Here is a 72,089-nt window from a genome sequence, read left to right on the forward strand (position 1 = left end):
ACGTAACTTCAATAAGATTTGTTCCCTCCCCATCTTTCCCTGACCATACTGAGAAATCAGCAGCTGATAGATAAGATAATTATTTTGGAACCGTCAACCTCAAACTGTTCGCAACCTGTCCTGAGTAGATAATGCATAATAACCTAAAATTATGTGATACATTATATGATTATGTGATGTGTTTTGAGTGTTATAGTGTGTTGTGATTAGTTAAAATTTGGATGTTTGATAAGTGCAGTGGTTGTGCTGTGAGAATTTAGTCTACGGTAAGACGAAGTTTTCTTATTTCATAGTACATACAATTAGTCAATCAATATACAATACAATATACTTATAAACAATCATGATAGGGCTTTAAATAAAATCTCACATACATCATGACTAAGTGACAATATTGAACAAGAGAGACTCAATACTCTCTATTTCCAAAACCCAGTTTTTGACTAGTTTATGAAATAAATTCAAACTATTTACTTCTTTAATATTGTTAGGTAACTTATTATAAAACTTTGGAGCAAGAAAGCAAAATGTTTTAGTGAAAAAGGTCGTTTTCGGCTTCGGAACATAGAGATCATTTGAGCTTCGTAATTTCTGTTTATATACAACCATTGAATTACAGTTTCGGCTTTTAACAAAAAACAATTTCAATACTTTGAAAACATATAACTGCCTCAAATTGAAAATTCTTTGATGACAGAATAAAGGAGATGATGGGTGGTCAGGTGGTTTTTTACATACTATCCTTAAAAACTTTTTTTGCAATACTATCAATGGTTTTAAGTTTGTGACATAAGTCCCACCCCAGCTTATTAATCCATATTGTAGTCTGCTATGCACTAAAGAAAAATACAACATTCTCAAAGTAGCCCCATTGCACAGATTTTTAACAAAATAAAATATTCTCAATATGTTATTTATTTTATTTTTGAGGGTCATAATGTGGGTTTTCCAACTGAGATCAGAGTCAAGAATAATTCCAAGATATTTTATTGACTGACTTCCACATATTTCTTTACAGTACAATGCACACTCATTAGCCTCAGTTAAGCAATCAGGGCACTTATAAGTAATTCCATTGATAAATTCTTCGTTTCCTCTTAGGCCAAAGTTGACGTATTTAGTTTTTTCAGCACTCAGTATCATATGATTTTCAATGAACCACCATCCAAGACAGTCTAAATCAGATTTAATTTGATACTCTATTATATTAATGTCATTAGAAATGTAGGTTAGGGCTGTATCATCGGCAAAAGATATAATTTGCCCTTTGAATTTACCATTGCAGAGATCATTTATATATATTAGAAACAATATTGCACCGAGCACCGAACCCTGAGGAACACCACAATGTATAATTCCAAAACCACTTAAATGGCCATTTACCCTAACACTCTGCCTTCTATTTTTCAGATAGCTTTCAAATAATTTATAGACGATTCCTCTTATACCACAATCATGTAACTTTTTCATTAAAATATCGTGATTAACTGTATCGAATGCCTTTGCAATATCTAAAAACAACCCTGTAACCTTTTCATTATTATTTATACCATGTGAAACTTTTTCCATAAAGTCAACGATTGCTACTTCAGTACTGATTCCTTTCCTAAAACCATATTGATTTTTGCTAAAGAACTGGATTAGGTCTAAATACGAAATAAGCCTCTCTTTAATTGCTTTCTCATATACTTTAGACATTGTGGATAGAAGGGATATTGGTCTATAATTGCTGCACATTGACCTTGAATCTTTCTTATGGATTGGAATTACGACCGCTTCTTTCAGTTTATCTGGAAATACTCCTGTTTCAAAAGTTAGGTTAACAATGTAAACTAGCACATATACATATTTTTTATAAGTTTCTTTCAACAATTTAGAACTCATTCCATCAATGCCAGGTGCAGTGTTACTCTTTAATGATTGAATGATTTTTGAAAGGTCATTTTCAGTTACAGGCGTCAAAAACATGGAATGAGTCATTCTTGTTTGCTCAAAACTATTCTTCAAAGGACTTTTACTGAAATTATCGGGCTTTTTAATATCATTACACATATTTTTCGCCACTGAGAGAAAGTAGTTATTAAATTCATTTGCAACCTCCTGCGGATCACTTATCTTTAGGTTGGGCAGTTCCAATATAATGGGAGATGGATATTTAGTCTTCTGGCCAGTAATTTCGTTTAAAACCCTCCAAGTCCCCTTGGAATTTCCCTGATTTTCTTCAAACAAATTTTTATAATATCTATCCTTAAGATCTCTTATTTCTATTTGTAAATTATTTCTAAATTCTTTATAAGTGTTGCAGTATTGTTCATTATTTGGATTGTTTTTAAATTTTTTCCAGAGACGATTTCTAGTGTTGATCTTTTTACATATTTCTGTACTAATCCAAGGTTTTAGTCTCTTGATTTGTTTCTTATAAACGACAGAATATTTACTTTGTTCAATTATAGTATTAAAGGTTTCATGAAAATGGTTGTAGGCCACATTGGCATCTCTCGTATCAAAAACATTGCTCCAATCAGCATTATCTAATAATCTAAGTAGCTCATCATTGTTGATGCGATAGGTGGGAGTGTCATTGATCTTGGACTTATCTGCAGCTGGTGCACTGCTAAGTAAACAAACACCTGTCATACAATGATCTGTTATGCCGTTTTCTATAACTTCTGTTGCAATTTCAATATTTTTTCTATTATGTATGCGTATATAAATGTGGTCAATACATGTTTGAGACCGCTCAGTTATGCGAGTTGGTTCGTTAATAAAAGATTCCATTCCGTTCTCCGATAATACTGTTCTGTACTCATCTATGACTAAATTGTTCTTATCCAATAAATTAATATTCATGTCTCCTATCAGCATTAAGTTTTTGCAAGCTCTAATATGGTTTTTTCGTAGGTAAGTTTGCAGCTCATTGACAAATACATTAGCAGTATGACTGTGTAGTCTGTACACAGCAATAATATGAAAATTTGTCCCCATAACATCAATAGAAAAATCAATTACATCAGCTGACACAAATCTCACCGGATATCTTACAAAATTTGATATGCTATCATTAATAAATACAGCTATGCCACCAGACTTAGAATTTTCATTTGCTTGCAAAATTAAACTATAATTAGGAATTGAATACAATGTTTTTTCTGTCTCAGAAATCCATTGTTTATGGTGAAGTAATGATGAAAATTGTTAAAATTATTTTCTTGTTGCGAAATAGATGGCTGTAGCGAGAAGCCTTTATGGAGAGTTGTAGTCAGTTTAGTTAAGTACCGTTTCATTATCCCGTCACTTTATCAGCACCAAAGTCTTTGAATAATACACTGAAGAAAAGTTGGACTGCACTACTATATCAGAAAACTCAAATGAGTGTACTGGCTAAGTGTAAAGTCCAAAGGCCAACCTAAAAATAAGAACTTTCTATTGTAATAACTGATACCAGGCTATTCCTTTTATCATTCGTTTCTGTTAAAGAACTCCTTTAAAATTATGTACATCTTGAGCTATGCTGAGTTAAATTTCTTTCCGTACTCCTTGTAGACCATCCTCCCTCATTGGATATGAAAAGTCACTAACTTCCTTAAAAACTATTTCTTCCAGTATTAATTTACTAAGTTTAACCTTCACAACTTGAGCCAAAACAACAATATTAAACCATTTATAACAAAACCTACAATTGTAAATGTTTCAAACTTTAAATCAGCGTAATTTAATTTTTTAAAGAGTGATCCTTTGAGGTCGGATTTACGGCATTGTACTCTACTAATAAATATCTTTGATTTGATGTACTATTCGACCTATACCCTCATTTAAGATTTCCCTCTAACTCCTTGCGGGCAAGCCCCCTGAGATGATAAAAAATGGTAGTTACTTAAAAAAGTAGATTTATTAGTGCATTAGTGATCTATCAAGTTTTATTGCTTTACCTGTAATCGTTCGAGAATTATCAAGCCCACGCTGAACTGAATTAACACCCTGTATATCTAAATATTTATATTGAATATATCTTTAGTATTCGGTGAAAAAAATATGAAATTGTTCAATACCACGAGTGATAGACTTCGATAACGCTCAGCCAGTTAAATCTAAAATTCGCTATTTTCAAATAATTTATAACATAAACTATTGTAATTGTTATACAAACGACATTAAAAAAATGTGTGTCACGATTTTACAAAATTATTATTTTTGAATTTAAATTACCTTATATTATTTAATTTTACTATTTATATTTCAATTTTTATAGTTAATAATTATAATGTTCTGAATTAACATATTAGTGGTAAGTGAATTTTACTTTTCCTAATTGTACTAACTATAATATGTCAATGAATGCCCTGTTGTACATGTAAAAAAACGCACTCCATTTGCAATTTCTTATAAGAATAAATCCAGTTTGTACGCTGCTGGGTTTACCACATATTATTTGGGCGAATGTAATTAAAGGGCACGGAAATGACACGTCAAAGTGATGACGTAGTATGTCAAGGTTTTCGCTCACATCTAAGTGACACATCAAACTCATCATGTCCTTCTGACGCATCAGAATGACTTTGTGGGGGTTCCAGACTGATTAATGTTTACATCAAGGTTACGTCACTAGAGCAGCCCGCGCCAAAATAGCCCAATGACATTTGATGCAGTGTTGCCATATCTCATCTGACCACCAGTTGTTCCCGATGTTGAGACTATCAGTAATTTTCCCTACTCGTAAAAATGGCAACGTTGTTAGGAGCGGGGTGAAGGGGATGGATAAAAATGCAAGAACCAACATTCGATTATCTGTGCATCCTAACAACAGGTATACTAATAATCTCTTTTTTACTTGTTTATTTATTTCGACGCTTCACATTACACAGATTTGAGACAATATTGTGCAGTAAATAAACTTAACAAATGCATTTGCAAGTAATCCATAAGAACAGTAACATTTTAAAATAAAACCCATGTAGGGGTGGAGCCACTATAATTTAATTAAAACTACTTAATAGAACAACAGGTTAAAATTATTATAATAAATTGATTAAATATTCTAAGAACGGCAAAAGTATTCTAAGAACAAAAATAACAGAAACGGGAAACGATAAAAATAAACCGGTTACACAACAATAATAACAAAAACAACAGGTAAAAATACAGTGTTGAATACGTCTCTCAAAAAAGGGAACAATTTAGCAACTAAACAAAGAGGGAAAGAGGAAAAAGAAAGTTAAGGCTTAAGGTGGCGTCTGAGACACTCCCTATAGGCTCCCATCGACTGTCCGAAGATGACAGCCCCTTTAGCGTCATTGAGAAAACGAGCAATAGGCTACATCCGTGTTGGCCATAAGTAGTGGACATTAATCGTTTAGCGAAGAGACTCCTGGATCAAGTTTTAACTTTATATTCGCCGGACATACAAGTTACTCATAGTACAAACAATTGTGTAAACGACAGACTTCGTTTGAAGAAAACTGTATTTTTTAAATTAGATCAATTATTACTGGTATATAATGTTCTTGTGTATTCGGACATATTTTTGTCGAGCATATATTATGCTGTCTATATGACAATCATAGACAATTATCGCTTAGAAGCCAGTCCAAAATAAACTGACAACTCACAGTTGTTGACACTTTCAACTGAAGGGCAGAAATATTTGTTTACATTTAACTGTGTTACATTTAACATTTTTACTGTAGTTTAAGGAATATCAAAGGGATGTCACACTCTTTTCCTTAAACCGGAAGCAGATCACAAGCTACGGAAGTAGATGATTTATTTTTAATTAGCCTTTTTATTATAAACTTTATCACAAATGTGTATATTTTTTGGTTATTGCAACAACGGGAATTCAACTGTGGACCCGTTGATAAATTAGACCGAGGGTGTATTTAAACGGCCGGAACTTACCCATTTTACCGCAGTAGCTTTTTAGTCGTAAATATTTTCTTCATTAGGACAAAAACAACCTTTTAGTATTGGACTTAGTAGATTACAAGTGCTGGTAGTAGACAGTTTTTAACCCAAGTACATATTGAAAAGCAACATATACATTTTTCTTTGGTGGGGCAACATTAACAATGGGACCGTAAATAAATTACATCGGAAGTTAATTTAAATGGCCTGAACTGACGTTTTGACCACAGTAACTTTTGAGCCGACAAAAGGGCAAACTATAATTATTAATTTGTTTGACTGGAATATACAAAAAAGTTGTATGTTGTCCACTGTTGCTTCCTTTTCCGTATGCATATCTACCTTTTCTTTGCATCTTTGAAAACGTATTCCTCTAAAATTGTTTCAGTTATAGTGTATTTAAAATTTTAAACTTACGACTTTTTTTGAACCAATCAACACTTTTAGTTTTAATAGTAATTTAGGGTATTGTAAAATATATGTATTCATTACAAATTGTAACTATATTATATAACTTAGACCATTTCAGTGTTAAGATTTGTTCAAAGGAAAGCACATGGACAAATAGATAAAATATAATAGGAATATAGATTTTGCATATTTTGACCTAACAAATCATTTCATTAGTTAAAGTATTTCCTGTAGTTAATAGAAATTATATAATTATGTTATTAAACTTAGGGCAAGTTTGAGAGAACTTCAACAATTTATTGAAAGAAACACTATAATATCCATTTTATGTCGTATTTCGAGTGTATTTTTATATTTTTGTTAATGTGTGAATGTTATACTGAATTATATCGGCACTTTTAATTGACAAATAAAACATATATTGTGAAATTCCTTGAGGTTAAAACTAGTTATCCTCTCTTTCTTAGTTCCTATACGTACTAGGATATAGTTTTATAATATATTTATTGGTTCTATAAACTATATAAATATTTGGCAGTTTCTGTTACATCTTGTGTTTATATACTTGTTTGAGAGAGAAACCGCAACTTTGCTTGTATGTAGTCCGAAACATTTAAGTCCGGCATTGCACTTGGTTGGTTTCATGTTTATTATGATGAAACAGACGGATTCTGTGCGAACGAAATGAGGCTGCTCACACGCAAGTCCTAAATTTCACAACAGACCCATCAGCTGATAGTAATCAGTAGTACAAAGTTAGGTCAGAGGCGGGGAAATTTCGTGTTGGCGACGCATTGGTTGGCCACACTGAATGGGAGTGTCGTCACTCTGTCCAACGGGATACGGGAATGGAATGAAAATAGCACAAGGAAATAGTAGTGTAGGCATCGTCAGTACACTCCACAGTTGGGCTTCGTTTCCGCCAACAAGGTAAGTGCAGTTTGTTGTTAAATCATCTCACTAATATTGTACGGTTTAGTAATTTGATTATTAATACAATATTAGAACGTTATCACTTACAATACAAATAGAGAATATGTTCGAAGTATTGTTGCAAATCTTTTATATTCCAACAATGGCTCATCTGAAGTTTTGCCAATCTGTAAGTTGTAATCAATCATACAAGACCAATTGTTTACGACAAAATAAACTTTAACTACAACATGAATGTAGATTTGCGGTAATTGCCAATGGGTGTTTTTATCATTTTCGCAAAGATAACGCTCAATTAATAATTGTAAGCTGAGAATAATACCGGCGCCGGATATGTCAGTCGGTACCTACCAATTCTATTTTTAGATACACCAGATGAAGTTCTACGAAAGTAGTGTAAACTGATCAAGTAGTGCTATCAAATTTAGTGATAACGATATCAGAAAGACAAACGTTTTCCTGTAAAAAACTGTTTATCTAATTTTTTGTTTATTGTTATCAGCATATCATATGCTATCAAAACAACATTAAAATTGAAACTGCTATTACATTGCCTTATTAATTGATTCAGCATTCCATAGTCAATTTAGTCAATCAATTTCAATTTGTATTAACAGAATATCTTGCTAACTTAAATTTAAATGTTAGTTTTGTAATTGTTTAGTGAATTAAAGTTGAAACATTCCACTTTACTTTCAAAAGTACTGCTTAACATTGTTTACTCAGTTTTACTAGCTCTTTAAATTGGTGCTGTAGAATATCCTAATCACGCAAATTGGCAACAATTGAATGACTAAACCACATGTGTTGTGCATCTGTGAGAAATTAATTGTAAATATTAAGTTTTGTGGAACAGAAACAGTTTTTTCTTTATCTTGTTTTGAATGTAGTGTTTAATCAGACTTTGTGGTATCAGTCAAGTGGCAGACTACTCTTCATTAATTAATAGTTCTCAACAGCACTACTTTCTGTGTTTCAGATAAGAAACTCTCAGTGTTTCCTGCATTAATCATGAACTACTACAGGGTAAGATTGATCATCATTAAAGTTTAGTCATAACATCATGACTACATTTAATTAGTTAAGTGAGCACTAACATTGGTGAATAATAATGAATTGTGATTTCTTTTCAGTAAATTTTAAGTGGCTTTGTATATGATCTGCAAAATGGGCGTGGGTACTCTGTAGTGTTTTTTTTAACAAACATACATATGTGTAAGTTGAGCTTCAAAGATAGATATAAATTGTTTCTGCAAATAATAAATATTTGTAATGTCTTAAAATATAATGTCTCAATCATACTGAAAATAGTAATGGATTAAGGTCCAAAATAATAATTATAGCATTGATTGATCAAACAAACTATTGAAATTGTACAGAATTGTTTAATTCTGTTTTTGAGCTTTTAGAACAAGATAAAATCATGTGAAGTGACTCATTTTAAAAGGTGTGATTCATTTATAAATGTCAATGTTGTTGTATACCACGATTCACTTAAACCTAAAATGCCCTTAGTGTTGAGGGTGGAGTGTAGCAACAGGTTCAAGACAATTGTGGCCTAATGCATACCCACCTTAGGGGAAGGAAGTAATAACAAGCCTAGTCATTACCAATTAAGGGATGATTGGCCATGACTTCCCCAGATTAAAGTTACTAAACGACCTTTTACACAGTGGAATCTCAATCTGTTCAATCAATATCATCTTCCACAGTGAACTAGGCCTGTCAACCATGCAAACCATCCCTTTATCTCAATATTTCTAGGTAATAATGTATTGCACCTAGCCATTCATTGAGTTTCTCTGATGTAAAGACATCTAAACTCTGCACTTTTTACTCAGAAATACTGTATATAATTGTCAGGAATCCTACAGGGACAATTCATGCACATCAATGTTTCAGCATTTTAATTAATATGGAAATATTTACAAATTTCTCTTTTAAAACCAAAAACTGTCACTTACATATCTTAAACATGATAAATCATGTAATATTCTGTGACAAAACAAGGATGTAAATACGTTAGGAAATTTAACATTTAGTTCCTATAAAATAAAACAAGATCTGGTCAGTACAGCTAACTCTCAAGAACTGTTTCTTAAAAGCCTTTAAATACCAAGTATAGAATAATAGTCAAATTATAAATCATCTGAATGGATCATCTCATAGTTTTATAAACAAAAGTACAGTTTTAATGTAAGCTTGTTCAATTTAAAATTGTTAATCTTAATTTTTATTATTTCTCTCTGTTAGGGATAGGGAGTTTTTAAGCCATTCATTTGAATAATAGCGTCCTCTTATTTCAAAAGAATGTAGTGAATATTACATTATTAGTATGAAATTAAGCTATCTTGTTTTATCTCAATGTCAATGATACTGATAACCTTGAGAAATAAAGAAACTGCTTTTATATGCAGTACTTAAAATTAGACAAAGAATAGAATAGACATTTCAGAACCCTTGACAAAAAGGAAACAGTTGTGTTCATCTTTTTATTTGTTTTGCGTTTTGTTTTACAAATGTGGTGTTAACAGTGCTGCGTGAAGGGATGCTCTGTCTATTAATAACTGTCAGAGGAAGAGTGGGGGGGGAGGTGAGAGGAGGGTGTGGCTGTCTCATTTAATGAGATGGACTGATATCATCATACAGGGTGTTGAATTCTCAGAATCACTTATGAGAACTCCACGTGTTAAAAAAAATGTACCAAACAATTTCAAACACTTTTTAAGATGCACAATTTTATTTTTGTAGGTCCTCAGACATAATTTGGTATCAGGATTTAAAAAGTTTTCTTGGTAATTCTAAGCAATATATGGGTCAACCTCGATTTTTCTCATATTACAATATAATGTTCCAATAGTCAATTAGAAAAGGAAGTTATTAGAATTTCTTGCCGGAAAGCAGTTATAGGGAGCAGGCAACGGCCAGACGGTCATGTGTTTTAAAATTGTTTTACATACATTACCTACATTATATTGTAATATGTAATAACAATTTATCAGTAATTGTTAATAAAAAAAGGATCACGCACGATGCCTGCCCGCTGCGCAGCGCTTCGCGCTGCTTGCTCTTTTAGAAAAAAAATTAACTCGAGTAGTTCCAAATTTGAAGCCCAGATCACGTCAGTGCCCCTGATCACTAATAGGTAATTCTAAGCAAGATATGACCGTCTGGCGGTTGCCTGCTCCCTATAACTGCTTTCCGGCAAGAAATTCTAGTCATTTCCTTTTCTAATTGACTATTGGAACATTATATTGTAATATGAGAAAAATCGAGGTTGACCCATATATTGCTTAGAATTACCGTTTTTCTTCAGTTTCAAACTTGAAGTTCTGTTGTGTCAAATTTGAAAAACACCATAGCAGTAACTCATTTTATAAGAATATTAAAAATTAAATTAAATTTCAAATGAATCAGTCAAATGACTCCAATTAAAAAGGTTTAAGTTATTTTCATTGCCACATTAACATTTAATGCATAAATAAATTGTTGAAACCGTTAAAACCTACAATTGACAATATGAGAGTCTAAATTTCTCCCGCAGGCAAACAGTTTTCTGTCTTTATGCAAAGGTTCACCAATATCTTTTATAAAAACACACTGTGTTACACAATCTTATAGAGTTATATACGGTACATATATTTGTTATCGTAAAATATCACTAAAAGAGGTTTTGCTATGTTATTTTTGAGAATACAGACAGGGACAAATTAAGCTGTACCATCACATGAGATGTATAAAGTTTTATAAATTTGTTATTTGATATTTTTTGCTTTGTTGGATCTTTTTGAGAAATCCAAGTTTGAAGCCTCCACACATAACTGCTTTAGCTGAGAAGATAAGGGGGTTACGTTGGTATATAGGAACACCTTCCCCAATTATGTACTATTTGGATGAAAGAGTGTTCTTGTTTTTTTTAAACAGATGAATTTTTACACATTTAACAGCGATCTCACTCCAAAGTGGCAATGTTTAATGAATTAAGACAAATATTTAATGAATAAGAACTTGTACTTTGATATTGCATTCTATAAGCTATAGAATGCAAAATAACAATAGAGTTATTGAGGAAGGGCAGAAAAAGGAATTGTCCTCTCAAAAGAAGTTTGCCACTTTTCTTAGTGGCATAGCCCAAAAATGTCAAGAGTGATAATATATATCAAACTTGTATGTAATCTGCTCACCTAATTTGGAAAATATATAATCCCCATAGTATCTAGAGAGTCTAAGGGTGTTAGATATTGATCCACTTGTGTTGATAAAGTGTAAGAATTAAATGGCAATGAAATTATCGCCACATTAAATGAGGAGTATTACTGTAGCTTGTTGTATGTTGTTAACCCTTTTGTTTCCATTTGTTAATTTGAGGATTGAATGTCACTGCTACTCCATAATACAAGTGGAGTTCAAAAGGTAAAGGGTTTAAACATTAACCTTTAGTACTATACTCCACCACTAATAAAAAGCAAAAATGTTTATTTGCAATTTATGGTGGGTACATATATATATATATATATATATATATATATATATATATATATCCATATCTCTCATGGGTGTATATAGGAGGGGAGGCTCAGGGGGGTCAAGGCCCTTTACCCTCCCAAAATAATTTTCTATATGCATCACTGATTATCCCTCTCCAGGCATATCATTGTGGGATTATAAAAAATAAGTACAATCAAAATGAATTATTGAATTATTGTTAGTAATTATTCTATTTTTAATTGAATCCAATTTGAGGTTAATTTGTGGTCAACAGTCAGAGCCGACTGTGGTGCCATTCAATGGATTCAACGCGGCTGAGGATGGAACTGCGCTCCGAGCCGCCATGAAGGGGCTAGGCACGAATGAGCAGGCCATCATAGACATTCTCACCAAGCGTTCCAATGCCCAGCGTCAGCAGATTGCCAAGTTCTTCACTGAGGAGTATGGCAGGGTAAGAATTCAAGTTTTATGTCTTTCTTATAATGTAAATCTACTTATTGTACTTTTTGCCTTTTCTTATTGTACTTTCTCTTTAAAGAGTTCCCTGACACTTGGGTTATTCAGGCCAGTCCGGACTCTCAAAAATGTTACCCTTTCCAGGTAGTCCAAACAGTACTCACAAAACTCGGCACTCACAAAATTCATTGGTGCTTACAATGCTCAGTGCTCGCAACACACGGTGTTCACAACGCTCAGCTCTTGCAACACTTGGTGCTCGCAACAATCAGTGCTTGCAACACTCAGCACTCGTAACGCTCAGCATTCGCAACACTCGGTGCTCACAAATTCATTGGTGCTCGCAACATGTGGCACTCATAAAATTCATTGGTGCTCACAATGCTCAGCACTCGCAACACTTGGTGTTCACAATGCTCAGTGCTCACAATATCCGGTACTTGCATTACTCGGTACTCACAACACTCTGTGCTCGCAAAACTGAGCCCTTGCAACACACAAACATTTAAGCATACTATACAGCTTTTGACTCTTGAGATTCCTCAATCCAGTCAATTTTTATCAAATTCCACAGTAAACTAGGCCTGTCAACCAAGGTGGACTCTTTATCTAGATATTTACTTGTAAATAACATGTTGCCCCTAGACATCCATTAAGATCCTCACACGTAAAGACAACATGTAGCCAACTGGCACTTTTTACACAGATATACTCTACATGTTGCTGATCCAATTCATATACGTCCATTTGTTTTAACATAATTTTGTGTACTGTCTATATTTTATTTTAAATAACTGGACATTCTTGGACGAAAACCTTACTACGTTCGGTTGCAAAACCAACCTTTGTCACTTGCATATTATTAGATCATTTGTATGTTAAAGAGGTCAATCTTGCAAGATTCAGTGACAAAATATGAGAATGTAAATAAGTTACAAAGTATAATATCGTAATCATTCTAAGCAAACACTCAAATACCCAGAGACAGCGGATTGCCAAGTTCTTCATTAAGGAGTATTCAATTTTTTAGTATTTTTTCACTCTTTTATAATGTTAATTTCAATCCTATGTATATTTTCGATACATTTCCTGCTCGTGTTTAGTAATATTTAATATAAATGTTTACAGTATATTACTATTGTAATACTAATCAGTTTGTGCTAAAGCAAGAGACAAAAATAGTATCAAAATGTATTTGTATATAATGAACAATGTCTCCTCCACTGTATCCAGTTAACTGCTAGTTCCAAGGTTACACAATGCTTGAAGTAACATTGACAAGATAATTGGTTATTTTGTGTTGATCATTGTCTAGTTCAATTGTAGTCTCGGATTAAGTTCATCAGACGTCGGGTTATGAATATTTCATAACCTTCTCTTGTACCAAGGTTCCTTACCTGACGTTCCCTAGAAGCATTGTCAGCTTATTAAAGCGTTTACTTAACTGAATACAGTACGTTCCAAAAGCATCGTTTTGTTAAAGTACTCGAATACATGTGTCATTAAATTAGTATGCGATTTCTTAAGTAAATACTTTAATTTTGTATAAAAAGTAAGCACAGTTTATTAGTTACTTGATTATGTAATAAATTATACTTTTTATTTTACTAGGAAGATTGTGTTAATTACAAACAATATGTTTTCTCATTTTAACGACACCTAATAATATGTTGTAATTGTATAATTTCTATCTTCTAACTAATTGGTTCCAGTCATTGACAATAAAGAGTCAATTGATCAAAGTGTTGATGGCCTTTTAGAATAATGAAAGTCATTATGTAACTGATATGATAGCATGACCAATGTATAGTTCTAAGTTCTCATTTGCTTGTGTAGGACCTCATCAAGGATCTGAAGAGTGAGCTAGGGGGCAAGTTCGAGGATGTGATCGTGGGCCTAATGTCGCCCCCTGTGGAGTACCTCTGCAAGGAGATCAACAGGGCCATGAAAGGAATGGGCTGTGATGAAATGGCCCTCGTAGAGATACTCTGCACTCGCAACAACAAAGAGATCAAGGAGATCAACGAAACCTACGAGAAGTGTAAGTATTTTGTTTATGCCTGTATTTGGTCTTCTTCATTAAGAGCAGTCTATAAATAAGTTCTGTAGTTCACTTCCACAAGGTTTATTGTGAAAACCTTATACAAAACGTATAGTTTTATGGGTTTCAGAAATACAAATGGAAATCATTTCTATATTTTTAGAGGGAGAGCAAAGTGGTGAATTTTTACCTATTTTCAGTTAAGCAACACATTGAAATAACCATAACAAAATTGACTCTCCTGCAAGTTAATGTGTTTATTTTTACTTTTGTATGAAGTTAGCTGTTGTAGAACAGTGTGTAAATCAGTATATTACTTCAAAATTAAGAAACACAAAAAATAAAACACGATACAACACTTCTACTTCAAAGTCAGTCATGTCAGATTCCATTAAAATGTCAATACTAATTTGTTGTTATTTTTATTTATATCTAACCTTAAACGTTAAGCTATATACTAATTTAACCTATTAACTATCACCATTACGTATATTACTGTCTTGATCTACAAGGATCACCCATTTTTAAGTATTATAATCAACAGTGTATGATAAAGCTTTGCTCAATCAGAATAAAAAACTTTCGAACAAAGAACAAAAATGATTTGTTTACAAACAACAATCTCCACTGCACACAGGTTAACATCAAAATCACATCTGGGAAAACCACACAGATTGTAAACTAGAAACAGGGTAAAAGAAAATCAAAGACCACTAAGCATTAAAAACAACTCATAGTCTTTTATTTATGTATAATTTAAAGGTCTTTGACTGGTAATAATGCTTTTTCCGGTACAATATGAAACAACACTTTTCTTGTCAATCACACTTTGGAAGTTACGCTTCCTCTTCTCCTCCCCACCATTCAGTATTCAATTTTATGTCAGCTGTTCTACACAGCCTCAAGAGTGGAGGCTGGGAGTGGAGTAGACCCATATCCTGCCCAGATCTCATGGAACTGATACCACGGAGGGGAGGGGATAGAGAGGTACTCTTGGCTGATTGAGTAACTAGCGCTGTTTCAGCCTCTCCTAGGCACGGAAGAGATCCATCCTCCCAAATTTCATCCTCCACATTGAACTAGATCTGCGGACTGAAGCTCTTACCCCGAAATCTGTCTCTACACGTATGGTTAATGATATGGGCCATTCCCAGACATCCGCTGGGTAATCTCTGTAAGGGACACCATTAGTTTTTGAGCCACTTCCAATTTGGGTTCTACTGGACAGATGTAAACCAGTGTATCCTAGTCCAAGACATATTTCAATTATGTTTGCTGTCCTACATGACGATATGGATCATTAAAAAGGTGGACAGGCCTTATTTGGGTAGCATTAAGATGGATTTTGCCAATGGAAGTAGAATTTCAGCAAGTTACCAATGTAGCTGAATTCAAAATCTTCTTAACTTGACAGTGAACCAATACAATCCCCTTGATTGCCGTTTGTGTTGGAGCTTTTTATATTCTAATTAATATTAACAATCTTTATTCTTCCCAACCTCATCACTCATATTATCTACCTTAAAAGACACACTTTGTGTATTGGCATTTCAATTTAGTAATTGGTAACAGAATTAGTTGTTTTTTTTGTAAGTATAGGGTTTTAATTAAAAACGCAAAACAATGTTACCTACATTATTTTCATTTAATTTTCTCCACAAAAAAATTAAAGAAGCAAACGAATGTTATAAACACAGCAGTATAGCATTAATTTTCCTATCTGTGAATGTGTATTAAATATTCATAAACTTTGTTATTTACATTTTACGTTTTTGAGTAATCTCAAATAATATATGTATTGTACGTTTGTTTGTTGTTTTTTTTTTTATATTACTACATTTATTTTCTAACACTTTAGCAATGATATACAGTTTTAAGTCTCAACAATGTGCAGTAATTTATTTGTTCAATTGTTTTACCATAACAATCAACCATAAACTGAATTCATCACGCTTAAATTTATAGTATTGATTAAATTTCCTATCTTATTGTGTTTTTCTTTGTATTTTTTGTTTGTATGGAAACCATTGCATAGTACATTAATATCTTATTGTTGTTCTTTGTATTTTTTGTTTGTATGGAAACTATTGCATAGTACATTAAGGAGGCACTCCACCCTAGAATCGATGAAAATGCCAAAAATTTACAAAAATTTCTTTTTTGCCTAGTTTTGTTCCTTGTACTTTTCTGAACAATTTGATATATAACAAGTACAGTTCAAATGCTTATAACTAGTTTATTTTATCTATAAATGAAACGCTAACACTTACTACAGGCTAGCAGCCATCCCCTTTCTAGGCTGTTTTCCGAAAGTTTGGTTTTCACGCGTTTTCATTTGTTGTGGCAAACATAACTTAAGTTGTATTTGAGATAGCCTTATAATTTTTTTTTATTTGAAAGAGGACATTTCATTCTGCAACCTGTAGTATGGATTTACATTAGTTCCTTCAACAATCATTTTTTTTAAAGTTACAAAAATAATGTAACTTGGTGTTCAGTGACCAATAATTATTGGTTCGATGATTCTATCCTTCAAGCCTACTTTTCGTCTTTTTAATGACCATCCAACTACAGTGTCCTCTAAAACTCTGTTCATTGACCCCTCAGTCAGTGATTTATTAAGATAGGTTGTAAGGATGATGTGATCAAAACAGCTACAAGAACTTAAGTTTGAGTCGTATAAGTATGTGTTTTGTGGTGTTAGCAACAGTAAGGGTTTCCATGTCCTCCTGCAGGAATACAGTTGACAAACACGACGAAGGCTCACATTGGAGCTTATTGTTTTGTGACGTCTCTAACAGAGTAGCGTACCATCTAGATTCCGCAGGGAAACCTGAATGTAAAATATGCCTCTAAAATAGCTAATAGATTAGGTTTTTCTTTGGAGTCTGTGGCTTGTTTTAAACAGAACAATGGCTTTGAGTGTGGATTGAATGTACTGATTAATGCTAAGTTAATATCTCAGTATATTTTTGTCCCCAATCCCAATAACAGACAAAACTTTTTAAAGTGGTTCGAAAAATGTACTCCTTGTGCCTCTAGTAACAAAGTGAAAGTTAAATCGACCGAACAGTTTACTAATGAAATTTCAAATTCTAGCACAGTTTCTGAAAATCATGTTAGTATAAGCACTAGGGGAAAAATTATCTTTGAAGTTGAAAAAAGTAGAATTCATCTACTTGGCAAGTAGTCAAAGGAAACAGAGGGAATACACAAAAAAATTCCTTAATACAACTCCTGTTGAACTTGAAAAATCTCCAACAGATTCTCTAACCTTACCGACCTGACTCCTGAAATCCTTGCCTGATACAACCAAAGATCTTCCAGTCAATCAGGAAAGTGGAAACTCACTAAAATCTACCTCCCAGTCCTCTACTGCTAGAAAAAAAGTTAAAATTTCAAACAGGAAAAACCAAAAGAAAAGCTGGGTTAAAAACAGTTTTGTAGTTACTAATGTGGAAAACACAAAACATGACTCTCCAATTACAAACGTATGTCTAAAGTTGCTCCTGTAAATGTGCAAAGTTTCAAACAAACTAAAATTAGGTTTCTAGCTGACAGCCATGGGCGAGGGCTAAGTGGGCTGTTTCTGTCCAACTGTCCCCCAAAACTATGATTGTTGTGTAGATTTCAAACCAAATGGGACGCTAAAACATGTAATTAAAGACTATAAAACTGTTGTAAAGCCCATGTGCTCGAATGATACTTTAATAGTTTTTGCGGGTACAAATGGATATTGTAAATAATGGACACTGTGAACAGGATATTGTTGGTGAGTTGGAGGGCTTACTCATGAATACTACTGCACTTAAGGTAATTATTGTAGCCCTTCCTCTTAGGTTTGACAAACCCTCCCTGAATGGTATTATTAAAACAATAAATGATGAGTTGGTAAGTCTTGCGTCAAGGTTTGAGCATTGTACATTTTTAGCTCTTGATTTACTGGCTGACCGTAGGTTCTACACTATCATGGCTTGCATCTTAATTATTCAGGTAAAAGAAAAATTGTTTCTCAATTAAGTAGTCTGATTTTCCCCACGGTTTTGAATACTCCACAACAAATACCAGTTTTAGTTTCCAACAGAAACATTGAAATTCAAACGTTTAAATGGAACTCTCAAGCATGTCAAACTTCTGCATTGAGACATGTAAATTTGGAATCAAAACACAATGAAAAGAACTCGAGTATTTTTTTAGAAATTGGGGACAGACTGATAAAGCAGCCATAGTGCCTCCCTCTTATACTCTTTGCTTAAGACAATCCGAAAATAAATCCAGAACTTTACGATTGCTCCATCAAAATGTACGTGGTTTTATTTGCAATTTGATTTCCATTGAGGTTTTGGTTGATCTGGAAAAGCCGGACATAGTCTGCTTTACTGAACACTTCCTTAAAAATGAAGATGTCTCCATGGTTAATCTAAATGAACTAACAATCGCCTCGTCCTATTGTCGCTCGACTATTAACAGGGGTGGTGTGTGTTTGCTTGTAAGAAATTCTCTCAACTTCACTGTCATGATGTAAGTCGATTTTGTGTAGAAGGCGTTTGTGAGTTGGCCGCAGTATAGTGTGAATATTGGACCTGGTTCTCTTCTGGTTTTGGGAGTGTATAGGCCTCCTTCTCCAGATGGGAGTGCTTTTGATAAAATTTTATGATCTTACATACAGTTGTTTATCCAGATCGTCGGGGAGAATTGCTCTACAATTGTTTTGGGAGATTTCAATGTAAATGTAGCTGAATCTACTCTGGTTACTAATAAAATTCTAAGCTTGATGAGTTCTTTTAATTTAAGAAACAACTAGTACATGTTTTTTACCCGAGAGTTTAAAGGATCTAAATCAATTCTTGATCATGTTTACACTGATATCGCTCCATCCCTGATACACACTTATGTTTTAGAACTGAAATTTCTGATCATAAGGCTCAAAAAGTAGAATTGTCTCTGGCTCTTGATTGTGATGCATCTTCTGAAGTTAAGTTTAAGCTTGAGCGCGATTTTAGTGCCAACAATGTGTCCACATTTAGTAATTTTTTTAAATAAGGAAACTTGGGACGATGTTTTTTTCTTCGACAACACTTGACGGTAAGTATAAGGCCTTTTCTTCAATTTTGCTATACTATATGGATTTGGCCTTTCCTGTTCGCAGGAAAAAAATTATTAAACGAAAGCCTACATGTAAGATTGTTCTTGATTACAGTTTATTGAGCGTAAGCGGCAGCTGTTATCTTTACACAGACAGACCAGAGATCTTGATTATCTTGACCATAGAAGGCAGGTTTATTTAAAACTAAAGAAAGATTTTAGAGCTTCAGTTCGTTCAGCCAAATCTGAGAAGGTTTTAGGGTATGTTCTAAATGCCTCAATCCAAACCTAAAGCGATGTGGAGCATCATAAATGAAAATACGAATCGAAGTAGTTCAAAAACGAACTTAATTGGAAGAATCTTGGATTCAACTGGAACTCCTGTGGATGAACCTTTTGTTAAGGCAAATGTCTTTAATGACTATTTTGTAAGCCTGGGGAGAAGTTAAATGCTAAGACCAGCACGGCTCAGGATCTTTTGTCTAACAAACTTTCAGTGAGTTCTTCGCTGTTTCTGTTCCCTACTGATGAGACTGAGTTAAAGAATGTTGTTCTATCCTTAAAGCCAAGTAGTTCTGTAGGTTTTGACGAAGTATCGTCCAAACTTCTGAAGGCAATGTATAGATTTACTTACAAAGCCACTAGTTCATTTGATAAATTTTTCTTTATTGTCTGGTTCATTTCCTTCACTTCTAAAAGTTGCGATTGTAAAGCCTCTTTATAAAAAGGCTAGCAATGAGCAGTGTAACAACTATAGGCCGATCTCAATTCTCTCCACATTTTCAAAGGTGTTTGAAAAAATTTTTTCAATTAGACTTTTATCACACTTTGACAAGCACAATATTTTGTTTCCGTAATCAGTTTGGGTTTCAAAAACAAAAAGGTACTCTTGACGCAATGTTCTGTTTTATTGACAAAGTAGTTACTGCTCTAGATAAAAAAATGTGTGCTATGGGCCTTTTCGTCGATTTTAAGCAAAGCGTTTGATTTAGTTGACCATTCGTTACTGTTAAGTAAACTACAGAGGCTGGGCGTCAGAGGTGAAGCTCATGATTGGATAGCATCGTATCTTTGCGGTCGATCTCAGCGAGTTGAAATCAGCTTTGTGGACAGCCAGGGTATTTTAAGAAGAAAGTGTTCTAATGATTCTGGTCATTAAAATGGGAGTCCCCCAAGGGTCCGTGTTAGGTCCTCTTCTCTTCTTGGTATTTATTAACGATATTAGACATTGCACCAAAAAGTCAGATATTTGTATTTTTTGCCGATGATACATCTCTTTTGGTCACAGCTCACAATCAAGTGGATTTAGAGATCAATGGTTTTGTTGAATCCAATGCTCTTCTTCAATGGTTTACCTCAAATGGCATGATTGTGAACACAGACAAGACCCATATTCTGAATTTCACACTTAGACGTAGTTTTGTGGACAACTTACAGGTAATGCTAGGGGAGTGCATGGTATCATGTGTGGACTCAGTGAGCTTCTTAGGTCTTCAACTTGACTGCAACCTGACATTTGAATTGCATATCAATAAAATAGTAAAAAAAACTAAGTTCGTGTTTGTTTGCATTGAGAAAATTGGCTTCTTTCGCTAATTCACAAACTACTACTAACTTTTGTACTATGGCTGCTTTTATTCTCATCTTGTTTACGCAGTTCCCATTTGGGGAAGGAACTGCAGAACCAATTTCATTTTTTAAAATTGCAGAAGCAAGCTTTGCGGATTATTTTTGGGCTAAGTAGGCATTCAATCTTGTAGATATGTATTTAAAAACAACAACATTCTTACTTTCCCATGCATATTTATTTATGAATCTTTGGTTTTTTTTAAAAAGAATGAATACTTTATGACACTAGCTAACACAAATTCAGATTATTCACTTAGAACCCGGCTTAACATTCCAGTTCCAAAACACTCTACTTCTTTTTTTCAAAAACACGTAACTTACAACTTGCATTAAACTTTTCAACTCACTTCCAGATGCTTTAAAGGTGGATTGTTCTTTAACCTTGTTTCAAAAATAACTTAAAACAGTTCCTCATCGACGGTTCCTTTTACAGTGTCCAGGATTTTTTGCAAAAATTGGTAAAATAGTAGACTAAATATAGTTTTGTTTTTTTTTTCTTTGATGTATACTTAGCATAACATGTAACACTGTATAAGTTAGTTAAGCTAGCCCTGTGTGTATACTTTAATGACGTTGCTAATGCATGAAAATGTTATTTTGAGCAATAAAGGATTTTGATTTTGATTGATTTTGATTGATTTGAATGTTGTAAAAATATTTTGAACAAAAAGTAAATAATTTTTTTTACAGAAATATTTTATATAATTTAGTATCCATACTAGAGGTAGCACAATGAAATATCCCATTCAACATAAAAAATAAATTATGAGGCTATCTCAAATACAACTTAAGTTACGTTTGCCACAGTGAATCCTAGTTTTATCCGTAAAACGTTACCCCCAGTGGGGGGGGGGGTGAGGGACAAAAAATTATGGATAAAGTTACCCATAACTAACACTCATATATAAAAAAATAAAATAATTAATTTTGCTATAAAAATAAAATAAAAACAATTTTGGGTGGAGTGCCCCCTTAATATCTTATTGTTTTTCTTTGTATTTTTTGTTTGTATGGAAACCATTGCATAGTACAGTAATATTCAATGTAATTTGAAGCCGACCAGTTGTTGAACAAACACGAAGGCTGAAATTACAACACACTTCCTGGCCTTGCTATTATTGGCTTATTGTTGACTCTGCCGCTTTTTACAACTCTTTGCTCAAGTTCCAAAGTATCAGTGTGCGTTTTGTTAAATATCCAGCAGCACTGTTAATGTGCATGGTTTTTCAAAGAGCATTTTTTCACCTTGATCCTCTGTTAATTAGTTATTTATGTACAGTGGTGTATCAAGACTAAAGCTTGAGGGGGGCTGAAAAATTATTACCTCATATTTTTTCTTGGGGCCAAGGTAGATTCATGTTTCCTGAAACAAACAATTACAGAGACAGTTTACTCTTAAATCTCTGCACGTCTTCAAAGCGAAACACTTTTGGCTGTTTGTTTGTGTTGGTAGTTCAGTGTTGGTCTGTTTAAGTAATTTATCAAGTTGAAATTTTCCAGTGTACGACCGCCCGTTGGCTGAGCATGTGTGCAGCGAGTCAAAGGGTGACTTCAGAAGATTCCTTACTCTTATTGTTACAGTAAGTCTTGTATATGTCTTTGATTTAGCTTTGCAAACTGTGACTAATTATCAGGATACCATTGGTCAGCTGTATGAGTTATAATAATAAAGAGGCTGTTCACAGATACAAGTTGAAAAAAATTAAAAATATTGACATAAAAAATTATATTCTCAACTTTATTTTGAGTGGCATTTGCTCTGGTTGTGTTAAAGTAAAGGAGGGAGTGTTAGCGTTGTTCAATGAATCCGTTTTTCTTGATAAGTTACAAAACTTAAAATTTAATAGGCTACAATCTAAAATAAATATTTTTGCTCAAACAGTTTACATTTTGGGAATGCAGGTTTTTAATTACAATAACACGGTGAAAGCTTTATAACTTGAAACATAGGGAACAGGAATCAAATTATTTAACGTATCAAATATTTTTTGAAACGAAGGTTTGAGTCATAAAGGGTGAACATTGCCGACTTCCAAATTATAAAGAGTCAAAAAGGGTTACTGAACTTGTCTAGATTGTCTTGTTACATCTGAATATATCTGCCATCATGCTACACGCAGAACTGCACGAAGAGAAAAAAAAGTTATTGTTCAGTAAAATTAGGCTAGATAATGTATTGTATCACACTAAAAAACGAGTACGATAGTAAATACAAAGCGTGATACAAAACACAGCAATAAATAGGTGAATTTAGTGGTGGGAAGTGGAGGGAATTTTTGTCACACCATGAAAGTTTGTATGGCATTATTGTTGGCTCTGATGGATGCATGTTACCCATCTAAGTGATAAAATTAACATTGAACCCACTCTTGCCTATGTAAAAGTGAAGATTCATACAAAATGTTAAGTACATACCTAAATTAGTTCTCAAGATATGTCCTTAAGTGATAGGCTTCGGTAATGCTCAGCCAAATCCCATGCATTATCATCGAACTCTCTGTTGAAAAGATTCATGCAAAATGTGAAGTCTATAGCTATGGGCTATAGAAGCCTATAATTCATGGGACTGAAAAAAATGTATTTTCTGTCTGTCTGTCTGTCTGTCTGTCAATATATTGAAAACAAACTGACTTATAGACCTGAAAATTTGCATTAAGCTTCATTTATTTATTAGCAACACCAAGTTCAAGAAAATTATGGTTTATGTCACTCTATGAGATTTGGCTGAGCGTTAGCAAATATTTTACATTGGTCATTTTGGTAACCATGATGGCAATGAGAAAATTGTAGAATAAATAAATTTGATAACAAGCTGAGTGCAACCATATGAGATTTTAACATGTGAAGTTTTAATAAATTTAGATTATTCATGGATTAAAAAGAAAAACGGAAAGAGTTAAAGTCAATGTTTAAAAGTCGGTGATAAGATCTGATTTCAGTGCACTCTTGCATTGTAGTACTACCTCACCAGAACTTATTATGTAAACACTGCTATGGAACTTGCTTGACTCAGTGAACATCATACACCATGTGGCAAGATATCTGCATCATTTTACAACATAATCTGCAGATTTTAAATTTTGCTTGAAACTTCGTTTCTACTTAGATAAAGAGTTTGATGATGGTTATGGAATTGGAAATGAGTTCTGTGATGTTCAGCCATGGAATTTTGGCTGAACATTATTGAAGTCTATCTTACAAGGCAAAATCCAATTAGTGTTTTTTATTTTTTTTTTTATTATTATTATTCTAAATTGTTGAGACATATTGGCTATATAATTTTGTCTTTTATGTACGGTATTTTGTAAATATAAAATTGTGTAAGTTGCGGTTGGTATCATTATTGGGTATTTGTGAAACTTGTATATAGGTACTAATAATATGGGTTAACAACAATAAAAATAATCCACAAATATCCATGTTGAGTCATTTTGTCCGGAGATTGTCAAACTTAGTGCATGATTCTTGAAATACTGAATGGTGTTCACAAAACTACACAATTTGGAACAGTTCAAAGTGTGGTAACTGAACAACTGTACACTTTGTGTTTAATAAAACGCTACCATTCAACCAAATAATTATGTTATGTTAAAAATGAAATGTATAGTAAGTGGGGATATACTTAAATTTATTTTGTTTAATTAAGTTGAATATAACAGCAATTACATAAAAACGTAACTTAATGTAATATAAATAATAATAATACGTAATCTAATAGAACCAGAAAACGTAAGAGATAGTCATAACTTGCTCAGAACTGAGAACAAATTATGTTACGCTCATCTACGTAGCGGAGTGAATGAATACTCCAGAAACCTTCACTTACCTAAATTCAGAAGGCAATCAAGTGTTTTAAATGAAATTTTTGTTCTGTTTATTTATTAAGGTTTAGATATTTAGAACGAATAATAAGGTTAAAGGTTTGTTGCAGGCTGTACGTAACCCTCCTGGTCATGTAACTCCTGATAAAGCCAAGGAACAGGCTGAAGCTCTGTATGCTGCAGGTAATGCTTTTGCAGTAAATCATTCAGCTTTAAAAATCACTTTTCTTCTTTTCAAAAGGAGAAAACAAAGTGGTATTGTTGTATAAGATCTTAATTTACCACATATTTACTAAACTCCTATTATTTTACTAAACCTTCAAAGTACTCTCCATTAGATGCATTCATTTTCCGTACTGTTGAAGCATTTCCGGAACTTGAGTCAACTTTGATATCCCTCAGTGCCCTTTTGTAAAAATCTTTTACTACCTTTACGTTCGCTCTACAAAACGCTTCCCTTTAAAATTGTTCTGCCTTCTCAGAAATATATATTATAAATATTAAATATTATAGGAAACTAAGTTGCATGGGTTAGGTCTAGTGAAAATTAAGGGTGGGGAGTGAAATGCCATCTCTGAGACAAGAACGTAGCCAAAAAAAATTTTTTGAGGGGGGGTCAAGCCGACTGATATTTTTCCATGGTGCACAGAAAAGTAAGGCAAGTGCAATCAAACGCTCATTCCCCATTTTGTTCCTTACAAAGTCTTGACCTGTTTCAATGTTGAAGACAATCTTTCAGCAGTAGCCTACATGTCAGTAATACTGAATTATTATTGAAATTGTAATAATCGTTTGCTAAAAGTAATTGAAAAAATTGGAAAATTTGGGGGAGTCCGGACTCCCTCGCTGGTTACGTCCTTGCCCTGAGATATCAAATAATGGGTCATTTTTTAGGAAGTGTTTGCTGGTTATGAATTTCACAAGGAGTTATTCAGACTATTACTCATAATGAGTCAAACATCAATTAATTTTTTGTGTTTGACATTATACATGTTACAGCTGAAAAAAATAAATAATAGTAGACATGTCCACAGACATGATTGATGATGATAACTTCTTGAAAAACCTTGTAACAGATGTGGCATGGTACTTTATTTACAGCAAAAAATATCAGTCAATTGCTCTCAAGATGACGTTACAGAGACTGTCTTTTTCAACCTCCGTAGATAAACACTGCTCTTTAAGAATCTAAGTGAAGCTGTAACAGGAGTAACAAAAAGCAGAAGCAGATGGGTCAGTGTTTTTACTAGCAGTGCTGCCAAAGAAAAAGAAATTCTCCACCATCAAACACCCGTTAAATATAGATGACAATTCCAGCCAATTTGTTAACTCTACCCTGCAGTGTGTAAATAGAACAATTTCATCATCATTTATCTCAAAAAAGACATTTATTATTTAGTATTTGTGAATGATTACAAATCCTCTACCGCTTACATTTGCACATCAAACACTAAAATACAGCATTTTTCTTGTTCAAATTTGTACAAAAAGTAAAATACATAGCATCTGCAGTGTGTATTTTACTTGTACTAAATTGTGAAAGATGTGAAATTATGATATGACATTGCTTTGTTGAGTAGAATTATGTATTGAACACGTAATTTTTTCAACAGCATATACAAAAATAAAAATTATTGGAAATGTAGGATGAATAGGGCAGGTAAACAGTAAAATCATGATGTGATTTTATGTGGAACTCTTCAACGGTGATTTAGTTCATGGAAGATGGACTGAGACATTTGAAAACTGTGGAGTATTGATTAGAAATTGTGTACACCTAGTAGAGTTAAATTTCTTAAAAAACTGTTTGCTCACTTAGGACTAGAAGCCGAGAAACCTCTTATTGCACTTTGTCCTATAAGGACCTTTGCACTTGCTTCTGGATGGCATGACATTCAAGATGAGTAAAGTTGGGTGTAGGGGCTGCATCCTGTTGAAATCCCACGAGGAAGGATAGCAGACACACTATATCTACGCCATGTCACCTTAGAACTCTGTATATCTCTAGCCAAAGCTGGCAGGGGGTAGAGCTTTCTCATGTCCAGGCTAGCAACAGCCTTGAACACTAAGGATGCTCCATCCAATCCAGCAGTCATCCTTAGCAGCAGACTAGTTCTATTGATCTATCGTCCATCCAAAAATCTCAACATTTGCAGTTAGCGTTGTGCCGCTCCTGGTTATTCATATGGTTGACCAGATAAAAGTGACATATCACTTTTGCAGTACCCAGTTCAACATGAAGGAATAAAACAGCCAGATGTGAATTTTTTTCCCAGTTGCCTGATACAGATCACAAAAAGATGATCATGTTGTTACTGTTGGTCAGTATGGTCACTCAGGTTTGAGTTGAGTGATTTTGTTTAGCCACCGTCTTAAGAATTTGACTCTTTCAGATATTAGTTTGAGACTTTAAGTAGTGGATCATTCCAGTAACATTAAAATTTAAGTAGATGGGACAAGGCTATTAACAGAGGTGTTGGTACTGCACAGAGACATGTATAACTTTAAAAATTTAAATTTAAAAGAAAATATAAATTGGAATGACCATATAACTACACTTTGTTTAAAGTTATCTAAAGCAATATTTATGATTAGAAAACTATGATTTCTGCAATGAAAAGCTCTTAAAATGGTATATTATGCATTTTTTACTCAATTGGTTTATGGTATTGAAATGTGGAGAAATACATTTTAAAAAGAACATTAATAACATTTTATTAAAACAAAAAAAGCAGTACGTTATATTTTTGGTATTAGTTATAAGGATTCATGTACAAACAAAAATTTCAAGAACTTCATATTATTACAGTTCCTTGTTTAGTTGTGTATAAACTGTTGCTTTACATGGCTATGTCAAATAACCAAACGTATCAAAACATCCACCAATATAACATGAGGGATGCAAACAATATTATAACCAAAACACTAACCTCCAAACAATATTCATTAGCAACATTATCTCTTGGATCGAAATTATGGAATGCACTGCCAAATAGATTAAGATACCATTCAGTGTGTTCAAAGGCAAATAGGCTTTTTCCTTTTGGAACACCCATTTTATGAAGTAGATGAGTTTTTTGGGATTAATCATGAAATATTGTTGATCTTAGTAAATTCTTTTATCTGTGTTGTAATTCATATTTAATTAATTAATTGATTTGTTTTAATGGGTTTTTTATTTATTTAATGTATTGCTTCTTTTAAAAATCTGGACGAACTGGAGGATTGCATTGCTCTTAACATTGAAGTATACAATGATGTGTTTTCAATGTGACAATGTATGAAAAATTGCCATGTAATCTTTACCAGTAATAAATGAGTATAATTGTGTATCATAACATTCACTCACCAGAATAGAATGAATCATGTGGGAGCCTCATGAGGGTACAAGTACTCATTCCAAATTTCCCTCAAGTCATTTCATCATTTTGGAAGTTGAGATACAACAAAATGTACCATCTAACCAGTTATCTTGCAGGTGAGGGTAAGTTGGGGACCAACGAGGAGGTGTTCAACAAGATCCTGGCCCATGAGAGCTACGAGCAGCTGCGCTTGGTGTTTGACGAGTACAAGAACATCTCAGGGCGTACACTGGAACAGGCCATCAAGGATGAGCTGAGCGGGCCCTTGCATGATGCCATGATGGCTGTCGGTGAGTTGTCTATCGTTGGCTTCGCTTGAAAATTGTGTTTACTTTAGCACAAGGTCTCTCATAAAATTTGAACTTTGATTTTGCAGTTGGATATTAGGTATTCTGCCACGCTGAAGTCTTAGTTCTGGTAGAGAACATTTAATTTTTGAAGACCCTGAAAGTATAGAATCACCCAACACGGACTTTTCACAATAAATAGTGGAATATTTCTTCAACAGGCTTGCAGTCAGGGTGTGAAGGTCAGGTATGAAGAAAGGATTAAAATCTATACGAATCTGAAAATACTGGTTGTTTTAGAGAATTCCTATTTTTCTCCCTTGGGCCATGAACAAAGTCTGGTTGAGTGTAAATTGTTTCAATATGTGGAATTAAAAAATATTGTAGTTTAGTTATCCTCTTTGTGTTAGTGTTTCATATTGCTGCCAATACAATAAAATTTGACTTAACAGTTATCATGAGATTATTACAGTATTACTGTAATATTTACGTACTGTAATATTTTGAAACTTTGATGAGAGGAACTAGTACAGAAATGGACGCAATCTTTAAGTGCTTGTGAAATAATGTCAAGTCCAGTACAGCAGAGCGATTAGGAGAATTGAGGAAAAAGAGATTTAGTTAACAAGGAATTGGTGCTTTGACACGGAACAATCACTCAGGAAAAGACTGTCAGGATTGTCTTTAATGAGCGTGATCAGTCGAGAAGCCTTTTAGTAGCTTTTATTCAGAACATAAAGGGAGCAATACAGTACTGTACTAATTTAAGGAAAACTTGGAATTTAATTGGATCAGGATTAGGATTATGTTAGTCCTGTAAGTAATTGTATTTACTATATATTTATATGATTAAAATTAATGTCATTGTTATTTTTTTTATTTCGTATAATTAAATTTTTTTAAGGATAAGATTATTTATATAATACTACCTACCCCATTACAAGGAATCAAATAATGTTTTCAACAATGTATAAAATGTGAAGTACTGTTTGAATACAATTGTTAAAATTTAAATTGTATAATAGTAATAGGATTTTGTACATTCATGGAATATCTTTTGTCACCGTAAAAGTGATGTCAATGATGGTAATTGCTTTCGTTTGTCGCCAGTGCAATGTGTTCAGAACCCGTTGACGTTCTACGCCAAACAGCTCCACGACGCCATGGCCGGAATGGGCACCAAGGACTCGACACTCATCAGGATCATCGTCAGCCGCAGTGAGATCGACCTCGGAAACATCAAGAAGGAGTACGAGCGACTCTACGGCAAGACACTGGAGAGCGTCGTCAAGGTTCGTAAATTTCACTTGTTTTTGTGATCTGTATGCTATGGTCCCCTATTTTTCTAGAGAATAGTTTTTCAAATTTTGATTTTAGAGTACTTGATTAGTTTAAAAATTTCTTTAAAGCATGTGTAACTTTTGACAGATATTTCATCAATAGATGTTTTTTTTTTTCAAATACACACGGTTAACCCGAAATTCCACATATTTGAAAAAGTACTGGTCCATACCAGTGAAACTAATTTTTTAAGTTCCCCTAATAAGGAATTCAAGCAGAGTTCATAAAAAATTGAAAAAAGTATAAAACAATTCCTCTAACAATGTTTTTTATTCACTTTCAACTCAATATTTATAAAACGAAGTATTAAGGCGACATTATGAATTAATAAAAAGAAAGATTTAATCCTTAAGTAAACATTTTTGAATAAAAATAAAATACACAAATCTTTTACATAAATTAAAAGTAAATTTGTAATGAACGAACAAATAAAGAAACAAATATTCTCAGACTCGACTGCTGACTGTTAAAGTGGTTGCAACAGGTCTGAACTCATTTCACTGTTTTTTATCTCCTAATTTATGGTTGAGTTCAACATAGCCATGTTAAAGTGTTAAAAAAAAGCAAAAGCGTTTTATAATTTTGTGTCTGTGCAAGACTCTTAATGCTATTTTGTTCATGGCATCTTTATACAATTCAAATTCAAAGTACGTATTTATTGCACATTGACAATTGAGTAATTACATAAGTAATACAAACAGGTGCATGGTCAAGTATAACTAAAATACAAGCGTTGCAGTATGTACTACATGAATTGTCTATATAGTATTATGTCTATACAGATTAATAAATCATCCTTATTTTACATAGACTGAAGTGATAATATGGTGTATTAATGAATAATTGCATGGATTGGGATTTTAAAATTGATTAGTTATATTATTTGAAAAATCTTTCTTCATTTCATTTACACTGTAATAAGCCTTTTTTATAAGGAGGTTTTTAATACTATTTTGAAAATTATTATTTTTAAGCTCTTTTAGTGATAAAGGTAAACAATTATATAACCGAATTCCCATATATAGTGGACTTTTTTCAAATAAAGAAGTTTTATAGATTGGAAAGGCAAGAAGAGTTTTGTGTCTAGTAGTATGATTATGCTGATTTTGGATTTGTATGGAAACAATTCAAAAATATATAAACCTGGTAGTGTGAGTATTTTAGATTTTTTTAAATAGTAGTTGGCAGCTGTCTCTAAAGTTTGCACTAGCCATTGCTCTCAGAACAGCTTTTTGGGCTTTGAATACTTTTTCAAAATCATTTCAGAATTCATTGAACATAGTCATAATATACAATTTTACAAGTAGAAATAGATACTGAATCTGCTAATATTTTCATTGCAAAGCGAAAAGAGCTTAGTTTGTTTACTAGATAATTAACATGAAATTTCCAGTTTCAATTTTTATCAATTTTCAGTCCTAAAAATGTATGTGAATCGCCTAGGTTTAATCTGCTTCATTTCAAGACACTGTTATGGTTATTTTTTGTTTTAAAATGCATTACATTTGTTTTAGTTTGATTTAATAATAGTCCAGCAGAATTAAACCATTCATCAAGTTGATTTAGAGTTCTTGCGATTGATACCTCCATACTTGTTCTTGTTATGTTGTTTTCTTGAATTGGTATATTTGTATCATCAGCAAATAAGATAAAATCAGTATTTGGAAAGGAAATTGGTAAATTATTAATGTAGACTAGAAAAAGTATTGGACCTAAAATTGAACCCTGTGGAACACCATAAGCTGTGTTTTCCCGATTAGACGTAATTGTAACTGAATTATCATTCATGGTAGTTCTTTGTTTTCTGTCTTTCAAATATGATTATAAATATTTTAATGCTTTTCCTTTAATTCCAATTTGAGATAATTTAGATGAATTCGGATTAGTGCAATTACACTGTACTACTGTGAAGTTGGGGATGTAATGTTATGGTATCCAAAGTTGCAAGTTGTAATTCCTCCTGAAACAAACCACCATTGAGATTCATCGCCTCACCTCGTTTAAAACCCTTAGAATTGTAAAAGAAGTGAAGTTGAAGAGGAGTTTTTGTCGAGAGTATTTTTGAATCTGCTTATTTTTGTTGACTTTGCACACATTCCAATTTTCAAGGGCTTTTTTCAGAGTGAAACATCAGGGGACTACAAGAAAGCTATGGTGTCTTTGATCGGCGGTCCTTAAACTATTCGTCTTCGTTTTCATTCCTTTACCCAGCGATTTTAAACTTTAAACTTTGTGCCTGAACAATATAAGAAAAAGTTAATTATATATCTCAGGTTATAATTATATGTTATATTCCTTGTTATAAAACTGTTAAGAAACAAAACCAGATAATGTTCATATAAATTGTACGTAATGATGTAAGAACATAATTTTTAAGGTACAGTACTTAGTTTTAAATCTTAGTTTGTTTTAATCTTACATGTTGTCATGTCTTCGTGCATTCATTTGCATGAATCTCAGGTTGCTTGATCTGTTTTCAAATGTCCTTTTATAAATGTTATATATAAATTGTAATATGTTGTGTGCATTTATATTGGAAAAAATATTTTACATTATGAATACAATTTATTCAATGTTACTAAATAAAGTATTTGTTGTTGTAATAGTTGGTCTTCATTTTGATCCGGTTGTTCCTCAACAGTAATCAAGGACATAACCAGCAAGGGGGTCCAAGGGGTCCGTACCCCCTTCCAAATTTTAAATTTTTTAAATTACTTTTTAGTAAACAATTATTATCATTTAAATAATTCAGTATTACTGACATGTACTGCTGAAAGATGGTTCTCAACAAAGAAACGGGTCAAGAACTTTTTAAGGAACACAATGGGGCCTTATTGTCTGTCCACTACAGGAAAATATTAGTTGTCTGGACCCCCCCCCCCCCCTAAAGGCAGTAATCTTGGGTCAGAAGAGAATAAAATATTAAGTCTAGAATTGGACGTATTTTTGTCTGTACTTCTTTACAATGATTACAATGATACACTACAACCTCATTTATCCAGAGCTTTTTATTCGGATCAGTTTTACAGAGTACAGAGAGTACATTTTTTGGAATAGATTACAGATTGGAGAGAGTAATCCCATTGTAATTTGTTTTGACATTAACACAGGTGTGGCATTAAGCATAATGTGTAACAACATGCATTGATACATCAGATTAAAAATTTCAAATCTTGACATCAAACTCCCAGAAGGATTGACTCAAGTCGCATATCGTTATGGACACGATTTCAATCGACCAAGCTGTCCAATTATGGTACGCAACAATGTGTTGTGCAACAAACAAGCGCATTTTTACGTTATCAACAATATTGACCTATGAGAGGTTGGTAATTGTTATACTTCTGGGAGATTTTTTTTCTCTTAAGACAAGAAGCATAGAAATTGCACCTACTTCTAAAAGGACCTTTTCGCTGCTTTCAGAATGATAGGATATTCTGGATAGGTAAGGTTGGGGGTAGTGGTTGCCTCCTGTTGAGATCTATGAGGAGGAATTTAGGGCATTAATCTTTATCATATCGCCCCAGAAAAAGGGGAAGCCAGCTCTGAAGCAATCTTTTCAGTCAAAGCTGGCAGGAGTTGATATGCCCTTATGTCTGGGCTGGCAAGAACCTTTGACTCTTAAGGAACAAACCTCACCAACTCCAACAGTTATCTCCCGCAGTAGACTAAACCTAATGAATTACCCTTGCACCCCAGAATCTTGTCATTTGCGGTTAGTGATGTGCCGCTTCTGGACATCCATAAGGTTGCCCAGATTTAAGTGACACATCGGTTTTTTCTGTGCCCAGTGTGAGTTCAACTGGAAGGTATAAACCAGGCATAAGTGATGCCTGCTGGGGAATTAAGGAGATATAAGTTATTGACTTCAGACGATGTTTAAAATGTATCAGCAGCTTATTCTTCAGTGAAAATGATTATAATAATAAAAAATAGAAAGATGTCAACTCAATCTGATGCCACAGCGATATGATGGTCTTGGAACATCTATGTGATTGTACTTCCTGGAAGCAGTGTACCAAAATTACACGAAGTAGACTGACCGATTTTTCTGAAACAGTAAAACTCATATTCTTTGTTATTATATAATTCTTGTTTTCTTTATAGTTAATCTCTGTAAATTAAACAATATATTGGTCCTTTTACTGTTATATTTGCAACCAATAAATTTCTTATCTGTGATCGATTGTGTTCATACCGTATTCCTAGTTTCTGTGCATTTTCGTTAAACTGAATCAATTCTAGTCCCAATCGATTTGGATAAATGAAGTTTTACCGTACAGTTACTAATTTCTTTAGTTACAAAGTTGCTATATAACATAGCTATTTATTCTAAAAATCCTAACTATTACATAAAAATAATGTCAACAAAAATGCATACAACGCTTTTTTAAACAAGAGCTTTTAAAAAAAGTGTAAGCATTTCCCACAAAATATGAATTGCTTATACTTTAATTTGTTAGAATTGGATAAAACACGAATAATTTTGTATTGGATTTTTTTGAAATCTGATAGTTTTTAACTAGTTACTATTTTTGAAGTACCGTAGTGGAAATAATTTTAATAAAGTAATGAAAACAATCACTTTATTGCCCAACTTATTTACCAAAAACAGCTGATATGTGCAATATGATAAAAATAACTTTATAAAGCATTCTGAACAGTGTAAGAGGAAACTCACTACAGTTAATAGCTACATTGAAACTGGTTATAAAATGGTTTGAACTAGATTAAACTGGCATATTAATATGATTGAAACATTTCAACCGGAGAAATCAATCACTTTCTCATATTGCTTATCAGCAGATCATGCCAATATATTTGTGAGCAACATTTTGAAAATGTACCAACTGAGCCTCCTTGTTACCATGCACACTCAATATCTATATATATAAAAAATGAATGTTTGTATGTTTGTCCTTTATGGAATCGTGAACTATTGGACCGATCATGATGAAAATTTGTACGTATATGTATTTTTCCACAGAGAAGGTTTATAAGCTATGCCCATCCCTTTCCCGATTCAGGATTCCGCCCCACTGGTTACAGAAATACCCATAAGAAATGCATTGCAGCAAACATATGTTAACGTCTTTTCAAATTTTTAATCAGCTGTTCTTTGTAAACATATATTACACTTATAATTTTTAAAGCATAGAGTAAGCTTAAGAGAAACGACAAATTTTGTTTAAACTGTTTTTGCAATCACTGTTTAAACATAGACTTTACTATCCAGATAATACAATTCAAATTTGACGTAAAAATTCACCTTTAACTGCAATATATTTATTTAATATAAACCATGCTCATGCTTGATCAGAAGAGTAATGCAGATATCATAATTACTATCTTACGTTGGCTACAAATATAAAGAATGTTATAAAATCAACCTTAGTTGTTTTTTTTGACAGAAGTATGGTTCTCAAAACTCCGTGTGTACATATTCTCTCGATCGAGACAACAAAGCAAGCTCAATCGTGGCATCGGAGATATAACTAATTTAATCTAAAATTTATTATAGTAAAAAAAAAAAATTTACTAAGTAATATAAGGACTTCGGTTCTTAAGATTTGCGTGCGAAGCCGTGGGTAACAGCTAGATAGAGGCAGGAATATGGTACATACCTTCATAATACGCCCAAGAGGCTCACGATGGAACGACTATCAATTATCTCAGCAATGTTTAGAATGTGATAGAAAAAGAATAAGTGAATATAGTGTACTGTTTTCAACGGGAAATTGCGTGCGAAGCCGCGGGCAACTTTTGCAAAAAATTATTGAAATGCGCAGCAAAGCGCGCCGGGCCCGCTAGTTTTAAATAAATCAAACTTTCACTCAAACTTTAGGTTGTGATTATGACTATTATCATATTATTGGGAATTTTTAGAGAAAATTTAAACAGTTCAGGTGTTTACCCCTTTACACAACATTATGACTCTCCTCTGTTGCAAAACTAAATATTAAAACTAAAATTATATATAAAAAATAATGTAACTATATTAAAGCTAAACATCTAAAGACTAAGTCAAAGTCAAATATTCTTTATTGCCATGAAACATAAATACAGGCATACATTCTGATTTATTATCCTAGTCTCTTCAATGTGCCTACGGACCCTATGAACCATGTAAGATTTCTATAAAAAACCACATTGACATATTCGAAAAAAAATTTGTAATGTGTAGTAATACACTTCGTTTTTCATGAAAAAACTTCATTTTTCGTCAATGTGTGATTTAATTGAAATAAACTATTTTTATTGTTGAATATCACAAAAATCTAAATGATTATGAAACTATAACCAATTGGATAACTACAAATAGGGGTTTTCATGTTGAAAATATTAATCACAGTTCTCAACTAAAGAAGAAGATGAAGAGGAATATGTAAGTTAACCTTAAAGTGCGCTTGATAATTTGACCTTGGTTCCATTAGCGTACATTTAGAGAGTTAAAATAATTCTGTTTTCGCTAAAGTTAAATTGAGAGAAGGTAGAGGTTGCATCCGGGTTTGAGAGTGAGTAGCATGGTATTACAGTCACCTTCCTCCAGGGTGGCTTCGGACCTTCTCTCATTAAACAGATCAATGTCTTCCAAGGTCATTGGTCTCATTACGGGGCATGGTCACCTGAGGAAGCATCTTCACAGAGTTGGCATCCTTCAGGAGGATCCGCTCTGTGGAAGGTGTAATGAGCAGGAGGAGACTGCTGAGCACCTGCTCTTTGATTGCCCTGCAATAGCAAGAGAGCGGTATGCCATCTTTGGTAGTTTGGACAGGGGTGGTGAATTTTCCAGGAGGACTTGATAGGTTGTTTTCGGCGGTTTATTGAACTGCTGAAATTGTAGACTGGTGGGTCTCATGGTGTGTTTCCGGGGTGCGCAAAAAGCCCTTGAGGCTTAAGTGCATGGTAGTAGGCTGCCCCAAGAGAGAGGAAAAAAAAGTTAAATTTATTTTCTATCTCTTGGAATAAGAAATAGCAAACAAATTATTTTTAAAAAAGCACAACTGGTTTTACTTGTAGACTCACCTAAGTCACTCACTTGTAAATTTATTTTCTATCTCTTGGAATAAGAAATAGCAAACAAATTATTTTTAAAAAAGCACAACTGGTTTTACTTGTAGACTCACCTAAGTCACTCACTTGTAAATTTACTTTCTATCTCTTGGAATAAGAAATAGCTTACTTACTTACTTACTTACTTACTCTCAGGGCCATTTATATCGGAGGTGATATTTAGCCGCACCAACAAAGCTCCTCCATCTTGAACGGTCCTCCGCATCTTCCTCTGAAGCGCCCACCTTCTCCATATCAGCCTTCACCTGGTTCCACCATCTCACTTTCGGTCTCCCACGGGGTCGTCTTCCTTCTGGGTTACCGTACATTACCCTCCTCAGTTTGCATTTCTCTTCTCTTCTCAAAACATGGCCTGCCCAACGGAGTCTTCTGCACTTTATTTCTCCTATTACATCCGTACTATTGTAGAGCTCCCTGATTTCTCTATTATGTTTTCTTCTCCATACCCCTTGTTCATATGATGGCCCATAAATTTTACGTAAAATTCTATTCTCGAAAACTAGAAGCTTTTTCTCATCCTTCTTATTTAGCCTCCACGTTTCGGATCCGTACAAAAGCACTGGACATATAATTGTTTTGTATATTCTAGTTTTAGTTTTGTGAGAGAGAGATTTGGTTGAAAGTATCCTATTGCATGCATATGCACATCTATTTGCTGAGTTGATCCTATTTTGTATCTCTGGTTCATCTGTGTTTTTATTTGATATTGTGACCCCAAGGTACTTAAAGTTCTCCACTTGTTCGAAAACATGCCCATCAATTTGTAGGGGTCCTCCTCTTTGATTTTGATTCCTTCTAAAGTGCATATATTTAGTTTTTGCATCATTCGTCTTCAACCCCACTTTCTCTGCCTCACTCATAAATAGTCCAGTTAGTGACCTCAAATCATCTACATTTTCTGCAAATATGACAACATCATCATCTGCAAAAGCCAGGATGTTTAGTTTAGCTCCAACTTCCACCCCTAAATCCCTCTCTGCTACACTCTGAAGTGCTTCTTCCATGGCAATATTAAATAAGATTGGAGAAAGACCATCTCCTTGCCTGACTCCTGAGTTTATCCCAAAAGGTACACAGTCCCGACCATTAATTCTTACTGAGCCTCTTGACTCTGTGACACTCATCTTAACTAAGTTTATTAATTTTCTCGGGATGCCAAATTTATCTAGTTGTGTCCACAACTCCTTTCTGATTATGCTATCGTATGCTTTTTGAAAGTCAATAAATATGGCAAAAAATTCTTTATTATATTCCCAGTATTTAGCTAATATTTCTTTGAAAATGAAAATCTGATTTGTGGTTGATCTGCCCTTTATGAACCCTGCCTGTTCTTCCCTGATTATTTCATTTGTATAATGTTCAAGTCGGTTTAAAAAGACTGTATCTGCATAGATTGCTTGACAAGGCTGAGGAAGATAATACAGCAAATAACGCAAAGGACTTCTACAGGAAAATAAGATTCTTCAAAAGAGGTTTTACCCCATACCCATATGGGGTAAAAAACAGAAATGGAGAGTTGGTGACAGAAAAGTACAAAAGTTATAGAAAGATGGAGAGAGTACTTTTGCGAGCTACTAAATGTAGAGGACCAAACTAGGGACGAAGAGCAAGTTGGTGAATACTATCATGTTCAACCAAATATAGAACCACCAACCATAGAAGAAGTAAAGGATGCAGTCAAAGCGCTAAAGACCAACAAAGCTCCTGGGAAGGATGAAATAACAGCAGAATTCTTGAAGAAAGGAGGAGAAATAATAGTGGAAAATCTATGGAAACTAATACTTCGTATTTGGGAGAAAGAAGAAATGCCAGCTGAATGGCAAGAAGCAATAATAATACCTATACACAAGAAGGGTGAAAAAGAAGAGTGTGTGGTAACTACAGAGGCATCTCACTACTCAGCATCCCATATAAAGTTTTATCCAAAATTGTTTTAAACCGACAATAAGAAATAGCAAACAAATTATTTTTAAAAAAGCACAACTGGTTTTACTTGTAGACTCACCGTATACGTGAGCACCATGTATGGCTTACATCGCAAGACGAAACGTTGATAAAAGAATAGTAAGAGTTTTGATTGATTTTCCACATGACACACAATCCAATTTCTTCCTGAAGGTTGTAAATCAATACATTTACACATTTCTACATTTTTGTGAATTACATATAATATAAACAATAAACTAAAAAAAAGACAATACGGATATTCCTGTATGCCACATTTATTACAATTTTGATGGTATGGAGATGTCTGTATGCCGTGTTTTTAAGGTTTAAACTTATGAAAGACTTAAAATAATTTATCTATGAGCCTCCATCTAGGTGGAGGCTTTTGCCATAATAGACAAAAATGCTGAACCTTTAAAAATGCAGTGTTAATGTCACACTAAAACTACAACTCATGGAACATTTTCTCCAGATAATATGTCATTTCTTCAGTCATTACTAGAAAAAGAGTTGTGTTCAGTTTAGTGTCCACCAATACATTGAAATGCTTTAATTGTTCGATAACAACTATTTTATATTTTCAATCTTCCTGATCACCCGAGATTTGAAAGAAGAAAAATATGACATTTTTCAGTTTACTAAGTGATTCAAAGGCAGTTGCGCCTTAAAATGTGGTTAAGAACAGAAATAGGCAATATATATATGCTATATATATATATATATATATATATATATATATATATATATATATATAAAGCTATATATATGCTACATCTGTGTAGTTTGTCAGTTTTTAAAGTAAAGTTTCAAGTACAAGTAAAAGAGAGGGAAAATCACAAACAATTTCATATTGCTTTTGGGATAAATATGTATTGAGGAAGTTTAAACAAATACTTCATTAACCCTCTCCCAGGTGAATTACTGTGACGCGCTTTTGGCGCTACTGGACTGGATTAAATCGGCCACTCTGCCGCGAGGGGACACTTATTCGTGTTTTTACTAAGTTAAGAACTTTATTTTAATAAAACTATTATGTTTTGTACATCGTTACAGAGATGATTAAATCCTCTATAATAACGTTGTATTTATTAAAATAATAACGTGATCAATTTCGCTATCTCGCAAACACCTTGAACCTGCCATGTATGAAGTACAGAACCAAGTGTAAAGACTGCGAAAAGAACTAACGAAATGATTTCAGTAAATAAGTGGTTATAAAAAGTCCCAAATAGTTCATAAAATTACGTAAGATAGCAGCACAAGTCAGAAAGAATTGTACTACTTAACAACTAGATCACCGTCCATGAACTAATCAATGAACCGTTTCAAATTATTAATCCTAGATAGCGTTCCTAGTCATAAAACTATGAATAAACAAGGCAACAATGACACTGCCAATAGATATTTCCAGTATTAGTTCCCCAAACAATCGTATGACAGCAGCACAAAGCAGAGGGCGTTGATAAAGCAGTTGGAGGCGATTGGAGGAGTTTGGACTTTAGCGCCAGGCGCCCTGCCGAAGCGTTTCGAGGCGTTTGCCCAGGAGAGGGTTAAAATTCTTGTTCTTAAGAAATAAAAGCTGAATAATGATGCAAGATTACTCTCAAAAAGTTTTTACAGATATTATTCTATCTTGAAGTACACTATTTGAAAATAAATATAAATATCTATTACCTGTATTTATATATGATTTGGTGGCTGAACCCATATATTTAATTTGAATATTTAGGTTTATCAAATCTATAAGCATTACAGCTGTATCAGAGGTTTCATTTATAAATCCTACTTTGACAACTGGATTTACAACTTTATCAAGGCAAATAAATGTGAATCTTGAGTTAAGTTCCAATTCACTTTCCTCGTAGTGCATCGTCTGGAATCTGTTGGTACTACAGACTTGGCTCCTGAAATCTGTAGTCATGTTCGTCTGAAGAGGTCAGAATGAACTTGTAATATCGTTTGACAAAAGAAACACCTAGACCACACGATATAGTGTAATAAGGGCGAAGGAATATTCTTATTGTCTTATCAGGTGCACAATTGAGTGCACTACGATGTGATAGACACAATCTCTAAGCACGGTGGAGCAACCGAGTTTTTTACACATTACAAATCAGTTCACCTGTTCAACCCTCAGAAAAAGTCTGTTTCACATATCTGATGGATAATAATAATGAGTATCAATGGTTACTTGCAAATAATAATCTGAAATATTTTTACAAAAATAGTTAAAATCAAATACTAGTAATTAATGAACTTAAATAAAACAGGTTATGGTGTTATTTTACTTTGTACAAAATTGCAACAAGATTCACATGGGCCAAGAATGTAGCCATGAAAGAATTTTGGGGGGTTAAGACGACTGATATTTTCTCTGAGTGGCAGAAAACTGATCATTCCCCATTTTGTTCCTTAAAAAGTTCTTGACTCATTTCAATGTTGAAAACGATCTTTCAGCGGCACATGTCTGTAATACTGAATTATTTAAATAATAATAATCTTTGCTAAAAAAGTAATTGAAACAAATTGAAATTTTGGAGTTTCGGACTCCTTGGACCCTTTACTGGCTATGTCCTTGCCATGGCCATACATTCTCGTTCTAAGTCATTTATTTCATATAAGTTACAACTTGACAATTTTTCTCTTTGTTGGAAAATAATTAAGATTTTTGTTAATGCCTATTATGTAAATAAATACTATTTCTAAATATGTTTAATAATTTAATCTTGAACCTCCACTTCTCTATCAGCAAAGCAATAATAAATGAGAGGTAACATAACTTTGAATGGAAAATGACGAGGTTTTCTCTTGACATTTGACCTATTATCTCTACAAGTGATTTCGTAACTTACCTGTTATAATGATTCCACCAATCTAATTTCTAGACAGTATCAGGTGTAAGAGAATGCATGCACAGCCAAATTTGAACTATTATTAACTTAATGAGTACACTTGAGGAAGTGATGCAAATGAAGATGGTTTTTTGACAGGGAGAGGCCAGTGGTTGCTACGAGACAGTTCTTCTCTCTATTCTTCAAGGGAACAGTTGAACAGTGTACCCAGATTCTGCTTACAGTCGGCACAACAGTTCCCTCACGCTAACAGTATCATGCTTATTGACACTAGATTTTAAGCCGTTACGTTCTTATGTTATAATTTTTTGACAGTATTTTTATTTTTGGAAATGTATTATCAGTGTTGTGAATAAAACAAACCCTTGAATTTGTTTATTTTCCTAGAGCGTTAAATACTGTAAAACTTATTAATTTCCAAGTATGCAAATTTCAATAAGACTGACAATACTTTTCTATTCCAAAACTGATGTTTGCTTTGAAATCCCTTGCTTTGAGGTCCTTATTTTAAGGACTTGACAGGACCTTCTTAAAATCATGTTATTTTTATCCATCTCTCTCTGTCCATCTATGTGATACTCATGGTCCTGGAAACTTGAAACTTGGTACACATGTTCTTCTTGGTGTTATATATTACTGTTCTTTGAAATCAAAGTCGGTTTGGGTTTTTGTTCTCCAACAGCCTACTTAGTATCCTTTGAACTCAGAACCTTGAAGTGTCTGGGAATGCAGACAGGGTTTAGTATAAGCCAGGTGTGGCATCCAGATTTGGGTAGACTTAAAAAGGGATTTAATTGATTCCTAGGGAGTTCGGGGTAGCCTTAGTAAATAAAAGTCTTGCACAAAAACAAAACAAAAGAATTTGCTTAAGGATACAGAGAATTATGTAAATAGTTGTCAGTCTTGTGCATTGTAAAAACCAGTGAACAGAAATACAGCTCTTATGGAGATTTTTAAACCTGTTCATGAACATTTGGATTATATGGCGTTAGACATTGTTGGACCATTGCCACCAACTAAATCTGGGAGTAAAAACATTTTGACATTTATTAATCATTACTCTAGATGGATAGTAGCAGTGCCGTTAAAAGATCAAAGAGCTGACATGTACAGTTACGGTGTACCATTAAAATTACTCACTGACATGAGGACTAATTTTTTGAGTAGTTTATTTTAAAATACTTGTAAATTGTCAGGGATAAACTTCAAACAACGCCATTCAAACCATCCACTAATAATTTGTTAGAAATAAGGCAATCTGTTATACCTGGTATGTTACCGCTTTATGTGGATAACCGCAGCGCTGATTGGGATAATCATTTACCATATGTTCTTATGGCACAAAGGAATACAAAGAATGTAGCCACAGGTTCCACTCCTTTCTAACTGATGGATGAACGGGAGATGAATGTACTGAGTGATGATGACGATAGTTGTATGGTAATAACTGACACCATGTGTGTATCTAGCAGAAAAATTCAAAGGTGCATTTAAATTAGCAGCAGAATTGACAGAGTCGTGAGTGAAGTGAGTATTATGATAACGGAAGTAAAACCATGGTTTTTGAACCATGAGGTAAAGTTTTTATTTATCATGAGGCTTTGAAAAACGCGCAAGGATCAAAATTGAGTAGATTCTGGTCAGGTCCACATGAAATATTTTGTAAAATCTCCAGTGCAGTGTACAAAGTTCAGTTATTATTAATGTGAACAAGAAAATGAGCAAGAGATAATTTAAGGGATGAAATTAGAAATAATAATGATCAAGTAGCAAAGTGGGTAGAGGAAAGGTTGGTCACAGAGAATGAATAGATAGGAGGCTTGGTTAGTGAATCTGTGGTTTGTGGTGAACCGCAAACCAAGCGAAAAACCGTAAATTAATTGTTGTGGAGATTTAAACCTATATTTTCGAAAGATAGGTTGAATATTGGGAAATATACAATTAGTAACGTAGATATGAATCTGGGACCAGTGTGTCTGACATACAAAAGGTACTTTCACCTCTGAGCTTGTGCTCAGAGTCGGTAGCTAGTTCTTTAAATGCCAGTTCAGGTGATTTGACAATTATTGATGATCCCAGAGATTTATATTGGAATCCAGATGTTCCTGTTAGGTTACCAGTTGTTCCAGAAGTAGATAGACCTGAGGATGATCAATTGAATGTAAATAAAACAGGTTATAATACCAGGTCAATAGATGAAAGTTAATTATTTTAAAGTAAGATCAAGTAAAGGTCATGTGTTAAGAGTCTAAGGAGAGGCATTGTAGTCTACTACCCTTGGGTGTTATTATTTGACAGTAGCTAGCTTGTTGGACATTAAGTCGTATAACGGTTTGGCCATAGCTCTCTAAAGGCTTGTTCATGATCTAGATATGAATTTATTGAAGCGTATAAGGGAGAGCGGGGCTATACCGTACACTTAAGGGAGAATTTTTATTACACAGCTATTAATTGAATAGAAATTATATTAATATAAACAACATATAATTTGGTTTATTGGGTTCTAAAAGCACACAACAGTTTTGAAACTACTTCACTCTTTATATTTTAAAATTAGAAGTGAAAAATAAGTGTAATTGTACGAAATAGCCCCGGGAGTCGGGGCTATTTCGTACAGTAGGTGGGGCTATACCGTACAGTTGAATAGCATCAGTTTAGGGTGGTAATAATATTAGTGCAATAAAATATTGTACAAAAGACTTTATTATATTATTATTATTATTTCATATAAAAGGGAATGAGTTGTATCAAAAACCTAAAAGAGAACAGACATGATTTTACACATTAGGCGAGATACATAAATCACAAATAAAGTTGGCAGCAGATTCCGAAGCTCTTCAAGCCGCATGGATCCATCCTGCACATGAGCAGCACATAAACCAGAGCACGTTGTCCTTGCCAAAGTCTCCACACAACATGCAAACATACTTTGAACCAGAAGCTTGTCTTAAGGATTCTTTTTCAATAAATGACATTTTTGGGTCCTCTTCATTTAACTCATCGTCTTGGCAAATATCTTTGATGTCAGGAAGATTGTCATCTGATGACGGTCCTCAAATTTAATTTTTATTCCGCTTTTATATTTCCCAGATTCTGTTTTCTTGGAAGTAGGCCGAAGTCTTAGGTTTAGTATTGGTTTGTTTCGATTTTTTCTGCTCTTTCACTTTAGCTTTTATTTTTCCTTGCAGTTGTTGAATTGTTTTCTTAGGTTCTTTTATTTTTGCAGACTCTTCCAGTTGTGATTTATTTGGGGACTTAGTAAAGATTACTGAGTGTTGTTGTCTCGAAGATACTTTCTTTATTGTAGACTGATGTGTGGGACATATATTGTGGGATTTAAATGATACTGCATTTGATTGAGGTGGAGTAGGCAAAAGCACTGTTGCACTTGCACTCTGCAGAAAATAGAGAAGAATACAAAACTATAAAATTTGTGAATTTTTCTCCATAAACTACAATCTAGGCTATTAATATTGCCATAACAACCCATTAGGGGCTAAGTCGTACAGTTACGGGGCTAAATCGTACAGAGGTGTACGGTTTAGCCCCATCTTGTACCGCGATTATTGTTAGTAACCTAACCTCAAATTCCGACAATTAACCAATCATCGTTAAATATTAAAAGAAATCTTGAGAGAAGTAGTTTCTTATGATCCTACAGCTACTAGAATATTAGATAAGGTTCTTCACCTATCTCTTATTTTGTAATGCTCCAAAACTATAAGAAAAACAGTAAAAACACGTTTTTTTCAACGGCACAGTTTTTATTATAACGTATAGCAAACAAATTCAGTCCTGTGCAAACTTGCGCTGTCTGCCGCTAGGGTGTAGCAATATTGTTAGACATGTCTATCTTGAAATGAAGACGCAAAATCTGGGTGTACGGTTTAGCCTCAGTGTACGGTATAGCCCCGCTCTCCCCTAATTGAAATACCAATCCGAACAGAAATGGCGGGTTGTTTTAGGTACACATTGTGAAGTACATTATGCGCTGCCATTTCTGACAGGATCGTCGTATTCTGGTGCGGTAGGCGGCGTTTCATTCTACTAACCAATGTTTTTTCACTGACTTTTTTAACTAGCAAATTATGTCATAAATTTATAACACAATAAATGAAACTAAAATGAATTCGTCGTCTTTATGTTAATGAATTAATTAAGTTCTACCATTGTTCTTTGTTGGTGAAATAGATAACTTACCACTTAATTTTTGAATTAAATTTTTTTGTTATTTTTTATAAATACTAATCAGTGAAACCATTGGTTAGTAGAGTGAAACGCCGCCTACCGCATCAGAATACGACGATTACCATAAAGACTATTGATAAGTATGTGAGCCTTGAGGGTGTGAGTGATTACTTGGTGTTGTCCAATGACCATTCGAGATATGCTACTTTATCTGAAAGGGATTTGAAGAGCTCACCAAAGGGAGGCTGGGAGTGTATAATCCAGTGTTCCCTATTCGACTCGGGAAGAGAGCTGCAAAGCCTTGCTGTTCCAGGAGAAGAGACTCACTGTGCCTGATTTGTGTCATCTGCTGTCTTTAGCTATACCAACTGAATTTCACAGAGTGCTGAATGGAGGTTTTTGGATCTACCCAGTGCCAAGCGAATTACTCATTATGTTGGACTGTGACAATGAAGTAAGGAAAACAGCAATTAAAACTGATGGTATTCTACCAGGCACATCGAACTCTTACATGTACTCCTGTAAACTAGTGTTATTTCCATACTACAGGGGTTCTATGCAATATGGAAATTTAACAGACAATTTAGTGTCACCGGAGGTACCTTCTTTACTGTAATTTAATGAGAGGTTCGTGTTGGAGCATTATCATCCTCATCTGTTTTGAGTATGATTTAGTGACAATACATAAAATCATAAACCATACATAGTTCGACAACATGGGAGAGTTTTACGAATTTACAAAAAGTTGCTACAGACAAATTAAACTGGAAATTGTAACAGTAGAACGTAGTGCAATGGACACTTTCGGGAGGGTCAGTCAGTGCTAGGACTGCACTGATCCTGTTGGTAGTGGAAGTATGTCAGAAACAGCTCAAGAATGGCCAAGAGATATGAGCGCGCGACGAGGCTGTACTAGCCATCCACGAAACATTTGACTCGCGGACGGAAATAAAATTATAAATCCCAAGTCACCTGCAGGAAATAATAATGATACGTCATATCCTGCAGCCGTGAGAATTCGGATGTCCAAAACATTTTTTTAGAAATGCGGAGGGGAAGGATAAAATTGAGAGAGAAAAGTTAATCTTAGTTCAAACCTCCGAGGCGAAGGAACAACGTCTCAGGTTATAATTGTCGGTGTTGTGCAGTGTTAAGAGTCGCAGCTGGAACGGCCGAGTGTGCGGGTAGTACACGTAAAGAACCTTGATTACCCAAGTACACATTTTAAGTGGAGACTGAGAAGTTTTGTGTGCCGGAACTTTGACTTGTAATCACAGAAAACTCGAGGTGAATTGAGTAGCTTCGATAATATTTTATTGGCTAAACGAACTATCCTTAATCGACAGTTTCGTCTTTTCCTTGTTGTGGGCTTTCTTCACACCTGGGTTTCATCACGAGCTTTTACCAATGAATCTGGCTCCAAGGACTTCACGCAGTATTATGGTAAGTTTGACTTATTTTATTTTGAATAAGTCTAAATTGATATTACTAAGTAGATTATTATTTCAGAAGGATAAATAAGGCTCATTAAAATAATAGTGTACAACTCACGTTGTATTTCGCAAGAAGGGTAAATCTGAATATCGTGATGAATGGTAAAAGGGTAGAAACCCAAACTGGCCACACACAATACATAGAAATGGTACGAATCGTTTCTCCGAACTACGACTAGTAAGTCCTTTGATGGTTTAATAGAATTTACCACTGTAATTATTTCATCGTTATTTACACCAGGACATAAAAGGTTCTTCAGCTTCGCGCCAGATGTGAGATTCCAAACGTGAATTTCTCCCGAAGACAAGATGCCCACAAACAAACTTTCGCTCATGAGGCATCTAAAAGTGAGAGAAAAAGTCAGTTTCGTCTGATTCATTGAATGGAGTAGGCTCTGCTCTGTCAAAGCGAAAACGTCTCTCAAGATTCCACTTAGATTCCACAGGCGATCCGTGGAAATAAACTTGGATAACAGTTTTCTGAACTATGACAATCTTTGTATCACCAAATGTCGAAGAGAAATCCACGCCTCCAGGTAACATCAGATGGAAGGGGACATTCAGGTACACGAGTTCATTACGGATGTCCCACAGCATTACTCTTCGGTCACATGATTTAATTAAGTAGTCATCTGTGACAAATTCACATAGTCTATCTCTGCGTGACATCAGACCACCTTCAGATTGATTAAGGCCAGGTAGGTCTTCTTTTATGGTGTTTCCATTCCTTCAGTGTATCCACAAAAGACGTTCCCGCAAGTAGGCCAGTCTCCATTCTCCCAGAAGACTCGGAGAGTCTCCTACTTTCTCGTTCTCTGGCGACACGAACTTGGGCTTCACTCTACTCTGAGCAGTAGCTAAGCACTCGGCCACATCTTTGTTGCATTGATGTTTCCATATTATGTCTTGGCCAAACATGTTACGCCAAGTGCGACTGACGCCACAGCATGCCGCCAGGTCTCTTGCGCTCAGGAAGAATGAAATAACTTCCACCACTTCAATAGGCAGAGTCTCCATTTCAAGCTGGAATCATTTCAAAAATCAAACAAATGTTTGCTGAAACATACTTTATATAAGTTCTACTAATAAGCTAAGATTTTGTTCCCAGATGTTTTAAGAATGGCCTAATCCTTCCTCATTTCGCGTATGAAATAAGACTTTGGGGAGATTGCGCAAAAAACAAAATGGAGCGCGTTTTTAGACTCCAAAACAGGCTGTCAGAATCCTTGGAAATTTTAATTACAGAGAGTCGTGTAGGGAATCTTTCAGAGAGTTGAGATTGCTGACTGCCCTGTCTCTGTATTTTTGAGGTGATTATGTATTGCAGGTCAAGGTGCGCCTAGATTTGTGTCAGGAACGTTCATCGATATGAAACTAGAAGCAGAGACAACCTTAGAACTCATCAACGCAGACTGACATTGGCGCAACATCTACCGCAAGAAGTTTATGTCAGATTAATCAACAGGCTCTCAAAATCAATTTAAAACGCGTCTCAAACTCCTTTTGGGTATTTAAAGCTTTCTACTCTGTTGATGAATTCATGACCCGCTGGGATATTTGAGAGTGCTGGATCTGAGGTCAATGCGATTGTGTCTTGAATGATTGTATGAATTGTGACTATGAAGGTGTGTGAATATGTAGATAAAGCCGTGTACATTTACTTAAACTATTGAAGATTGCGACACGATGTAATAATTGTTAAAATAATGGAATAAAGAGATTATTATTAAATAGGCGCTGTGGTCAAACAATGTGGGTTTCTACATATTTACGATACCACACATCCAAACAGCAAGACTAATCCAAAACGACAAAATGAATCGTCAGATTCTGCTCTAATTCCAATTGGATTGCTGCAGTGGCGTAGCGAAGGGGGGGGGGTCCAGGGGGTCCGGACCCCCCCCCCCGAAATTTTAAGATATATAAAAAAATAAAGCATGGAGCAGGAGAAAAAGGGAAAGGTTATCATTACTCTTGTCTACAAACATTAAATTGATTGATTTAATTGATTAAAGTGACCGTTGTTAAAAATATAATTGTCCTTTCGTTTAAATCATAAAGTATCAAACGATACTTTTGGGCTCGGCCTTTCGGATAGTGTAGTGTAATCACGGCATTTCTATAGGGCGCGGTCACGTGACGTCGCAAAGTAACTTGAACCGTAACACGGTAACTTGTATTAATACCTAAAATCAATGTCCTAACATAATTATAAGTAGGCTACCACTTTTATCTCAACCAGTGAAATCCAAAATCGTAAAAATCTCAATCAGTAGAGCTTTTCCTCGGTATTTTCCGACCGGGAGTGTTTTATTGTCCTTTTTCTCCATAATTATATATGTATTGGTCGGCGTTGAATTAATATATAAAATCAACGTCCTAAAACTAGTTCATTCAATATTGAAATTTGGTTTTCCAAGATATTTTTCTGAATATTTTAAATCTGTGTCTCATGTAGGTGTAAGAAGCACTCGCTCTGGCTCATACATTTTGAGAATGCCTCAGCACAGGACTGCAGTGTTTGATAAGTCATTCCATGTAATGGCTTGTAGGTTGTGGAATGCCCTTCCCCAAACAATTACTTCCATCGATAGCAGTTCCCGGTTTGTGGCGAAACTGAAAGATATGTACCTTGAGCGGTTAGCTGGGGCAGTTCCGGTCTGAGATGCTGTGGGCGTGACACTGGCAGAGGGATGAATGTGAGATTGTGTGTGAAAAAGTTCATTTAGCAATAAATACTTTAATTTATTTGTATATTAAAAATATAAATTTATATTATGTTTTAAGAATAGTAGAGATGGTTAATTTATTATTGTGTTAAATTTTAATTATTACACGTTAAAATATTGCATTAATTTCACCACTTTGAGTAAATGTAATTATTTCTTTATTTTATTATCTTTATTATGTTTTGTTTTATTCTTAAATACTATTTATTTAATGTTTTAAATATTACATTGCAACAGGTTAAGTGTAAGAAAGGGCCATGCGGCCCTAACTTTGCCTGTAAAAAATAAAGAATTTTTCATTTCATTTTCATTTCATTAACATAATTCTAAGTACCACTTTTACCTCAACCAGTGAAATCCAAAATCTTCAAAACTTGAATCTATAGAGAACTTTTCTTCGGTATTTACCGACCGGAAGTGATTTTTTTTCATAACTATATAGGTAGCCGAGTACAGTTTAATGATAACAAAACATCGTCTTCCTAACTCAATCAAAAATATCACGTATACCTCAATAAAGCCGCGTTTACACCGGAGTTGACAACCAATGATTACAGACTTTTATCGGCAATTTTTAGTCGAACGCCTTAAAACAACTGCAACTCGCATTGCCAACTGTAGTTGCAGACCGATTTTACGAATTGGCAACCAAAATTTGGTTTTCCGACTGAAGTTGGTAAAGATCAAAAGCGGTTGCCAACCTCGGTCGGCAATACGAGTTGCAGTGCCAAATTGAGCGGCGACTTGAGTCTGCAACAAACCCCGCTACCCCTGCCACCTATCGGCTCCACGTGGTCGATAGGTATTTAACGTTTACTCACCTGTATGTTATACTTCAGGAAACATATTAAAGCCTCACAAACATCTGGCACAAAGAGAGATATCGCACTTTTTGAAACTTTAAACAAATAACTGATGCTTGTATAAGAGTCGCCAGTTGCCAAAAATCGCAAAGTTATAGCTTTCCTTTCACGCACTGGAATTGTTTTCCTGTAGTTAGTATCCTTTTTGCTAATTATGTGTCCAATACCAACAATTAAACATTCAAAATCGTTGCTCGACATTCTTAAACAGTTTTTTATACTGCCATTGCATCTTAATTCTCCCGTCAAAGGATCTGTATCATCCCTATTTAAGTCACTCAATAGATCGGTCTTGCTCTTGCCTGCAATGAAAGTCGAACCCAAGCCTTCTCCGTCTTCTCAATTTACATATAACAACACACGCTGCCGCAGCAAGTACAACCTCTTCCGCACTCGACATTCTATATACTGTCTAATTTTTTTGGTTGCAAGTTATGAGCAAACTGCAGTTATTGTTCATGGTTGCAGATACAAATTGCAAACTTCCATCGGCAACTAGCGTTGGCAATCGGAGTTGACAATTTTTGGTTGCCAATTCCGGTGTAAACGCGGCTTAACTGAAGTCCTAAGTAGTTGAAGTTCTAATCATTAGAGTTTTTCAGGTGTATTTTATTTCCGACCGAAAGTGATTTTTTTTTATTTTTCCGATAAATAGGCCGATAATATACTCGTCTATAGTGTAATGATACAAAAAATCGTCATTATAACTCATTCATAAATACCTCAATCAGTGAAATCTAAAGTAGGCGAACTTATAATCAGTAGAGTTTTTCCGGTGCATTTCCCGACCGTTAGTTTGATCTGTACCCGAGCAACGCTCGAAAATTGCCCTCCTTTTCTAAAGGGTTTTCGGCCGCCAGTGGCCCAATGTCCCCGAAGGGGTATTTCATTTTCTCCACAGAATATAGTTGTGTCAATTATACGCTTGAGAGAAGCTCTGTTTTGTTCTTTTTCTTTCTTATCCAGTGAATTCAACATCACTTTGGCGCTTTCTACTCGGCCAGAATCGAACTTCGTAAAGTTTCTGTAGCTATACAAGAAAATTTGTGGTACTAGAGTTGCTGTGAGAGTTGAATTTGCGTATTACATCTTTCCACTTTCTATAAGGCGTAGTTACTAAAGCTCCATATTTTTGGTATTTAACTTTTACCAATGAACTCATTGACAAACACACAAAACGTCCCCCGGATCCCCGATTTCGGACCCCCCCCCCGAACGAAATTTCTGGCTACGCTACTGGATTGCTGGATTTATCCAGATCCTGGAGTAGCGAATGTTGTTCATGCAAACTACGGAAGAGTTACCTTTTTTTAGTTACCGGATTGTATCGCCAAGGTATACGGGGAGCAAAAAATAAAAATATGATGGGTAGATAATGAAAGTTTGAAATTGGACTTTTCCTTGATTTATTTCAGACTATTACTTTATCTTCTACAATTTTAAATATGTTTCACTTTTAATTATCAGCATTTTTAACCGAACAAAATTTGTTGTATCATACCGTATATCATGAAATATTCCACACATAAAAAGAATAATTTATGGTGGATAATAGTTTGCTTGTGATTTATGAAATAAAGCCGAGCTGTTATAGACCTAAATATTAAATTTGATGGTTTTCAGTTCAGCTTCTTTGTTGGCTAACACCTAAAATTGTATCATCTTTAATCGAAATGTCAATGAGTTAAATTTTGTTCTTTATCTCCTTTTCTACCTTGATTAAATGTCTTATTCTTATCTAATCGATACGACGCTATCTTCGTGTTGTGGTCAAGGGTTTTATTATGTAAGACGTGACTACTGAAATTTACGTTTTCAACTAGTTAATAGTATTCAATAGGTCAATTAAAAAATTAAAGCTTAGCATTTATAGATAAATAAGTATTAATGTCTTGCTATGATCCAATCAATGGAGTGCCTTAGAGAATTTCTAGAAGTAGGCTACTATTTGTTTTATATTTTACTCATCAAGTACTGTAATTCAATTTTTAACTCAATTAACTTCGGTGTCAACCTGTGGCCTTTGAAGTTATGGTATACAACAGGTTAATTGTAAGCGTAGGATCTATTCATTAACTATTGACTACCGGAAGTGTTTGCCATGATTTGCCATTACGTAATCTTGGCAACACGATTAGTCATAATTTTGACATCCGAGACATCTAGGCTCGGACGCAAAGAGCTTAATCTGGATACCCGGGAAAAATTCAGTCTAATCTAGAAGAATAGGTGGTTCTCACTGTCTCATTGGGTGCAAAATTCAGTGCAATCAATCTTTTGGACACGATCCCAAAGCACGGCAGAGCAACCGAGGTGGGAACCAATGAATACGATTATTTTAGACAAGCTGACTGGCAATGGCATTTTATAGATAAATATTTGAATGATTATTCAAGTGTTTTATCATGTTTAGCCTGTGTTGTAACAAATAACTTTAAAAAACTGTCGATAATTCAATAAAATGAAATAAAACTGTGCACATTTTCTGTTATTTTTTTGTAAGTATACGCCTTTTTTTAATTTAGAGTTTTAGTCCATTCAGTTAATTTTTATCGCCTATATTTCATTTCAATAATATTAAAATTGAGTTTTTTTCATAGATAAGTCAAGAGTTTTGTAAAAATATGTATTCTTAATATACAGCATTTGAATTGTATTGATTTTTTTTTCAAGTTTTATCCGTGTTACTTAATATGATCTCTGTGTCTATTAATAATAAAGTTGTTACCATCGAAAAATATACAATAAATTATATTTATTTACATTGTCTTAACCCATCATGTTGTGTTGAAATGCAGTTTAATACCTAATACATTTTAATTGGATTGCATTAAAATGTACCCTTTATCCCTTCTTCTAACCAATTCTCTGAGGATATAAATCTTTAAACGGACAACCGAAACCTTTACAGATTGTCTATCTTGCACATTGGCATCTTTTGTAGTTTTCTGACACAAATAATGACATAATAATTTAGCTTTTCCCCGAATATTAATAAGCATTAAAATTATCAGACATTACTCTTTCACTACCATATCCGGTTGTAATAGAGAACAATAGGGTTCACGACTTACGTTCATACAATAAGGGTTTATAACACAGTTTTTGTTAATCAGTTTATGATGAGAGTACATTAGTTTATACTCTTTTTTCCAGTTTTGACGTACCCAGTACGTCCTTGACACTCAGGTAGAAATTAAGTTTTCCAAATAATTTCTAGGTTTATTCATTCGAATCGCAAACTGCGTTGTGCAAAATAAAGTAATTTTATTTTCAACAGTGATACCATACTGAAGTAACTAATATATTTAATCGATGTTGTAATTTGAATAAATTTAGTTGGCATTTGTCGTATGTACCCGTATGGCAGTTTGATCTGTACCCGAGCAACGCTCGAAAATTGCCCTCCTTTTCTAAAGGGTTTTCGGCCGCCAGTGGCCCAATGTCCCCGAAGGGGTATTTCATTTTCTCCACAGAATATAGTTGTGTCAATTATACGCTTGAGAGAAGCTCTGTTTTGTTCTTTTTCTTTCTTATCCAGTGAATTCAACATCACTTTTGGCGCTTTCTACTCGGCCAGAATCGAACTTCGTAAAGTTTCTGTAGCTATACAAGAAAAATTTGTGGTACTAGAGTTGCTGTGAGAGTTGAATTTGCGTATTACATCTTTCCACTTTCTATAAGGCGTAGTTACTAAAGCTCCATATTTTTGGTATTTAACTTTTACCAATGAACTCATTGACAAACACACAAAACGTCCCCCGGATCCCCGATTTCGGACCCCCCCCCCCCCCCGAACGAAATTTTCTGGCTACGCTACTGGATTGCTGGATTTATCCAGATCCTGGAGTAGCGAATGTTGTTCATGCAAACTACGGAAGAGTTACCTTTTTTTTAGTTACCGGATTGTATCGCCAAGGTATACGGGGAGCAAAAAATAAAAATATGATGGGTAGATAATGAAAGTTTGAAATTGGACTTTTCCTTGATTTATTTCAGACTATTACTTTATCTTCTACAATTTTAAATATGTTTTCACTTTTTAATTATCAGCATTTTTAACCGAACAAAATTTGTTGTATCATACCGTATATCAATGAAATATTCCACACATAAAAAAGAATAATTTATGGTGGATAATAGTTTGCTTGTGATTTATGAAATAAAGCCGAGCTGTTATAGACCTAAATATTAAATTTGATGGTTTTCAGTTCAGCTTCTTTGTTGGCTAACACCTAAAATTGTATCATCTTTAATCGAAATGTCAATGAGTTAAATTTTGTTCTTTAATCTCCTTTTCTAACCTTGATTAAATGTCTTATTCTTATCTAATCGATACGACGCTATCTTCGTGTTTGTGGTCAAGGGTTTTATTATGTAAGACGTGACTACTGAAATTTACGTTTTCAACTAGTTAATAGTATTCAATAGGTCAATTAAAAAATTAAAGCTTAGCATTTATAGATAAATAAGTATTAATGTCTTGCTATGATCCAATCAATGGAGTGCCTTAGAGAATTTCTAGAAGTAGGCTACTATTTGTTTTATATTTTTACTCATCAAGTACTGTAATTCAATTTTTAACTCAATTAACTTCGGTGTCAACCTGTGGCCTTTGAAGTTATGGTATACAACAGGTTAATTGTAAGCGTAGGATCTATTCATTAACTATTGACTACCGGGAAGTGTTTGCCATGATTTGCCATTACGTAATCTTGGCAACACGATTAGTCATAATTTTTGACATCCGAGACATCTAGGCTCGGACGCAAAGAGCTTAATCTGGATACCCGGGAAAAATTCAGTCTAATCTAGAAGAATAGGTGGTTCTCACTGTCTCATTGGGTGCAAAATTCAGTGCAATCAATCTTTTGGACACGATCCCAAAGCACGGCAGAGCAACCGAGGTGGGAACCAATGAATACGATTATTTTAGACAAGCTGACTGGCAATGGCATTTTATAGATAAAATATTTGAATGATTATTCAAGTGTTTTATCATGTTTAGCCTGTGTTGTAACAAATAACTTTAAAAACTGTCGATAATTCAATAAATGAAATAAAACTGTGCACATTTTCTGTTATTTTTTTGTAAGTATACGCCTTTTTTTAATTTAGAGTTTTAGTCCATTCAGTTTAATTTTATCGCCTATATTTCATTTTCAATAATATTAAATTGAGTTTTTTTCATAGATAAGTCAAGAGTTTTGTAAAAATATGTATTCTTAATATACAGCATTTGAATTGTATTGATTTTTTTCAAGTTTTAAATCCGTGTTACTTAATATGATCTCTGTGTCTATTAATAATAAAGTTGTTACCATCGAAAAATATACAATAAATTATATTTATTTACATTGTCTTAACCCATCATGTTGTGTTGAAATGCAGTTTAATACCTAATACATTTTAATTGGATTGCATTAAAATGTACCCTTTATCCCTTCTTCTAACCAATTCTCTGAGGATATAAATCTTTACGGACAACCGAAACCTTTACAGATTGTCTATCTTGCACATTGGCATCTTTTGTAGTTTTCTGACACAAATAATGACATAATAATTTAGCTTTTCCCCGAATATTAATAAGCATTAAAATTATCAGACATTACTCTTTCACTACCATATCCGGTTGTAATAGAGAACAATAGGGTTCACGACTTACGTTCATACAATAAGGGTTATAACACAGTTTTTGTTAATCAGTTTATGATGAGAGTACATAGTTTATACTCTTTTTTCCAGTTTTGACGTACCCAGTACGTCCTTGACACTCAGGTAGAAATTAAGTTTTCCAAATAATTTCTAGGTTTATTCATTCGAATCGCAAACTGCGTTGTGCAAAATAAAGTAATTTATTTTCAACAGTGATACCATACTGAAGTAACTAATATATTTAATCGATGTTGTAATTTGAATAATTTAGTTGGCATTTGTCGTATGTGTATAAATCAGGTGATGTCCCCACTAGCCGATTACCATCAGGGTGAAGTCTACAGAATATCTTCTACGGTAGACTGCCTGGCCAGTGCAGTGCGTCAAGTCCTCTAACGTGTTAGGCCGTGAGCGCCGAGCGGTATCTCTCAACAAAGTGTGAGCGTTGTCTCGATTATCTGTAAACATTAGAACTGATTTGAACCCACATTTTTAGAATAATATCAAAAATAAATGTAAATAGTTGGAATTAATTCATTGCTGATTCTGTACAATATTAATAGGCTATACAAGCACACTTGTATAAAAAACCATCACCATAACAGAAACACATATATACAACGTAATATAACAAATTTAACCTATAATACATAAATAGAAAACCAAGGGGTAGTAGCGCCAGTGCAGTTGAGCGGATAGAACAGTGAGTCAGTGTCAGTGACATTACAGACAACACTCAACATACAACTGAATCTAACAGCAGTTCACATGCCATGGCATTACGTGTGCGCTGCAATAACTTTTCATAGTCTATCCTCGGGACTTCGGAAATCGGAAGAATTTTTTTTAACGTGATCCTACTATTTTCGAACATTTAAGCGTTCCCCCAATAAGTCGGACATTTTGCTTAATTTTTAAAAGCCGGGAGGACAGGAGGGCAAACATCAAAAAGAAGGACATGTCCTCCTAAAAGCCGGACGTTTGACCGGCAAGCCCCCGATTTCAGCGTTACTCGCTAGTCAGTTGGTTGTCCTCCTCCGTAGACCAGTGGATACAGTCACGGTTTTCTAAAATGAGAGATCGCGGGTTCAAATCCCGGGGAGGTCCATAGCCACCCACAATGATCCAAAACAAGCCAGCATAGCCTAAGAGCTGAGGCGTAAAAGATTATAAAAGTCAGTTGGTTGGCTATTGAATTGTGCCGGTCGTGTTTACATCGTATTCGTGTTGATTTTAGTTTACAATAGTGTAATAAATGCTGTGCTCAATGAGTGTGGGTTACGCAATGCGTGTAGTTGACCATGTCAGAGGTCATTGTTTAGTCTGTAACATGCACGAAAGGGAATACTTAAGTTATGGTAGATACCATCGGATGATTCTGGACTAGAAATGAAGTTTTAACACAAATTTTAAACTTCCAAAAACACTGTTTGGTTTTTTCAAATGTTACAATTCTGAATGGTTTAAAATATGAGAACACTTCTTATTGAAAATAACAACTTAACTACATAGTTTAAAGTATTTAAGAAAAATTATTATAATAGAGCTACAGATGCGATCTAGACTACTTGCTCTCTACGACACATGCAGGAGCTGACTCTGAAGCAGTCCTACTGCTGAACTATCCATTTACTCTCAAGACTGCTTTAGACATGATTATTATTTTTTCCAATTTTGTTGAGTATGACAAGAATGGTGAAATATTTATAAAACCAATACAGCCTTGTTTCTGTATAAATTAATATAAGGTATGCGTATTTCAATGATCAATATTAATTTTTTCTCAATCTATATTAGGTACGGGGTTCTAAACAGCTTTTCGTGTTATAGTTGTCTGCTGATTATCTATCTGGATTAGACTTAACACAGTTCAGAAATTAGCAGCAGAATTGACAGAGTCGTGAGTGAAATGAGTATTATGATAACGGAAGTAAAACCATGGTATTTGAACCATGAGGTAAAGTTTTTATTTATCATGAGGCTTTGAACACGCGCAAGGATCAAAATTGAGTAGATTCTGGTCAGGTCCACATGAAATATTTTGTAAAATCTCCAGTGCAGTGTACAAAGTTCAGTTATTATTAATGTGAACAAGAAAATGAGCAAGAGATAATTTAAGGGATGAAATTATAAATAATAATGATCAAGTACCAAAGTGGGTAGAGGAAAGGTTGGTCACAGAGAATGAATAGATAGGAGGCTTGGTTAGTGAATCTGTGGTTTGTGGTGAACCGCAAACCAAGCGAAAAACCGTAAATTAATTGTTGTGGAGATTTAAACCTATATTTTCGAAAGATAGGTTGAATATTGGGAAATATACAATTAGTAACGTAGATATGAATCAGGGACCAGTGTGTCTGACATAGAAAAGGATCTTTCACCTCTGAGCTTGTGCTCAGAGTCGGTAGCTAGTTCTTCAAATGCCAGTTCAGGTGATTTGACAATGATTGATGATCCCCGAGATTTATATTGGAATCCAGATGTTCCTGTTATGTTACCAATTATTCCAGATGAGATAGGGCTGAAGATGGTCAATTTAATGTAGATCAAACAGGAAGATATGGCTATAATACCAGGTCAAAAGGTAAAAGTTAATCAGATTAAAGTAAATAAATACATTATGACTATTTCTTGTCTATTCAGTAGTTCCTTAATGGGAGAGTTTAGAAATTCAAATATCTCCATGGCTGTAGAGATGATTTTGTTTAATGGAATACTGAGTGCGTAATTAAAGAATAATGGTTAGCGAGAATTAATACAATTTGGTTGTAATAAGTTTAGAAATTTGTAATGACGAGTTGGTCTATTAATTTTGCTGTCATATTTAATTAATGAAGAAGAGTTATAGTTTTAAACACTGTGGGAGTGTATCAAAATGTACGTGAATATATGTTGGATAACATCGAGCAGCAAACTTTAAAGTGTAGTTAGTAAACAAATATTGGTATTAACATGCACATGGTGTAAGGTTGAGCTTTACATGACGTTGTGTTAATAGGGACTATTTCTTCTACTTTGTAGGGTTTGCTGGAGGAGCAGCGAGTGCAGATGGGGGTCATGTGATGGAATGCAAGGAGAGACATTGTAGTTTCCCCTTTGGGTGTTTTGTTTTTCTAAGACAAACAAATAATTTCAGGGGATTACTGAACGGTAGGTAGCTAGCTCGTTAGACATTGAATCATATAACGGTTTGTTAATAGCTCTCTAAAGGCTTGTTCATGATCTAGATATTAATTTATTGAAGCGTATAATTGAAATACTGTACCAAAGAATGACAAGTGTAAAACAGGGGGTGATAGATCAAATTAATGTTCTTATGGAATTTAAGGAGTCTATCAGTACCGCGAATACCAGATCTTGTATAAATAGAGGATTATATGATTTCGTCGGGACTGGGTTAAAATACTTGTTCAGAACACTAGATGTAGATGATTTTAACGAATTAAATACACAAACTGGTATCTTAGCCAAAGTTTATGAAGACATAGTTCATATGAATAAAATTCAGGTGATCTACATGAAGGATTTACAAGATGGTTTGAGAGTTACTACGCAAAGTGATGTTCAAACCGTTGCTAAATCGATGGCTAGTAATTTTGGCAAGATTACAAAAGTTATGGAAGAAATGTGGGATAATACGGATTTGAATCAAATCATTGTGTATCAGATACATTATTTTCAGTTATAAGGATTATGGCGTGTATGGTTCAAAATATTCATACGGAACAGATTACAATTCAAGGAACATCGACAAAGTATCACAAGGGCATATTAGATGAGTATTAATATTGCCTTTTAAATTAACCGAATTGCTGTCTGAGTTGGTATGTAGGTTACCTGAAGGTTATTCACTTTTAGCACCTATATATATTCACTTTTAGCACCTATATATATATATATATATATATATATATATATATATATATATATATATATATATTTCAGCATGGTACATATATTCTATTTCATATGTAAAGGTTATGCAGTTGCATATAGTAACAGTAAACGAATAATTTTTCAAGTTCCAATTGATTCAGTAGACCGCCATTTTGTGTTGTACAAAATTTTAATATTTCCTGATTACCATAAAGACTATTGATAAGTATGTGAGCCTTGAGGGTGTGAGTGATTACTTGGTGTTGTCCAATGACCATTCGAGATATGCTACTTTATCTGAAAGGGATTTGAAGAGCTGCACCAAAGGGAGGCTGGGAGTGTATAATCCAGTGTTCCCTATTCGACTCCGGCGGGAATAGAGCTGCAAAGCCTTGCTGTTCCAGGAGAAGAGACTCACTGTGCCTGATTTGTGTCAATCATCTGCTGTCTGGAGCGATACCAACTTCTCACAGAGTGCTGAATGGAGGTTTCTGGGTTTAGGACTACTCAGTGCCAAGCGAATTACTCATTACGTTGGACTGTGACGATGAAGTGAGGAAAAGCAGCAATTATAAAACTGCTGGTATTCTACCAGGCACATCGAACTCTTACATGTACTCCAGTAAACTAGTGTTGTTTCCATACTACAGGGGTTCTGTGCAATATGGAAATTTAACAGACAATTTAGTGTCACCGGAGGTACCTTCTTTACTGTAATTTAATGAGAGGTTCGTGTTGGAGCATTATCATCCTCATTTGTTTTGAGTATGATTTAGTGACACTACATAAAATCATAAACCATACATAGTTCGACATCATGGGAGAGTTTTACGAATTTACAAAAAGTTGATACAGACAAATTGAACTGGAAATTGTAACAGTAGGACGTAGTGAAATGGAACTTTCGGCAGGGTTCAGTCAGTGCTGGGACTACACTGATCCTGTTAGTAGTGGTAGTGTGTCAGAGACAGCGTCAAGAATGAACAAGAGATCTGAGCGCGCGACGAGGCTGTACTAGCCATCCACGAAACATTTGAGGCGCGGACGGAAATAAAATTATAAATCCCAGGTCACCTGCAGGAAATAACAATGATACGCCATATCCTGCAGTCGTGACAATTCGGATGTCCAAAAATGTCTTATAAATGCGGAGGAGGAGGAGGAAATTGAATCACGTGATTATTAGAACCAATGTAATTAATATGAAGCCTACAGGGTAACCATTCTAGGATGGCGGAATTTTATCCGAGAGAGAAAAGTCATTTTAAGTTGAAACCTTTGAGGTGAAGGGACAACGTCTTGGGTTTTAAAATTGTCGGTGTTGTAGTGTTAGAGTCGCAGCTGGAACGGCCGAGTGTGCGGATAGTACACGTAAAGAACCTTAATTACCCAAGTACAAATGTTAAGTGGAGACTGAGAAGTTTTGTGTGCCGGAACTTTGACTTGTAATCACAGAAAAATCAAGGTGAATTTAGTAGCTTAGATATTATTTTATTGGCTAAGTGAACTATCCTTAATCGACAGTTTCGTCGCTTCCTCATTGTGGGCCTTCACATCTGGGATCGTCACGAGCGTTTACCAAGGAATCTGGCTCCAGGGACTTCACGCAGTATTATGGTAAGTTTGACTTATTTGATTTTGAATAAGTCGCAATTGATATTACTAAGTAGATTATTATTTCAGAAGGATAAATAAGACTCATTCAAATAATATTGTAAATTAATAACTATAAATGAATTTTAGTATTTTTATTATCATATTGTTTCTGTTAATAAAAGTAACCAAATGTTATCAAACTGTGATTCCGATTTTCATATATAATTTCCTATAGTGATAACTAACTGAGGTAGCCGACAACTAATTAATTGATAAATCAATTAGTTAATAAAAAGGAGACGGAAACGTCACAAACAAACGGAAACGGTTGACTTCTCCTATGCACTCGTCTAGTTTTACACTGGATAGCGTCTGGTTATCAACTAGGGTGCCAGAAGATTGTACAGATAAGCCAAGGCAGATAACGCGCGGCCGAGGCTGTAGACTACTAGCCATCCACGAAACATCGACCTCACCTCCGCGCTGACATTCTGTGATTGATTTAAAAGAACCTGACTATCAGAAAAATTTTTATTTGAATATAACCACGAGACAACTGAATGTCAATAGATATTTCAGTTCTTGCCTCTTTTGGTAATTAGAATACTGAAGGATGAAATGTTATGGAAAGACCGATGTTCTTGGAAAAGACTCCCCTCTCCCCTTACGCGCAGATATTTTGGCACATCTGTACGTCAATCCTTCTACTGTCCAGACGTTGTAGACGTGAGAGAAGGGACACTCCTCCAGTATGACTGACCAGTCAAAGGGCGGACGAGCCAGACAAAGTAGTGGCTGGGAGATGTAGTTCGAAGCCTGGAGCATTGTGCACAGCAGACAACAGCAGCACAAGACAATGGCGACAAGATCGAGTGGTCAACCTGGGTAGTAGCAGACGAAAAGCCGAAGTTCAGTGGTGGCAGTGCAGTCGATGAGAACGGTGCAGTGTATAAAAATGTAACCTATGGTTTTATGCTAATATGGGTGGAAATAGTGTTGATTAGAATGTTGTTAATGTGTATGTGTAGTTATTGTAAAACTTGATCATCTTATTTTGAATAATGAACTTTTCAACGAGAGAAATGTGTGGATAATTGCGATTTGGTAAGTAGTTTAACCGTCCAGAACATGTCTAACGTGTACCCCATGTGTACTGGTATACGTTTATGCATACATACTAAATTTAACCAGTTCTTATTCACTTTCTAATACTAACTCAGTGCTCTAGGGTTTTAATCATTGTATTCGATACATTATTATCGTCATTATTTTATTTCTCACACATCCGGTAGATACTGGTTGTTTTGTACTACATATTATCACAAAGTATTTATCAATGACTATTGTAGGAATGTTTCTTAGTCTTTGTTGACGTAACGGTTGCATAAGGTAATCAGTAGCTGAACAATATAAAAGAATAAGGTTATTTTGTTATTTCATACAATTTATAATACTGAACATTATCTGCGATCTGTGGGGTAATAATGAGTAAGGGGTGCTTGCTTATAGTGCAGAGAAATTATTATGGAGAGTCCAGCTCATAGCTAACGACGCACCAGTTGCACGCCGTAGAAATTAGTGTTATAAGGTCAGAAATGTAATACCTATCCTTAAGTAGATGCGAATTGTTATGCAAAAATAGTTATAAGATGTTTTATACGTATGTATATACAAGGTCTATATACGTAAGCATAGCTAAAGATGTACACAGTTTAAAGTGCAAAGTGAGATGTACTTCAAGTAAATCCCAAAGCCCGACCTAAAAATAAGAACTATTAACTGTAATAACTGATACCAGGCTTGTTACCTTTATCATTCGTTCTTTTGTGGAAAGAAACGCGATTTTGATTTGATTTGTTAATTTTACATCTAATTAGAACATCTTAGGGTGGTTTTCGAAACATTTTTGTTCGACAACCCCTATTTTAGGCATAAATATTTTATTTAGACACATTGAAGAAATAAAACTTCAAGTATTTATCCAGAACGCCACCATATTGAAAAGTTATATGAAATGTATTTAAATATGTTTATAAACACAATAATTTTATTTGGTACAAAATATATGCGAAATTGGAAGTTAAATAAGTTTTTTAGGGCAAAGTTTCTGGTTTATATTAGTTGGATTTCCATAAACAATAAAAATATTTGATCTTTATATCATGTAGGTTATTACAATATAAATATGAACTAATATTTTACTTTACACATAACGTAGAGAAATGGTGAGAAGGGTCGATTAAATAACAATTTTTATGTTCAGCTCCAGTTCACTTTCCACTTAGTGTAGCGTGTAGATTTGACTCCTGGAATCTGGAATCAACATTCGTCTAAAGTCTAAAGAGATCGAAAACAGAAGAAGCTCAAACTCTCTACATCGTTTAGACATCAGAGACACCTGGATACAAACAAATATAATCAAGAAGACAAGATGAGATGATGTCTCATTATATCATCATCAGGTACACAGTTGAATGCATTACGATGTTTCATTACGGCAATTTCAAATCACGGTGGAGCAACCGAGTTTTCTACACGTAACGAAGACAAATGGTGGGTAGGGTTGGAGATTTCGTTTTGAGTTTCGTCACCGACTATTTTCGATCTCTTCAGACGGATGTAGATTCCGGATTCCAGGAGTCAAATCTGTCACAGCGTTAGACTTAAGACGCTGCAGTAAGTGGAAGTTGAACTGGAGCTGTACTTAACATTATTATGTTACTATTATGCGTCCAATAGCAAAGGACAAATGCGTTCAGAAACTTACCATCTCAAGTTGGTACCAGATTGATCAATAGCCTCTCTCAATACGGTACATCAAACAACAAAATGGAAAACACTACTTGGTTGGCGAGTTTATGATGGATCGCTGGGATGATTGAAACCTAAAATTCTCAAAGACCCGCAAAACAAATAAATTTGCCGTAATGCATGTCAGAATGGTCTATTGTCAGAATGAATGATTAGGTTATGTAGGACGATTGTGGTACAATGCGTGCATTGCCTGTTCGCAAAAAATGTATTATTATTATTACTTCTAAGGCCACTACGTTAGCACCAGCGTTCCTTAGTTTGAAGCTGGAGTCGAGCTGGGCGCGATTTAGAGCAAACTGGTACTCGTGTTTAGTTTTTATTTAGTTGTCGTTTCTTTTAGAGATCACTTGGTTGTTCGACGTACTTTGGCACCGGCGTTTCTTAGTTTCAAGCTCGAGTCGAGCTGGGCACGATTTAGAGCAAAGTGGTACTCGTGTTTAGTTTTTATTTATTTCATCGTTTCTTTTCGAAGCCGCTGGGTCGTTTGACAAACGTTGGCACCAGCGCTTCGTAGTTTCCAGCTCGAGTCAAGCTAGGCGCGATTTAGAGTTATCTATTGCTTGAGTTGAGATTTTATTTAGTTATCGTTTTCTTTAGAGATAGCTGGGACTACGTTGGCACCAGCGCTTCTTAGTTTCGAGCTCGAGATTAGCTGGGTGCGATTTAGAGTAATCTATTGCTTGAGTTGAGATTTTATTTAGTTATCGTTTTCTTTAGAGATAGCTGGGTCGCTAGACGTACGTTGGCACCAGCGCTTCTTAGTTTCGAGCTCGAGATGAGCTGGGTGCGATTTAGAGTAATCTATTGCTTGAGTTTAGTTTTTATTTAGTTAGTATCGTTTTTCGAGGCCGTGAAATTCAGCCATATTTCACGTTTTTCAAAACTTATGGTGAGGTTAACTCAGTATATTCCATAAAATTGAGTTGACAAACGTTTTCGATGTTTTCTGATTTGTTTCAAATTCCATTGTTGACGATGGCAGTTAATCTTTTATCTGGAAGGGAAAACGTTTTATTCTATGAACTGTTAATGAGAACTTTTAGAGTTGTTTGTTTTTAAAAGTTGACAGACGACAGTGCAGTATTATTCTTTAGTACACGAAGCTAGTATATAAATACAATATAATTCATTTTATATAGTTTACCATATTGTTTATTTCCACGAAGTCTGCAGCGAGAAACGTATTAGGTCTATGGTTAGTTTTCTAAAGTTAACTAACATTTGTATTGTTTAAAGTCACTTATTAAGTATCATGTTTACAATCTTAAGATGTGTTTATATTGGTACAGATGTCTTAAGTAACTATGTTCTTGAACTATGTTCTTTCTATGAACAAGTAACTTCTTCTTCTTCGTAACTATTAAATTAATTGATCAGAATTGGTGAATTATAATATCGTTGGGTGCAATTATGCAATATCGTTTATTAATGTCTATATAAAAACCGGATTCGTTTATCGTACTCTACTCTACCAAAATGTAAGACTGAGAAATAATAACAATTAAGGTAGGCCTACGGCCTTTATTTGGTAATTGTACGAGTTTTTACAATTTGAGTCACTAGGATTTTTTTTTAAAGCAGAACTGTCGCAAAATGTGATGGTGGATCCTCGGAGGATTAAAATAATCTCATATGACAAGGTAGACTAATACTCGCTAAATTGCAATTCAATAGTTAATGAATAGATCCTACGCTTACAATTAAACTGTTGGATACCATAACCTCAAAGGCCATAGGTCGCCCGTAGTTAATTGAGTTAAAAATTGAATTACAATATTTGACGATCAAAATATAAAACAAATCCTAGGCTACTTCAACAACTTTCTAAGACACTCCATTGATTAGAACATAACAAGAGAATGTAATTTATTGTATCTATAAATGTTAAGCTTCAATCTTTTAATTGACTTATTGAATACCATTAATTAGTTGAAAACGTAAATTTCAGAACTCACGTCTTATCTAATAAAACCCTTGACTACAACACGAAGATAGCGCCCGTATCGATTAGATAAGAATAAGACGTTTAATCAAAGTAGAAAATGAGATAAAGAACAAAAGTTAAACCATTAACATTTCGATTAGAGATGATTCAATTTTAGGTGTTAGCCAACAAAGAAGCTGAACTGAAAACCATCAAATTTAATATTTAGACCTATAACAGTTCGGCTTTATTTCATAAATCACAAGCAAACAATTACCACCATAAATTAATTTTCCGATGTGTCGAATATTTCATGAGATATGATACAACAAATTTTGTTCGTTTAAAAATGCTGATAATTGAAAGTGAAATTTAAGATTGTATAAGATAAAGTAGTCTGAAATAAATCAAGTAAAAGTGCAATTTTAAACTTTCATTGTCTACCCATCATATTTTGTATTTTTTGCTCCCCAAATACTTTGGCGGTCACAATCCGGTAACTAAGAAAAGGTCACTCTTCCGTTGTTTGCATGAACAACATTCGCTACTCCAGGATCTGGATGAATCCAGAAATCCAATTGGAATTAGAGCAGAATCTGACGATTCATTTTGTCATTTTGGATTAGTCTTGCTGTTTGGATGTGTGGTATCGTAAATATAAAAAACCCACATTGTTTGACCACAGCTAATAATAATAATCTCTGTATTGCATTATTTTAACAATTATTACATCGTATCGCAATCTTAAATAGTTCAAGTCAATTTACACGGTTTTATCTACATATTCACACACCTTCATACTCACAATTCATACCATCATTCAAGACACAATCGCATTGACATCAGATCCAGCATCACCAAATATCCCAGCGGGTCATGAATTCATCAACAGAGTAGAAAGCCTTAAACACCAAAAGGAGTTTGAGACGCGTTTTAAATTGATTTTGAGAGCCTGTTGATTGATCTGACACAAACTTCTTGCGGTAGATATTGTGCTAATGTCAGTCTGCGTTGATGAGTTCTGAAGTTTCTCTGAGAGTCTCTGCCTCTAGTTTCATATCGATGAACGTTCCTGCCACGAATCAAGGCGCACCTTGATCTGCAGTACATGATCACCTCAAAAATACAGAGGCAGGGCAAAGTCAGCTATCTCGACTCTCTGAAAGATTCCCTACACGGCTCTCTGTATAATTCAAATTTCCAAGGATTCTGACAGCCTTTCTTGAAGTCTAAAGACGCGCTCCATTTTGTTTTTGCGCAATCTCCCCAAAGTCTTATTCCATACGCGAAATGAGGAAGGATTAGGCCATTCTTAAATCAAATCAAATCAAATCAGATTTTTATTGCCGGAACATTCTATAATGCATGGCAAAAGTCAACTTTTTACTTGCTAGAATTTTGTCATACACCCCACAATAGATCTCATTCAGACATACAATTTACAAATTTACATACATCAATTCATTCGCCAATGATTCCCACTTCCAGCGACGGATTCAGTCAGTCTTTTTAATTGGTGGTCTCCCAATCAAATGCTAAAAACTCGTCTACATTATAAAATGCTTGTGACACTAAAAAGCGTTTCAAACGAGTCATTAACACCTTGGGCGTTGGAGCGTTTTTTATTGAATTTGGTAATTTGTTGACGAAATGAACACCTGCCTGTGAAGGCAAGCGTTCATAAACCACCGTTCTGTGCCTACCAGTTCGGTAGTTATCTCTGCCTCTAGTCTCATACGCATGTATGTCCCGGCCATTCGTCATGGTACATTTAGACATACAAAAACAGAGTTGTTTCCAAGATGTAGAGACTGGGCAGCGTCAACAGTTGTAAATTTTTGAAGGCTTCCTTGCACGACTCTCTAAATTTCAACAGAGCGATAATGCGGATCGCTTGTTTTTGCAGCTTGAACACTCTCATAAATTGATTGTTTACACAAGCTCCCCACAACACCAACCCGTAAGTGAGATGGGGGTAAATCAAGCCAAAATACGCCATCATTAGAACCTGAATAGGGCAGTAGTATTTGGCTAGAGACCTCAAAACATAAATGTCTGAAGCCAATTTGGAGCAAACGTGATCGACTTCTGGGAACAAATTTTAGCTTATTAGTAGAACTTATGTAAAGCATGTTTCAGCAAACATTTGTTTGTTTTGAAATGATTCCAGGTTGAAATGGAGACTCTGCCTATTGAAGTGGTGGAAGTCATTTCATTCTTCCTGAGCGCAAGAGACCTGGCGGCATGATGTGGCGTCAGTCGCACATGGCGTGTCATGTTTGGCCAAGACATAATATGGAAACATCAATGCGACAAAGATGTGGTCGAGTGCTTAGCTATGCTCAGAGTAGAGTGAAGCCCCAGTTCGTGTCGCCAGAGAACGAGAAAGTAGGAGACTACTCTGAGAATGGAGACTGGCCTATTTGCGGGAACATCTTTTGTGAAAACACTGGAGGAATGGAAACAACATACAAAAAGACCTACCTGGCCTTAATCCATCTGAAGGTGGTCTGATGTCACGCAGAGATAGACTATGTGAATTTGTTACAGATGACTACTTAATTAAATCATGTGACCGAAGAGTAATGCTGTGGGACGTCTATAATGAACCCGTGTACCTGAAAGACCCCTTCCATCTGATGTCACCTGGAGGCGTGGATTTCTCTTCGACATTTGGTGATACAAAGATTGTCATAGTTCAGAAAACTGCTGTCCAAATTTATTTCCACGGATCGCCTGTGAAATCTAAGTGGAGTCTTGAGAGAAGTTTTCGCTTTGATACAGCAGAACCTACTCCATTCAATGAATCAGACGAAACTGTGACTTTTCCTCTCACTTTTAGCTGCCTCATGAGCGACAGTTTGTTTGTGGGCATCTTGTCTTCGGGTGAAATTCACGTTTGGAATCTCTCATCTGGCGCGAAGCTGAAGAAACTTTTGTGTCCTGGTGTAAATAACGATGAAATAATTACAGTGGTATATTCTAGTAAACCACCAAAGGACATCCTAGTCGTAATTCGGAGAAACGATTCGTACCATTTCTATGTATTCTGTGTGGCCAGTTTGGATTTGTACCCTTTTACCATTCATCACGACATTCAGATTTGCCCTTCTTGCGAAATACAACGTGGGTTGGTGGCTGTTGGATTACAAAACCGTTTTCAACTACCTCACTTCCCAGCTGGTGTTGGTAGTTCCTGCTAAGGGTACTGTTGGAGTGCTCACCTTTGATGATCATTTTCTTTTCGTGGTAGAAAATACAATAGATGTTTATCATACCATTACCGCAGCATTTGAGTCCTTATTTGCCGTTAGGTTCACGTGAAGGTATAGAAGGCTTTTGATGCTTAGTTTGCGACAAATTTCTGCTGACCAAACATTTTATTAAAGAGCTATCGAGGGAGATTGATTTGAAGTCAAAGCCTATTAAAATTACTTGCGTGAACATCTTCCTGTTTCGTTACTTGTTTTCAATAAACAAAGCGAATACAAAGTTGGCAAACAAGATCGGGAATGGAGTAGCGGAAGTTGTAAGCTACAGGTAGATTCATTAGGAAGTTATACATATTTTTTAAAGGTAAAAAAAGTCTTGTTTAATTTTAGTTTAGATATTAATCTGGTTGTTGTACTGTCTTTAATTGAACACACGCCAAAAATTATGGATGTTCCTGAATTCATTATCTTCCGCAACATTTTATTATTGTTTTATGGAACAAATGTTTACCTACAAACACTTTTTGACCTATATACGGCTTGGACACATCCTGGAGAGTAGTTACGGCTTGGACACATCCTGGAGAGTAGTTACGGCTTGGACACATCCTGGAGAGTAGTTACGGCTTGGACACATCCTGGGGAGTAGTTACGGCTTGGACACATCCTGGAGAGTAGTTACGGCTTGGACACATCCTGGGGAGTAGTTACGGCTTGGACACATCCTGGGGAGTAGTTACGGCTTGGACACATCCTGGAGAGTAGTCATGGTCATTGGGATGAATCTTCACTCTAAACCAAATCCCATCTGGGTTTGTCTAGCCTAACCTTGATAAGGGACATAACATGGTCGTAGCCCGTCCTTCCATGTAATAACTCTCGTGACCTTAAAGGCATGAAACTTGGTACTCGTGTTCTTCATGATCCAAGGGGAAAATATTGATTTCGGGGTCAAAAGTAAAAATGAAACGTAAAAATAAAATTGCAACATTTTTACATATGTTTTACGGGTAACACAAGATAAAATTTCAAAATAAACATTTTGTAAACAAGTTAAATAATATAATCTCACCACATTTTACCACGTGACATGGTAACGCATTTTATGGCAGACTTGACTACCGGAAGTGTTTGCCATTACGTAATCTTGGCAACACGATTAGTCATAATTTTGACATCCGAGACATCTAGGCTGCAGTCTAATCTAGAAGAAAAGGTGTTTCTTATTGTCTCATTAGGGGTACAACTCAGTGCAATCAATCTCTTGGACTCGATCCCAAAGCACGGCAGAGCAACCGAGGTGGGAACGTGACTCAGTACGAAGGTTGAGTATAGCTCATTTCACTTCCGCTTAGTAGGAACATCTAAGATCCATTTACACAGACGTGGCCTCTAGAATCCAGGAGTTAGGTCTGTGTCAGTGCTAAACTTCTGATGCTGCACCAAGTGGAAGGTGAAATATCTGAACTCAACATTCGCAATTTTTTTTTTGTGATCGCCAGCGTGATCAACAACCAATGAATACGATTATTTTAGACAAGCTGACTGGCAATGACATTTTATAGATACATATTTGAATCATAATCCAAGTGTTTTATAATGTTTTGCCTTTGTTGTAACAAATAACTTTAAGTCGATAGTTCAATAAATGTAATAAAACTGTGCACATTTTCTGTTATTGTTTTGTAAGTATACGCCTTTTAATTTAGATTTTTAGTCCATTCAGTTAATTTTATCGCTTATATTTCATTTTAATAGTATTAAATTCAATTTTTTTCATAGATGTCAAGATTTTTGTAATAATATGTATTCTTAATATACAGCATTTGAATTGTATTGATTTTTTCAGGTTTTATCCGTGTTACTTAATATGATCTCTGTGTCTATTAATAATATAGTTATTACCATCGAAAAATATACAATAAATTATATTTATTTCCATTTTCTTAACCCATCATGTTGTGTTGAAATTTAGTTTATTACCTAATACATTTTAATTTGCATTAAAATGTATCCTTTATCCCTTCTTCTAACCAATTCTCTGAGGATATAAATCTTTACGGACAAACGAAACCTTTACAGATTACTTATCTTGCACATTGGCATTTTTG

At 34.6% G+C, this 72,089-nt stretch overlaps 1 protein-coding gene across 2 annotated transcripts; it reads left to right on the forward strand.

The window, feature by feature from the left end:
• Positions 1-7,098: 7,098 nt before the first annotated feature.
• LOC124367474 (annexin B10) lies at positions 7,099-41,998 on the forward strand. Of its 2 annotated transcripts, none has more exons than XM_046824312.1 (9): positions 7,099-7,242; positions 8,225-8,271; positions 12,008-12,184; positions 14,026-14,230; positions 22,445-22,524; positions 24,876-24,948; positions 28,244-28,417; positions 29,525-29,706; positions 41,767-41,998. In XM_046824312.1, the coding sequence occupies exons 2-9, from the start codon at positions 8,257-8,259 to the stop codon at positions 41,824-41,826; spliced, it is 966 nt and encodes a 321-aa protein (XP_046680268.1). In that variant the 5' UTR covers positions 7,099-7,242; positions 8,225-8,256; the 3' UTR covers positions 41,827-41,998. The 2 variants fall into 2 exon arrangements, with proteins under 2 accessions (XP_046680268.1, XP_046680269.1); XM_046824313.1 differs by lacking the exon at positions 41,767-41,998 and adding an exon at positions 31,877-32,358.
• The last annotated feature ends 30,091 nt before the right edge of the window (positions 41,999-72,089 follow it).

This window comes from Homalodisca vitripennis, chromosome 8 (genome assembly GCF_021130785.1).
Source record: "Homalodisca vitripennis isolate AUS2020 chromosome 8, UT_GWSS_2.1, whole genome shotgun sequence".
NCBI lineage: Eukaryota > Metazoa > Arthropoda > Insecta > Hemiptera > Cicadellidae > Homalodisca > Homalodisca vitripennis.

Excerpts from the sequence above, each read along its gene's own strand:
- LOC124367474 (XM_046824312.1), top strand. Across the intron at positions 12,185-14,025 it reads TCACTGAGGAGTATGGCAGG|GACCTCATCAAGGATCTGAA; the intron begins GTAAGAATTCAA and ends TTGCTTGTGTAG. Across the intron at positions 29,707-41,766 it reads CACTGGAGAGCGTCGTCAAG|GGAGAGGCCAGTGGTTGCTA; the intron begins GTTCGTAAATTT and ends GTTTTTTGACAG.